Genomic DNA, 72,089 nt, shown 5'->3' on the forward strand with positions numbered 1-72,089 from the left:
GCGGGCCAATTCTCCCCCTCATTTTTTCATTCAGTTTTAAAATGGGAAAGAATTTAAAAGAAAAGAAACTGCTCGGGAAAGAGAAAGAGAAGAAAGAAAGAAAAGAAAGAAGAGAAAGGGAAAGAGAGAGAGGGAGCCGAGAAAGAACGCCGGAGCAAGAGCGACCACCGAGCAGCTCCACCGCGCGCGCGTCCCAGCCGAGCAGAGCGCCACCGCCGCGAGCTCGCCGTGGCCGCCGTGACCCATCCTCCACCGCGCGCTTCAGGCCGAGGAAAAAAGACGTCGCCGGGAGTCGCGAGGACGCCGGAGCCTCATCATCACCACTCGACCTAGCCTCTCTTCTTCTTCCTTTCTTCTTGTCGCGCGCTGTCCCGCCCGAGTCTCCATTGCCGCGCGCTCCAGCTGAAGAAGAACAACGCCGCCGCGAGCCACGGTGACGCCGGAGCAAGAGAAACCACCGGGAAAGAAGTGAGAACCCTCCAAAGAAGCTTGAATTCGTGGATTGAGGTAAGAATTCCTCTCCTTGGATTGAAATTCGAAGCTAGGGTTCTTGGTTCCATATTTGGGGGTTTTAGGTTCCGGGTTGAAATCAGTAAAATTGGTTGGTTTTGTGTGTTGATCGGGATCAATTATTGATGTTGATGATTTGAAATTGAGGATTGAACTCGGAATTTCTTGGTTGTGGTTTGAATTTGGCCGAATTTTTGAAAAAGAAAAACTGTTTGAACAGCCTTTGTAAATCGACGTGGACAGACCTGTATGACCTGAGTTCTTATTTTTGGATATTTTTCATGGATAGTAGACTGTATGAGCTTTCTAAAATGACCAAGAACATGTAAATCCATTGAGTATTGAATGAGTTATGAATTTCCAAAGTTTGTGTTTCGCAGCAGTAAAACGGGATTTCCAGAATTGTAACAGCGAATTACGGGCTGTTTTTGAGATAGATATTCTTGTCGTATATATGCCTGTAATATCTCGTTAGAAAGCTACATGAGTCTACTTTCATTTGCCGCTAGAATCAATCGATTTCAAGTTTTTTAGCTCGAGTTATGATGGCTTAAGCGCTAGTGGGTCAGGCTGTCGGGAATTCTTTTGACTTGGCTGAAATGAGTTTGTGATTTTGCTGTGATTCATTGGCCGTGACACTTGTTTTGGCTATGTGATTCATTTTGACTGTTTGTGATGTTGAAATTATAGGAGTGGCCTTGTTCGATTTGAATCGGTTTTGGGACGTGAATATGAGAATCGCTTGTCTAATTTCTAGAAATTTATTTGGATGAAGTGGGTTATGAGAAATTAACGTGTGTGTGTGAGTGTCTCTTGGTGTGCATGTTGTTTTGTTGAGGCCGAGGTGCCGAGGCTGCGATGGGATGGCTGAATGGCTGTCCACGCCGCAAGGGTTGGTAAGCTTTGGTTCGTCGAGAAGGAGGCGCTAGTATGCGTTGTACGGGGGCTACGAGGACGCTGCTGTTTCGGCAGCGGGACGGCACGAAGGTTTTGGCCTCGATTCGGACCTCGCCGTGCGCTCAGCCCCGGCCCCGCTGCCTCCGAGTCCCAGCCACCGAGCCGCTGTCCCCGAGTCCCCGGCCGGCCGTCCTAGGTTAGTGTATATATTAGTTTTTTTTATATAATCATATATTAGTTAGTTAGCTAGGTTAGTTAGGTTGATAAATATATATTAGTGTATTAATGTGAAATATGTAAGTTAATATATGTTAATAATTGTAAATGTTAATTAGATAGTTAGTAATTTAATTTTGATTAGTTTGTTTAATTTAATTTTGATTAGTTTATGTTAATTGTAATTGTAATTGTAATTAATTTGATAACATGTTAATGTTTTGTAATATGTTTAGGTTAGTGTTTCTATTAAATTATTTATATAATTATTAGTTTAGGTTAAAATTAAGTTTAGGTTAAAATTAGTTTAGGTTAAAATTAGTTTAGGTTAAAATTAGTTTAGGTTAAAATTAAGTTTAGGTTATAATAATGTGATTAGTTTAGGTTAAAATTAAGTTTAGGTTATTTGTATGAATATTAATGTGATTAGTTTAGGTTAAAATTAAGTTTAGGTTATTTGTATGATTAGTTTAAGTTTAAATTTCCCTGAAAAATGAATGAATATTTCTTTTTTCTTTTTTTTTAAGTAATTTATTGGATAATTTAATAGTTAAAATCTTTAAATCTAATAAATATGAACATTTGTATTATTCATATTTATGTTAATAGACTTGGATATAACTTTTAAATTTTAGTTTTTAAATCATAGAATAACTCCCTATATGGAACCCGATATGGTTCTTCAAATTTTAGTTTTAATTTGCTTATTATACATTGAGCATCAGGTGCGACTAGTCGCACCTGATAGTCAAGACTTTCAGGTGCGACTAGTCGCACCTGATAGTATAAGACTTTAAGGTGCGACTTGTCGCACCTGATAATCAAGAGGATTATCAGGTGCGGACTTTCGGGTGCGACTTTGTCGCATCTAAAGTCGCACCTGAAAGTACTTTCAGGTGCGACTTTTGCACTTTCAGGTGCGAAAAAAGTCACACCTGATGCTATATTTTGTACTAGTGAAATTTAATTTAACGTTTTAAAGTTGAGTTTAAATTTAATTTAACGTTTTAGAGTTGAGTTTAAATTTAATTTTACTTTACTTTAATTTAACGTTGTAAAGTTAAGCTTAAATTTAATTTAACGTTTTAGAGTTAAGTTTAAATTTTATTTTAACGTTTTAGAGTTAAGTTTAATTTTTGTGACAAGTTTAAATTTTGTGACATATTTTATTACTTTGACTTTCAGCTTTCTATGTGGAAGAGGCTGAACATTTTGTTCGAGGACGCAACGGGCTTGCCTGGGGGTGATATTCCCACGACCCAAGCTGATGGTCGTCCTAAACGACGGACCCCTCCTCCTCCTCCTCCTCCTCCTCCTCCGGGGGCTAGTCAAAAGCCGGCGTCTTCATCGCACGAGCCGTCTTCTTCGCATCGCGAGTCATCGAAGAAGTCGAAGAAGCCGTCTTCTACGCATCGCGAGTCGTCGAAGCGATTGAAGGTCAGCCCGGTGACTTCGCCCAGGTTGTCGACGTCTTCGTCGAGTCCTCGTAGAGAAGACGTAATTCCGGATAAGCAACGCCCGCTCACAACTCCGCTTATAAGAAAAAGCCACACGGCACAGCTTACTCCGGCACGTCCAGATCGACAAGTGCGACAGAAGTCGTCGCGTTGAGCCGAATTCACTGATCCGACGAGGCCCAAGTATTTGGAAAAGCCGATCCCCAAGTTCAAGCCGTTGAAGGACGCGAAGCAAAAAGAGTTTGATAATTTCGTTAAGTGGGTGCGGACAAAAAAGTGGGACGGCAAGTTCATGGAGTCTGCTCGACTGAAGACGTGCGATGGAGACACGAATTTCTTCGACACGATATTGACAGAAACCAGATGGCTACATGATTCGGTACGTTATTATATAATTTCACTTTCCCTATCAATTTAAAATAACGCTATATGTTTGTAATGTCTCAGCATATTGATGCTATGATTCACATGATTCGGGCTCGCCAACGAGCTCTCTACGGATATCGGCAAGACGTCCGAATCATGGATTGTCGGTGGGTCCAGCATGTGTACGGCCGATTCACAACGGAAGAAGCGAACATCAAGAAGGCCATCGAGCTGGGAGCAGAGCCCGAACCCGTGGACTAGGACATGAGGGCAACTATTAGCCCGATGACTGGGTATAGGGACACCGATATTTTGCCTTGGGATGGTGCTCGCGAGATCCTGTTCGTCGTGAACTTCCAGAACCTTCATTGGTTCACATTTCGGATCGACATCGAGGCCTGGACCATTACCGTCCTCGACTGCCAAAAGGATCTCATGCAGTCGTCGAACAATCAAAAGGACTTCACTGAGCTGATGGACGTACGTAAAATGTTATGTTATTCACAATTATTACCTTAGAGCAACAATTAATTAAATTATAAGGGTTACTTAACATTGTTAAAATGTTTATTATTCAGACTTGGAGTCGAGTATTTGCTAGGATTGTGGCCATAGGTGGTTTCTTCAAGAACCATCCCTACTCTTACCGGGAGAATGGGCAAGGTGAAATTAAGTTCGCTAACCTGACATGGCTCGTCGAGGACAACGTCCCACAATGTGCATACAGGTAAAAGTTATTTTAAAAAAGTTTTTTTACTAGTTAATTGAACTTTTTTTTGACAAGTTTTACACAATTATGTTTTTATTGACAAGTTATTTTAGAAGTTTTTTTTTTTTTTTACAAGTTTTTTGACAAGTTTATTGAACTTTTTTTTGACAATTATGTTTTTATTGACAAGTTTTAAACAATTATGTTTTTATTGACAATTTATGTTTTTAAACAATTAGTTAATTGAACTTTTTTTTTTCAAGTTATGTTTCAACTTTTTTTGACAATTTCTTTTACTTATTCTTGTGTTGTGGCGGTGATTGCGGGATGTTCGCACTGAAGTATGTCGAGCACCTAGTACTGAACGAATCATTTGACACTCTTCAAAGTGTCAATATGAGAACGTTCAGGAAGAAATGGTGCGTGGACTTATTCTACAACCACCTTATCCCGTGATTTTGTATTTTCGGATGTTTATTTTTTATCTTTTTGGTTTTCTATGTAATAGTACCTTATAAACATATTATCGAGATGGTTTGTTGACTATTGATTGAATATGTTTTTTATTGTACCTTATAAACATGTAATTCAATGAAAGAGATTCACCAAAAAAAAAACATAAAAAATTCACACATTCACAAAGGGTTTAGAACTCGAGACATTTGTGGACGAAAACGAGTCTTGGGACAAAAGCGAGATGAGATCTCGTCGTTCTCACAGACAAAAGCGAGATGACACTTCATTAAACAAAATAAAAAGGTCACTCAAATAAACGTTAAAGTTTTAAACTTAAAAATAAAAATAACACAAAGTCTAAAGTTTTAATCCCTCCAAGTGGATGTTTTTCTGTTATGTCCCCTACCACCACATTTCCCGCATTTTCGCTGGACGACAATCTTTTCGCCTTGAGATGGGTATCGATTAATTCTTCTTCTTCCTTGTTTACTTTTCTTCGGTCGACCGGTTTGCTTCTTTTCAACGGGTTCCGAAACTTTCATGTTTTTTTTATCTCATCCGGGACATCCCATTGATCTTCATTGCCAACCGGATATATGGCTTCCTTGTACATCTCAATCCACGTCTCCTTCAAATAAAAGTCACTGCATAACGAGTACACGTCCACGCTTCGATGTTGGGCTGCTGCGATAGAATGCTCGCACGGGATATTCAATTGTTGTGGTAGTCCGCAAGTGCATGTCTTCGCCATAAGGTCTACATCGAAATCACCTCTTACGTCTTTGAGGTGACATTCATATAGACCAAGCCCGTACGCATTGACGAACTGTGCCTTATTATTTAGCTGTGCGAGATCATTTTGCCACGTTGGTGTCAATTTTGTGTTCAACTTGTTCGCTATCTCTTCTCGTTCAAAAAACCAAGTTTGGAGTGTGAATCGAATAAACTCGAGCAACGTCGTAATGGGAAACGTCATCGCATTCCTTGTTTTGTTGTTGAAGCTTTCTGCGTTGTTGCTCGTCATTAGGTCGTACTATATAAAACATACTTGATTTATATAATCAACGACATAAAAAATTCAGTACAAAAGAAGTTCTAGACTCTTACCGTTTTCCAGGAAAGAAAGCTCTGGCCCACCGATCGACACCAACTTCTTCGAGATACTTTGCCATCTCGACATCCTTACGTCTCAACTGTCTAAAATTAGCTTCGAATGCTGTTTTACTGAAGGCGTAAGCCGCATCGTAAAGTTCAAAGCGATAATGGTCTGTCTTGAACTTGTGTTGGACATTCAGTTGTAAATGATGGTAACATGCTCCGTGAGGGATACCAGGAAACACAACCTCGACACCATGTATGATGCTAACGTGGCGATCGGATATGAACGCCAAATTAGGTACGTCTTCACCGATAGCTTCTCGCAATCTTCTCAAAAACCAAATCCAAGAAGCATGACACTCGCTATCTACAACTCCGAATGCAAGTGGATATAATTGTGAATTCGCATCCATTGCAATTGCGCAAAGCAACTGTCCCCCGTATTTTGTCTTCAGAAATGCACCGTCCAATGCTATGACCGGCCGACATGCGTTGAAGCCTCTACGACACGCCCCAATGGAAAAGAAAGCATACTTGAATTTGTCACCATCTTGCACAAAGTCTGTTAACGTCCCAGGATTCTTTTGCTTCAACATGTACAGCCAAGACGGTAACTTCTGGTACGATTGTTTCGGCGTACCCCGCACGTACCCAATAGCTTTCTCCCTGGATCTCCAAGCTTTCAAATACGATATGTTCGCACCCCATCTTGTCTTCACTTCTTCCCTGACGTTATGCACCGAATACTCCGCCATAGAGTTAATTGAGTACTTGTCTTTAAATACGTGACCGATGACCCATGGTGCCGCTCCTCGATGGCCCTCTGTTCGAACAACACGCCCACATGAGTGTTTACCCTCGTACGACGTAATCTCTCACATCTCAGATCACTGCACGACACCCCTCAACCTCCACGTGCATCCATCGTCTTTGCATAGAACATATCATCTCTTTTTCGAAGAAGATTTCACTCTAAATTCGAAATTATGTTTCAACGCGTACAGGTGGATATGTTTCTTTAGTTCATGCTTGTTTTCAAATTGCTTCCCAATATATATTTCTTCTGAGCTACCTGTTAGTTTCAAAGGTTAGTTAAACAATAGGTGGTTTCATATTATACTTGAATCTCATTTGAATCCACTTAAATTACCTGTAGAAGAATGACTTGGATAATGACTCGGGTTTTCCTTCACAACATCATCGGCGCTGAACTCAGGTGCTTTCCATGAATAAGGAATGATAGGTGATCCGATCATCGGAGGCTCACGCTGACATTGACCCGATGGTTCACAATGACCTGTTGGTACCGTAAACGTTTCCACAAATTCTTCATATTCTTCGGGATTGGCGAATTCTTCAAATTCTTCACCTCTACCATTGTTATCTCCGTCATATCCATCACTATTCTCTTCATCACCATCGCTACCTTCGTTTTCATCACCTTCGCCACCTTCGTTTTCATCACGTTCGCCATCTTCGTATTCATCACCATTGTGTCCATCATATTCGTCACTATTGTGATTACAATCTCTATCACGCCTGTATACTTCGTCACCGTTTCCGGCACCCTTGTACTCGTTAAACAAGTCATCGTCACAGCCACCGTCTTTGTTTTCAATTATAGGATCATTTTGTCGATCCTCAATAACAAGAGTATTCTGTCTCTTCTTCGGTTCATTGCGAGACACTATTCCAACTTCCACATCTTTCCCTTTACATACTCCTCGATACGCAATAGGTGCAATGACCTCGATTTGTTTCGGTACCAAACTTACGCAGAGTGGAAATCTATTACGATATTTGTGTTTCATAAAATGCGAAACATCACCATTGTCCTTCAATACGGCAGGACCTACCGGAATTGTACCGACTGCGTATGGGACTTCGAGTTTTAAGTCGAACGCGAATCTGTCTAACTCGAACTTCTTGTATAACAAATCTACTAACTCCGTGTACGTTACCTCTTTCGGAACTACGAATGCACGAAATTCTGCATTGGTGAAAACCCATTGGTGTCCTTCCTTCTCCTAAGTGCCGTTAATCATGACAAAAACTGCAAAAAACAGTCAAACTATGCAAAATAAGCTTCTAAATCGTACAACATCGTACATCATCGTATACCATCGTACAACATCGTACATCATCTTACAGAGAGGCATCGTACGGCATCGTACAGCATCGTACAGCATCGTACAACATCGTACAGCATCGTACAGCATCGTACAACATTGTACAGAACGCAATTTTTTTTTTCTAAATTACATCGTACAAAAATTTAAATTTCATACATCATCGTATACCATCGTACAAACAAGTTAAACCCAGATTTTGGACTTTGTTTTCAGATCTGATCGATTTTTTCTGCTACATTCTATCATATACAATCACAAACTGTGTAAAAATGATTAAGTTAGTAATCTTACCCATGATTCTTTTGAAACCCGCTGAAGTAGAGAGGATTTGAGTGGATTTGAGTGTGATTGAAATGTTAAAAATGAAAGTGTGAGAGATGTATAGGGTTCAGAGGGGTAGTTTTGTCCGTTTTGGGTCCAAAAGTCCATTTTTAGATATTTTAAAAAGTTAGGGTCTAATCTTGATATTTAATCCATTTTTAAGTCTAATTAATGAAATTTCTCTATATATATAATGTGTTTAGTCAAAATGATGTGATAATTCACACAATTATTTTAGAAATATCACATGTATAATTTAAGATTACTATTTATAGCATATATATACCCTAAAAAAAATTCTTTGAATCAAATATAATTTTTTTCATAATTTTTAATTGACTTTATCATTAAAAAATATTTGAAATGCCCATAATACCCTTAATCGAATCTTCTATTTATATTTCATTTTATATATATATATATATATATATATATCCATTTATTTTTCTTTAAAAAAAAACCTGATGAGCTTGGAGATTGCTCAGACGGCCCCAAATAGCGATGACAATGAGATTGGAATTTTGTGGATTTTGTTGAAGAAGAAGAAATAAATGTTTGAAATGGGTTTGTGTTGATACGACTTCCTTCAATGTTCACCTTGGTTTTTTTTTTTATATCTCTTGAGAATAATTAAGTGGTAAGAATTCATTTATATTTTTTATTTTCTTAATAAATGAAAAATATTTAGGTGATCTCATTTAGGATATTATGGATCATTTACATTTTAAATAAGTTAAAAGTCATAGTTTAAGGGATATATTTACTATGTAAATTCATTTTAGGGTATAACTTATTTAATATAAATAGTAATATGAAGAGATACATGTATGTTTTTAAAAATTATGAAAATAATCCCATGATTAAACTGAAGGAATATATTTATATATATATGATATTTTTCTAAAAGTAAATATGCAGATTATATCCTTGAGAAAACGTATTTAAGGAAAGAATGAAGATTATAAAAGATAGCATTATTTATAATGGATTGAATGAAAAATTCGTAAACTTAAAATTGATTCTCTTATTCATCAATTAGTTAAAGAGAGGTACACACTAGGGGTGAAACTGGATCGGTTCGGTTCGGTTTTTGACATTTTTAGTATCCGAATCCGAATTTTCGGTTTTTAAAAACTCGGTCCAGTATCCGGTCCAATTTAGTCTAAAACCGAAATTCGGTTATCCGGTTTCTTAAATCCAGTATCCAGTCCAGTATCCAATTTTTAAAATTCGGTTCTCCAGTTTGTAAAATTTCATATCCAGTTTTAAAAATAGAATATCCAGTTTCTAAAATACAAATCCGGTTTGTAAAAATTCAAAAAACGAGTACAAACGACTCTTATAAAGCTCCAAAATGACAATACATAATCTAAAACTGAGTAAAAAAAATTAAAATTCAAAAGGACACTCGTCTCCAACTACATGCACATGTAAATATCGTAACATAAAATTAAAATTACAACTCTAATGATCGTAATAAACCATACAACAATTGAATTTGTATGTTACTTTTATAGATCACATAATCAAGTTGTAGTAGCAGTAGGAGTTGATATATGAGAAGTTTGTTCTTCTATGACAACTTGACCATCATCTGTTAATAATAATGACATAAATTTAAAATAAATTTGTTTTAATAAGCAAACAACAAATGAATATGTCAAATAAAAATATCAAATTAATTATCTTACCCGAAACAACTTGTTTAGAATCATTTAGTGCTTCCACTTCATCCATGTATTCTCGCAATACAACATGATCTTTGTACGAGCTTAACCAACTTTCACTGTAAATCAATGCTTCCACCATTCTCGGAGACAAAGAACTTCGAAAAGGATCTAAAATGTGACCATTCTCTTAATATATATATATATATATATATATATATATATATATATATTTATTTATTTATTTATAATTAAAAAAATCGGTTAAATAACCGATATCCAGATTTTCCCAAAATCAAATCCGATATCCGGTCCAGTTTTGTAAACCGGATCGGTTATCCGAATCCGAATTTCGGTTAGCTGACGTGGCTCCAAATTTCGGTTTCGGTTCGGTTTGGATATCGGTTTTATCCGATTTTCGGTTCGGTTTTGTACAGCCCTAGTACACACTCTTGGAAACCCAATAACACGCTAGATCGAAAAAAAAAAATGAAAATTGAAAATTGAAACAAAAAAATATACAATAAATCGAAACTAAAATGGATTCAAATGTGGAAATTGTTTTTGATAGCTATTCTTTTGTAATTTATTGCAATAATAGCATGTGTAAAGCTTTAATTACAAAAATAGCTTTTTTAAAATTATAAACCATCCCTTTTCTAGATATTTCTTTATATTTACCATTTTAAAAAAAAAAACTTGTTTATTGTTTTGGAATCTAGTACAATTTAGTTTAGAAAGAAAATAATTATTCATCTTAAAAAAAAAACAACTAATTTTAAAAAGATTTTAAATAACAACTATTTTTTGAAATATTGTACTACGAAATTGTTATTTAGGTAATTCTCCTTAATTTAATTGGACTTAATCCCTGCTTTTTGCGCAATCTGACCAATCAACAACAATTCAACCTCAAAAACTAAACAAATAAAAATAAATCACTATTACATTAATGAAACAAACCATAAGATAAAGATGAATGATGTAAGTTTCTCAAACAATTAGGCCCGTTTTTTATTCGAGAGAGATCAATGGGGTATTCGAGAGGGAATTAGACCAGGCATGACCAAATTAAAGCTGTGATTAAAATCCGTAGAACCGACCAAATCAAAGATCCCAACAAAGTCGCACCACTTCATCTCCATTACCATAGATCAATCCAAGTTTATCGTTTTTTGCATTTTAATTTAGTCTTAACTCAAAAATAAAAAAATATCATCTTTTACATTTTCATTATTCAAAGAGATTGTAGATAGTTTACAATAAAAAAAAATAGCTCTAGTTCCACATTGAATCGATATCCATGCTCCAAGAACATCTATTGCTTGACGACACATACGTTTGGGTCGTAAAAGTGTTTTTTAAAACAAAAATTCACCCTCATTTATAAACAGACAAACATAACTTTTTGTTAAACAAAATACTAGTTGGGCATTCTTCAGATGTTGAGACCACGACTCGCAGAGATCTAGTTTTACAAGTAATTGCTGGAGATGCAGACTAGTTAATCTCTCTATTCGGTAGATGTCGAGGGTGAGGGCATGGTTGAGCGATATAATGTTGACGCGGAGATTGACCTAGTAACGTCAACTGCGAGCACTACTACAAAAAAGACTTTTAAAAACGATGACTGAAATTAGAAGCGACAAGTCGCTTCTAATTAGAATCGACTTTTCAATAAGAAGCGACTTGTCGCTTCCAGTCTAGTCAACAGAAATCTAAACATTCTGTCTTGAAAAGTCAAAATTTAAGATTAAAAGCGACAAGTCGCTTCGTAAAGTTTCTCACTCTTTAAAAGCGACATGTCACATCCACGTTACTGAAATATTTGGCGCTTCGTTTTGGATTGGTTCGGTTATAAATTTTATCCGATTTTTGGTTGAATTTTGTACGACCCTAGCTGTTCGTGTGGAGCCTAGCCATTGTCGATGGCATGGAAAGGCCAGATCCTATGCTCCGACATACGGTGGTGCGGCTTGTGTTTGTCATAGACAAAGCCCGTGGGTCATCGGAGCTCTGTCTCTCTCACTCATCGGTCAACAAAAAAATACCGATGATGCTATCCGTTTTATTTTATGTCTATATTTTTATGTTCTTACGTTGATTTTATTTGTTAGTACTTTTTATTTTGTTACTATACTCGTATTATTTTGGATTAGGGACGGATTAGCCGCCTCCCATGGCCACCATCCCGTTCTGGATTTTATGTTAGATGTCTATGTAGACTGAAGAGTCATATTCTTCATGATTATCGAACCACAGTTGTTTGGATTTCTCCATCAACCATTGAGAGTATTTTGAAAGAACTAAAGTGCTCGTATACTCATATTCTCTATATCTTTCCTTATGTCGGAAGTATGCATAAAACGAGCGATCATCTGCACTTAATGTTAGATCTTTTTCAACCTAGGTCTATATTATGTTTAAGATGTTATTCACTTGTATCAGTGAGTATTTTACCCTTGTTTTAATGGGAAGCTCTGTGCATTTTTTTTTTAAATGTAAAAATAAAAACTTAAACTGCATTTTAATGACTATTAGCTAAGATTTAATCTAAAAAGTAATAAATGGCCAATCCATTTAATTTTTCTAAATATTTTAAAGTGTAAAAAGAAAAAGTAAGTGTAACAAATGATTGCATCCGTGTCATTCTAGAAGGGTAATGTTTCCCCCAAATTTAAATCAATAATTAACCTAATTTGTTTTTAAAAAAAAAAAAGTCGAATTTGTTTGTAGATATTTTCAAACCCAGCCACACGCCCCAACTGCCCAAGTCCTACTTGACTACATCCATATAAATAGTCACCATTCAAAACAAAACACAATGACATCCAGAGAGATTGAGAGAGAAAAACAGATTAACCTAAAGGGCCGAAAAATATGGCGATGTCTGATATGTGCTTATCAAGGATAGTCCCACATCGACTGAGTATTACGATCCTGGGCTCTGATACCATATTAAAGGTGTGGGGTTCCATCTAAAACCAAACTTGGTAATTAGAGGAGTAACCCACAAACCTTATAAAGAGCCCATGATCGTAATACTCAGTCAATGTGGGACTGTCCTTGATACACCCCCTCACGCGCACAGGCACATGCACACATTGGCACAGGCACTGGAAGCGTGAAGTATAGGCCCGATCAGGTAGCCCACAACCGAGAATGGGCCCCGCTCTGATACCATATTAAAGGTGTGGGGTTCCATCTAAAACCAAGCTTGGTAATTAGAGGAGTAACCCACAAACTTTATAAAGAGCCCAGGATCGTAATACCCAGTCGATGTGGGACTATCCTTGATAGTGCTCAGAGATTGTGGAGGAGATACTGATTCGCGTCGCCGATAGCAAGGTGGCAATGGCGTGTAGCTTGGTTTGCAAGACATGGTCGAGTCTGATCGCCAACGCCGATTTCAGAGAGAGATTCAATCGCCGGATAGAAAGTTCAAGAGACTGCGCGGAATTCACGCTCGTGTTAAGGGGCGTAGATGTGTGGCCATACCACGCGCTGAGTTTGAGAGATGGAGTGAGTCAGATCAGCGATTGTTTCGAGTTCTTGCCGTGGGGGAAGCATCAGACCTCCTTCGTGGCTTCCTGCGATGGTTTGATGTTAGACTTTGGTCAACGACTCGGATCTGTGCGTGTGCGATTCACTGACTCGGCAATGGTCTCCGCTCCCGCGCCTCTCCGACTACGACAAGAACAAGAACAAGAACATCAACAACACGCTCTTGAAGGCGTTTGGATTGATCACCGCCTCCGACAACAGCGGGCGCTTCAAGGCCGTAAGGGCGTTGCTGGTCAGCAGAAACGTCCTTTCGACCCGTGTGTTCTGCTCCGAGTCCAGAGAGTGGAAGGACTCGGTCTTGGCTCTTCCCCGAGACTCGCCTTCTGTGGAGGGCGTGTTGGGTAGATCCGTGGCCGTCCCCGGAGACTCCGCGCTCTACTTTCTGGTTGGGAACAGGGTTGGGTACGAAGGCGTGGTGGCGGTGGACCCTTTCAGAGACAGGGCGGACTTCATTCCTCTCCCCAACGGGTGCACGAAAAACTCGAGGGAAGTGAAGCATTGGGCGGCGAGGGGGCGGCTGCGCGTCTCGCAGCTGACGAAGGTGGTGAGGACGTACGCACTGCGCGTGTGGGAGTGGGACAGCGAGGGGTGGGTGTGGCGCGTCGTGCTCAGATCGGTGGTGACCACACTGCCGCCGCACCCGCCGCCCTTCCTGGTGGGGCTCCACCCGCGCCAAGACCACAAGTTGTTTGTGTGCTGCAGGCCGATAAGCGACGTGTGCCTCTACGACGTGTCGCGTGGGACCTTACGAACTCTGGCTCGCTTCCCTGCTCCTCTCGGCTGTGATGTTTTTGACGGTCTCGTGCACTCTTTCACTCTCACGCCCTCCCTCTCCCTCTTTCCCCACCCATTCACTAACAGAGAGACCAAGAAGAGAAAGAAGGACATTCCTAAAATTGTATAATCATACAAAATGAAAGTTTTGCCTAACCTGTATATTCTCCAAAATTAGCTTTCTATGAACCAGATTCTGCCAATTCAACAGTTATGTAATAAAAAGGGCAGCATTTTGTTTTCCAAGTTATTATTATGAACTCTAACAGTCAATTAAAAAGGCTTTGTGAAGATAAGACTTATAACAGAGCTGTTATTATCATATGATCATAAAAAGTGTTATCATTATTGACTAAGAAAAGCTTATTAAGCGTTTTCACATAGAGATAGATTGAATTTATTCAAACACAACAAAGTAGTAGTCATTCACGAGAAACGAGCACCACTTGTTTGCCAACGTTGCGGCCTGAAAAGAGGCCAACAAGAGCTTTAGGGGCATTTTCGAGTCCTTCGACGAGATCCTCCACATAAACAATCTTGCCTTGTTTAATGCGAGGAATGACAAATTCATGGAACTTGGGAAAGAGGTGGTTGTAGTCGGAGACCAAGAAACCGTCCATTCGGACTCGTTTCCAGATGAGTGTTATCAAATTGTGAACCCCTTCGGACTTCTCAAGGTTGTACTGAGAGATCATTCCACAAACTGAGATGCGAGCATGAACTCTCAGGTTTAATAATACCGAATCCAACATTTTTCCTCCGACATTCTCGAAGTAAATGTCTATTCCTTTTGGGAAGTACCTGAAAAATTAAAGTTCACTTTCATTTCTTTGAATTTACACTTGTTTTCTAACCACTGATTTAAATGTTTGTTACAAATATAGTTTGCTCGGTGTTATTTTATGGAAATACTAATTGAAATTTTGGATAAATGTGAAGGAAGAAAATAATAATAATTTGGTGACAAAAATGCCGCCGATTGCTCGCAGAATATGCTATCGGAACATTTATAAAATAATTTTACGGAATAAAGGATGAAAAATTAATTAAGGTGATAACTAAATTACATAAAATTACTAAATCATAGATTAAGTAAATGTTTTATTTAAAAAAAATTATACCAATATTTTAGACAATCAATATGCACAGAAAAGAAGAAAAAAAATTAAACGCCAACGGAATTTCAATAAATTTTATGGACATTTCAAATACTGATTCTACAAGTTATTGTGTAACGTACACAAACTTATATAAAATGTTTTTTTCTTTCAGTAGTTTGAAAATAAGACAAAACGGGGGCTTTAAAATAATTCAACAGCATAACAAAAATATAGCACAATGATTTACACACAGACCTTTTCAAGGCTAAATCCAAGTCTGGCTCTTCTTTGTAGTTAAAAGCCTCGTCGAATCCAAACTTGTTCTTCAATAAATCAACCTGGTATTGACATTACACAATGACTAATTTCAAATGCAGTAGTTATTTTGGCTTAACCATTGAACTCATAAAGTTAAAATTTCAGTTAAACGATAAAATTAAACAAATCATTTAAAGAAAAAAAAATGGTTGAAATGATAAGTGAAATGGTTGTATCTATGAGTAAATTTGGACAAATATTCATTTTCTCTATAAAAAAAAAGGGTACATCTATGAGTGTTGTGTGGCAATTCACTAAACATTCAGTTGTGACAATATTTTATCATAAAACATTTAATTTTTGTCACAAAATAATCATAGTTGTGCGGTTTTATTTTATATAAAAATAAATAAAATTTACTCAAATTTATTCATGTCCATCTCCCAAAGGGTAAACATGACATAATAAACAAAAAATTAGCCAAATAAGCCACCGAAAGTTTAAGAATTGCTAGATAACTAATCTTTTGTAAAAATTTTGTAAATAGCCACCTCAACTTATTTACGACACTAAAAAAAAAAAATAGCCAAAAACATTCTCGCCTATTATGAGTTTTTTTTTTTTTTTTTTTTTGTCTTTTTGAGTGCCGTAAATAAGTTGAGGTGGTTATTTACAAAAAAATTACTATTATACAAAATGCTATAAGTCAATTGTTGACATATATATGTCAACAAATCAACAAACAAACTCAATTTCTTTTATAAAAAAATAAAAGATTTCTTGACACAAACGTGACTCAAAGAAAAAAAGTTAGAAAAAAAAGTAAAGAAAAAATGGTAAAAATGGAAAAAAAAATATTATATGTCCTCATTTTACTATTATTTTTGTTCAAATGATAGTTTTGGTGAAAAATGGAAAAAAAAAATTATAAGATGGTAGTATTTGTGACAATTTTTGTAAAAGTTAAATCATTAATATTTATGGACCTAGGGTCTCAAACTTGATCGGCCCTAATTTATATTTGTACAAAAGGAATTAGATAGAAATGCTATTTTATGGCAATAAACAAAAATGAGTAAATTTTTCAATATAATATTTTTTTTTCTTTTTAGGGAATTCGCTTAAAATCTTCTGCAAACAAAAACATGTTCGCATAAACTTTTTGTGGATGCATCATAAGAATGACTCCTAGAGCATCTACTTGAAAGACTTGCACATTTTTGTATTTAATAAAAACGGGTCGAATAAAAAAGGGCTGGCCCCAAAATCCAATCCATATATAAAAAAAGAACACCTTTTCTTTGCTTCCGGCGCTCCCAACGACGTAGCAACCGGAGAGCTTTGCGAATTGGCCGACAAGCTGACCGACTGCTCCCGAGGCCGCCGAGACGAACACATATTCTCCTTCCTTCGGAGAGCATATCTCATAAAGCCCCACATAGGCCGTCAAACCAGGCATACCTACCCAAAACAAACTGCTATTCATTTTTGTTACTTTATGTATTTGAGATGGACTAAAGTCTAATTAATTACCAAGAATGCCGATGTGATAAGAGAGAGGGACATCAGTGTCATGGATTTTTCGGAGAGAGTCAGTTCTAGTAATAACGCTGTACTCTTCCCATCCAGTAACTCCACACACTAAGTCACCTTCCTTCAAATTTGGGTCTCCAGATTCCAACACTTTACACACTCCATAACTATCTATAACCTGTGTAATCCAATATTTCTTAGTAAGAATTTATTATTTTAAATCTAAATCAATGACGTCTTTTTGATTTTTCAACACAATATCATACTATTACTGTTGACATTACATAACACATTAAGTGGGTAATGTTAATACCATTCTTATTCATTTCTTCAATATTTGATCATAATCGATTATTTTTGCTATCTTATTGAACAAAAAAGGTGCTTAACATTTTTTTTTTGTAGAATTGCGTGAAAATATTAAATAATTTATTAAAAACAACGACGCATAGAGTAATTAATATGACTACCTGAAAAGACAATAATAGAAACAACGGTGGTGATTAATAGCAGAATAACTATAATACAATTTTAAAGCCAAAAGCGAATAGAGAAGATCGACCAGCAGATTAAAAGTCAATAATTCAACCTAGTTTTTATTTTGTTTTTTAATTTTATGGTACCAGAACATTACAATCCAAACACTCAAACCAGCCAGCAAAAGTAATATTTTAGCTCAAATAAATTATTTAAAAAAAAAAAAAAAAAACTCACGGAGCCGGGTCTGAAGGAATCGCTGTAAGATATGGGACTGGTTTTGTTCATACGAGCACGCATGTACGGATCACATGACAAGTAAAGATTCTTGACAAGAACATCCTTTGAGCCTTGAGGAAGCTTAATCGTTATAGTCGATGATGTTATGATTTCCATGTCTGTTTCCTTTGGAAACCCACACACGTAGTCCTTCAGAACGATCTGTTTATTTGTCACTTCTCCCATTTCTCTCTGCTTTTATTTTTTGGTTTTGAGTTCAGTATTTATCAGTGAAACTGACCTCATGAATTGTTTAATCCCTTTGTGGGAATTTGTGGCCAAGTGTGTGCTCTTACAAACACGAAAGCAAACTACAAAGTAACAAAAAATAGTTGTATAAATTAATTACACGCCATGTGCGTCGAAATATCCTAGAAAATTTAATTTATATTGACCATGATCCTTCATATTTACCTTTTAGATACACTAATTAAAAAAATTGGAAAATTGTACAGTTTTTTTAAGCAAAAATATCAATCTAAGTACACATGATACTCTTGAATAGAAAAAAACGATCGTGAACGTGCTATAAAGTATAGGCACTGTTATTTGTTTTAATTTTTCAGCCGTGTTCTATTTTTAGATTGTTGCACATTGGCCTTTATACTCTGTTTTGACTTTTGAGTTTGACAACAACTACACCCAAAATTTGGTGGTCTTTCTGTCAAACTTGCTTCCATCCATTTAAATCTGCACGTGAATTGTGTTTTTTTAAGTGAGAGTGATGTGTATTTATTTTTGGCCTGAATATAAAATAAAATAAAATGAGTATGAAACACGAATTAGTGTCCCCTACGTACTATATACGGATTTTTTTTTTCTTTTTTAAGAATACGGTATGATGTTTTGCAAGTGGTCCTTTTTTTGTTTATGTAAATTATATTCTATGTGTTGGCAAATTCAAAAGGAAAATGTGGCCAGTTTTGTGTACACAATATGCGCGTCAAATGCTCTTTTTTTCTTTATTTTTTTTTTTATTACAAACACCCTTAAAATTCATTAGGCATTTCCATCAAAGTATCCTCTTTTAACTCAAGAGGGAGATTAGAGTTATAACATACATCAAAGTCAAGACTACGAGCTTTTTTTTAGCAAATTTGTGGACTAACATATTGCAAGTTCTAGACATAAACACCACCTCACAAAAACAAAAGAAGGCAAAAACAACAAATACACCCAAAGTAAAGAGACTTACGTCGGTTTTAAGAATCGCCTTGGCGTTGATAAACTTGATCACCACCTTGTAATCCGATTTAATCACTACCTTCTCGACAGCCTCAACACGAGCTTTGTTCAAATCTTCCAAAATAGCCATAACTTCTGCAACCATTTGGCAAAAAAGTAGGGCGAGAGGAGTACTATAGGCCAAAACAACAAACCCCATTGAGTTCCGAAATGCATTGATATTAAGAGCATTCACACGATTCTATGACAACCTAGCTATCTCTAGCTTAGGAATGCATCATAGTAATTCAAACCAAAACATTAACAACCTAATCTTTCTCAAGCATCAAGTTGAAGCATAAAATCATGAACAAGGTAGCTAATCTCGATCAAGCATTAAAATGGATTTGAATTAAGCAAAGTAGTAGAGAATGAAAATTGAACTTCAATATATTAAATCATATCCATCACCGAATCCTAAACCCGCTACGCCATAGTCCTTAAGTTCATGCGTAGCGAGAAAACAAAAAGATAACAGAAGAATAGGAAGAAGAAGAAATCATAATTAAAAATACAATTATAAATCGTTCGGCTTTTTGTGAGTGAGTTCTAATTGATACATATTCTCAGGTTGGCTTTTTGGCTCTACGGGTTATTTGCTTATATCATTCTTACTAGATCAATGTGCGCTCAATTTCGTTTCGACTAAGGATCTGAAGAGGTTCTTAGTGTGTTCGGTGGTCACTTTTCAGAACTTGCTTAGACTATTACTCAAGGTCGTCTAAGCATCGAGACAAACATTATTCGGGCTTAAAGTGATAACACAAAACTCAAACAAGATTCTTTTTCACTCAGTAATTCACAGATTTTTTCACATGTCTACGGCTTAAGACTATCCATATCATCGGCAAACATTTATTGAGGACTATCCCTCATCAACGACGCTAAAAACTTGTTGCGATTTTTACGCGCGCAAGTGCACGTGTCGCTAAAGTAATATAGTGAACTAAGTATGAGTGTCGATCTCACGAGGAAAAAGCTTAATTAACAAACAATTCAACTAGCACGAATTGAACTTAAAGGAAAGATGGAAAGATATCATAAATTATTGACAAATTCTAACTTAAATAAATAGCAAAACGCTTAAATAACAGTTGTAAGCAGAAAGAGATGCTAAAGAACAAGGCTTCACGGATTATTCAAGTGTTCGGATACACGAATTTCACGCACAATCAATAAAATCAAGTTGAAGTATAAAATCAAGTTGAAGTATAAAATCATGAACAAGCTAGCTAATCTCGATCAAGCATTAAAACGTATTTGAATTAAGCAAAGTAGTAGAGAATGAAAATTGAACTTCAATATATTAAATCATATCCATCACCGAATCATAAACCCGCTACACCATATCCTTAATGGAATTAGTTCATGGCGTAGTGAGAAAACAAAAAGATAATAGAAAAATAGGAAGAAGAAGAAACCATAATTAAACACTCAATTGTAAATTAAAATACGGGAGTTCAAGAGTAAAGGAGAAGAAGAAAACTGTAATTGACGCGAATTGATGAAGAACGGCTCTTCTCTTTTTCTCTATCTCTCCCAAGCACTAAATAAAAACAATAAAAAAGAACTAAGATTCTTAAACCAGAGGTTGAGAGGCGTATTTATAGGCCTAGGTTGAAATCCTTGGGTTTCTCTTAATTTTCGGAGCAGACTGGGTAATTAAAAGTGATCCAACGGCTCGGATTGACTCCAAATTCGTTTTTCCTCTTTTTGTCTCGGCGAACCTCGCGGCCCGTGGTATAAGGGTCGCGGCGCGAGGTTGACATCTTCGGGATTTCGCGTTCGCGCCTCACGCTTGGGGATTTTTCGGCATCCAAATTTCTTTACCTCGCGGCGCGCAATGTGAAGGTTGCAGCGCGAGGTAGACATCTCCACAACTACGCAGAACGCGCATGACGATCGGAGCTCAGTTGGTGATGGATCTCTAGACTTCGCGGCGCGTGGTGAAGACTTCGCGGCGCAAACATTTTATTGAATCCTCCTTTGTTTGACTCGTTTTTTATCCCGAATGCCTCGCTTTTTACATATTTGCCCAGAGTATCATAAAAAATCTCATCTTAACTCGAAAGCCTTCAAAACACACGAAAAACCTCAAAACTACTCAAGAACAAGCTCGGATTTAGTCGGGATGATATGAGTTTTCTACGTACGACACGCACCTACCAAATACCCCCAAACTTAAACCGTGGCTTGTCCTCAAGCGACAAAACCATAAACACAAAATAAAACACACCAATGAAGTTATCTACACTAAAATGGTAAATCTCAATGCTTTACGTAAAATAACTGACTCATATTTGCCAAACTTTCAAACCTTTAGACTTACATCGACACGGAAATCCATGGTTTTCAACTACCAAATGTAAAAGAATCCATACAAGTTCGTGTTAGCTCAAGCCGTTTGCAATGTTCTTTTGTCTCAATTAGCTTTCGATTCCCAAGTCTCATAGCTTTTCCAATCCTAATATGCGACCACAAGAATTGATTCATTCGATTGATAATTTATTCGATTCGACACACCATAAGCCTTCTCTTCACCCTTGATCTCCACTAATGCGCACTCGTCATTTCTACTCGTCAATAGGTCTTAAAGGCTTGTAATGTTTTAGGCTCGGGTCGAAGGTATGGAATGGAATTTTTGAATGGCTCAAACACTAACCTTAGCGACTCTATTTCTCACCTAAATTACAACCCTCATACAAAGGTCATTCATTCACCCCTTTCACACTTAGTCTTACTGTTCCCATGTTTTCCCCCCAAACTTCACTTAAGCACAGACAAGTCTCTAATCTTAACTTCATCGAGCACCACGCCAAAACAAAGCACAAAAAGAATTAAGAAAATAAACGAAACAAAAGCCTTACTTTTTTTTATCCTTTTTTATATTTTTTTTCTTCTTTTTTTCTTTCTTTTTTTTTTCTTTTGACAATCAAGATCACCGGCGTGGTGTCTAATGATCTAATAAACACGTAGAGACTATTCAACGAATCATATCACAAAAATCGTAAAAAAAATCACTCATGTTGACACTCAAGAGTCGCTAATGTTAGTGAGGTTCTTTGTGGAATTTCAAAATTATCGGCTCGGCTTTTTCTGACTATTCGAGAAAGGTAAATCGTTTGGCTTTTTGTGAGTGGGTTCTTATTGATACGTATTCTCGGGTTGGTTTTTTGGCTCGACGGGATATTCCTAATGCCTATATCATTCTTACTAGATCAATGTGCGCTCAATTTCGTTTCGACTAGGGATCCCAAGAGGTTCTTAGTGTGTTCGGTGGTCACTTTTTAGAACTTAGTTAGACTACTACTTAAGGTCGTCTAAGCATCGACATAAAAATTATTCGGACTTTAAGTGATAACTAAAAACTCAAAAACATTCTTTTTCACTCGGTAAGTCACATATTTTTTCACATGTCTACGGCTTAAGACTATCCATATCATCGGCAAACATTTATTGAGGACTATCCCCTGGCAACGGCGCCAAAAATTTGTTACGATTTTTACTCGTGCAAGTGCATGTGTCGCACAAGCAATATAGTGAATTAAGTACGAGCGTCGATCCCAGGAGTAAATAGCTTAATTACCAAACAAATAAATAGCACAAATTGAACTTAAAGTAAAGATGGAAATATGTCACGAATTATTGAGAAGTTCTAACGCGACAGATAGCAAACACTCAAATAACAGTTGTAAGCAGAAAGAGAGGCTAAAGATCAAGGCTTCACGGGTTTATTCAAAGGTTTGGATACACGAATTTCACGCACAATCAATAATCAACTCACTACTCTTTGCTAATCATACTCACAAAATAATATTGCTAAATCTCTCTCGAGCATCTAACAACCTATGTCAAAATTAGAAAAATATTCTCTCGATCTTAATCCCTAACAAAAACATGCATTGATATTAAGAGTATTCACACGATTCTATGACAACCTAGCTATCTCTAGCCTAGGAATGCATCATAGTAATTCAAACCAAAACACTAACAACCTAATCTTTCTCAAGCATCAAGTTGAAGCATAAAATCATGAACAAGGTAGCTAATCTCGATCAAGCAATAAAACGGATTTGAATTAAGCAAAGTAGTAGAGAATGAAAATTAAACTTCAATATATTAACTCATATCCATCACCGAATCCTAAACCCGCTACGACATAGTCCTTAATGGAATTAGATAATGGCATAGTGAGAAAAAAAAAAGATAATAAAAGAATAGGAAGAAGAAGAAACCATAATTAAAAACTCAATTGTAAATTAAAATACGGGAGTTCAAGAGTAAAGAAGAAGAAGCAAACAGTAATTAACGCGAACTGATGAAGAACGGCTCTTCTCTTTTTCTCTATCTCTCCCAAGCACTAAATAAAAACAATAAAAAAGAACTAAGATCCTTAAACTAGAGGGTTTCGAGGTGTATTTATAGGCCTAGGTCAAAATCCTTGGGTTTCTCTTAATTTTCGGAGCAGACTGGGTAATTAGAAGTGATCCAACGACTCGGATTGACTCTGAAATTCTGATTAATCACAAAGACAAGATGTCGTACGCAGAATGTTGACAATGTGTCCGACAACTTGCTTGAACACACATAATGGATAAACAACAAATAGTGCGATAAGAAAGTGACACACAATATGGTTACCCAGTTCAGTGCAATACAACTACGTCTGGGGGCACTCTGTCAGTGGAAAGGATTTCACTATATATTAGTCAATAGTACAAGTAAGGTCTTATATGATTACAACCCAATATCAAAGCCCTAGTAACTATTACCACAAGTGAATACATAGACCAGGGACTCCCCCTGAATTTGAGATCCTCCTCAATTCCACTCTTCGAGCAACTGCCTATGCTCGGATGACTTCAGTCTTCAAATGCACGTGAGTCTTCAATCACGTACACACAGAACCCAAATGACTCAAATATTCAATCTTTCTGGAGTAGTGCTGGAGAGAATACACCGCTCTTAACAAAACACAAAGCCTCCCAATCCGCCGGTTTTGTATGTCTAGGAGCTCTAAGTATTTTTTTCAAAAGCGTCGAGGCTGCTAAGGGGGAAGCACAAGGCTTTTATAGCAGCTGTATAGACCTGGAAGTGTATCTAGGGTTTTCTTACCCATCCTCGCACGAATATCACGCAATAAAGTCACCAGCGACGCAATCTGCCTAAACTGGATACTTGCTAGAAATACTGTCTGCGCACAGGAAGAAAGATGTCTTACTAGAAGCTAGAGCATGAAGACCGATATCTTTCCAAACAAATTGCACTAAAAAATAAAGCCAACAAATAACGTAACAACAATCTCCCCATTTAGCTATTTTTTAGGCAAGCACTTCAAGAGCAGTTCTCAAACAAGCGTCATGACCGGAGAAGAGCGTCAAAATAAATGATCCTCATGTTGCCTCTCCCCCTGATTGCCTCAAAAACATACCAAAGGCAAGGAACGACCAAGACAGAGGGAGGAAAAACAGCAAACAGTCTGAGCAAATACAAGAGAACTGTAGCAAACAAAAGATATACCAACAACATGAGTCTGAACATAGTCTTGAACAAACAGAGAAGCAACTTGAGAAAACCACACACATGCAGAAAAAGAGTTCTATCCAAAGCACACAACATCAACAAGCAGAACAACAACAAAAAAAGTTCAAGGGTTACAGACCATAGACAAACGTTGCTAATGAGCAGAAGGTTGGGTGGAGGCTTCATCACTTTCATCACTGAGGCCATCTGAGTCACTGTTGTTGTTCCCTTCTCTGTCTTCATTGCCTTTTGAAACAGCAGCATCGCTGTTTTGACCGGAGCAAGTGGTGGCCACATCATCATTTCCAGGTGAAGCAGATAAGTCGCGAACAAGACCTTCACAAATGGACCTCCTGCGAGAGAGGGTCTAAATGGTCTTCTTGAGGAAGTCAATCTCTTCATGGAGATCTTTCAATACGTTCCTATGAACTTCTTCAGGAACAGGACCCGACTTCACAGAGCTACCAGAGGCGACAGATGTCGCGAAAGAAGGTTTAACAAGATCACGAGCATGCTTCCCTTCGAAAAGCTTGTGACTGATGGTAAGAACACCTGGCCTTTTCCCTGCCACATCCGTGCTACGCAAAATATTCTTGTTTTGCTTAAGAAGAATGCCAGTGATGATGGAAGGGAAGCCAATGGGGAGCTTCACAGCAAAGGATTTGGCATGTTTTGCCAGATGGTCAAAAATAAATTCTCCAAAATCAAAAGAGGAACGAGTACCTATCTGGTAGACAGACATGCCAGCTCTGCCTTGATGCTAGATCCATGCGAAGAGGGAGCCCAGTTAGCAATGCCAATGCGATAGAGAACCGAGTATTTGGTCGTGAGATCAGAGGAAGGCAAAGTTCCCTTGGAAGGCCAAACTTTGGTCTCATCACCAATGATCTCTCTTGCAATGACGTCCAGAGAAGGAACACGATCAGCAGTGATTATTTTCCCTCGACCAAGAAAATCATTGATAACATCTGGGGAGATCTCAAAACAATGTCCTCTAACATAGACCTTTTGGAACTCAACATCATCAGGAACATTAAAGGAAGAGGAGAGGTTGACAATAAATTCCTTCACCAGAGTGGGGTAGTAGACACCAATGTTTGTGATTGTCTTGAGCATCTCAGCATCTGCAGGAGTTCTGTGATAAGATCAATCTTTAGAGCTTCAGCAGACAATTCCTTCTCAAGAAAGATGGCTCGGTGATACACAAACCTCCATTTTCTGACACCATCTTCCTTATGGAATGAGACATTATCCAGAGGAGCAGAGGGAACACCTTTAGGATGTTTCTGACCCCCAAAAGATTTCCTTAAAGCAAGGGTCAAATTCTCAAGACGATCTCAGTTTCTTCCTCTTCATCCTCCTTATCTCTCAGAATGTCAGGGACATCCTGCTCAACAGGTTTTGCCTTCAACTTCTTCTTGTTTAAGCCTACCTTCACCAGTTTCTTCTTCTTCTTTTCCGGGACGGGAACAACTGACACACTCTCCTCTAACATCTTTCTCTTCTTCTTTCTCTTCTCAGACAGAAGAATGGCAATACATACATCATCGTCGTGCTGGACTTTCTCCTTCAAAGAGGCAAGAACGGCCTCTCCAGCATCTTGTCTCTTATCATTCTTGTCCTCATGCACTTGAGCAGAGGATGTCAGAACATCCTTCACAACATCTTTTCCTAACCCTAAAATTCCTCCAATTACATCTTCATGAGGGGGTTCATGATCCATAAGGAGAGATTCAAGGTTTTCACTATCCTTTAGGTTTTCCTCTACATGATCAAGGCGAGTGAGAGGAGCAGGATTACCTTGAATCAAAGCATGTAGGCTTTCAAGAGGAGACACATCTGCTAGAACTTCTTCAGAGACAATAGTACGATCATTGGTTCCTTCTCCCGAGGAACTGCTCGAGCTAACATCTCCAGTGATGTCAGTGATGGTGAGAGCCGATTTCTTGATCATAGCTTTCCTGACGGCGGTGAAGGAATGGTTTTCTGGCGGAATTGAAGACCCAGTAAAGGCACCTCCATCCTTACCATCGGCACGATTACCGAGTCGTATTCCACGAACCCGGACCCCATGTTTGTGTTGTCAATGGTGCCCACAAGAAGAGTTGTAGTCTTTATTTTGTAGATTTGATGTAATAAAGTCTCATGAAGACTCTTGCTTGTAATTGCTTATTCATTAATAAAAAGTTGAAACGTTCATTTATTCTTCCTTTCTGTTTGAAGCTTTATGATAAAACATTAGTCTTTAGTCCATAAACAAACTTAACAACTTACGAAGAGACAAATGTAGATTTGCATGAACAAACTCTTCGTAGTTTGCTTAAAACGATACATTCGCAATCTAAGGGTCAAATGACTATTGACCTCAGTACGATTGTTAGGAGAATCTATGATGTCTGGTTATGGGGCATTGAGAGTTGGAGACTCTATAGTTCTTCTAGTTATCTTCCGAAGGTACTGAATTGACCAGTGCACTTCTAGAGACAAAACAAGAACAAACCATCTAATCTCTTATGTCTCGAAGTCACTACGTATGAATTGCATCGTGCTTACCTTAATCCTGAAATGAGACATGCCATTTCACAGCTTACGTATTCTTGTTTTAGAAAGTCAGAGTTCGGACTCACTATGTGATTCTGAACAAGGCCTATTGGTGAAATACTAAGTTGTGAGAATGTCATGAGTAACTCTGTGAAGTTCTCATAGATATGGAATTCATGTACAAGATTGCTGAAATGCAATGTATATCACCTCATGCTTTGTTCCTTGGAATGTGAATAAATGAACTGGCCAGTGTCCAAATTGAGTCTTGACTCTTTTGGATGAAACAATGTGACTTGTTAGCTCCTCGTCAATACATTGTTTCTAACTTATTCACAAGCGACAAATGAGTTGAGGAAATAACAGCTAGAAGGGTAAAATGGTAATTTTGTAAATCCCGACTAGCTGATGATATTCATGAAAGGTAAACATTGATAATATTCTGTGGATCCACTCATTACAATTAGGTTGAATTCTTGAGTAGAAAATAAATTCATTTGAACCGAGAGATTTTCAGTGTCAACTCTTTAGTGGAGTCAATTGACATTAAGCTAAACTTTGAAAAGGTTTGTGAACTTTTGAGTCCTAGTATTTAGCTCAAGCTTTGTTCATTTGGATCCATGAGGTCACTGTCACAAATCACATCGAGTAGGAATAGTTAAACTAGAAGCTAAGTCAAAACAAGAACGAGACGAGTTTTACGAAAATTGTCAAAAGGGTATTTTCATTTCATGGAATTTTATTTTAAAATTCTTATTGGGCTTTTTTTATGTTGTCATGAACAAGTGAAGAAAATCTAGAAACGTCTTCTAGAAGCCCCATGTGGCCGCCCAACCCAAGGAGAAAAAGAGAGAGTTTTTGTGCATTAATGTATGAAGATACTTGCCAAAAGAAAATTAGGAAACAAATTTGCATGTAGATGCATTAGGGAATTCGGCCAACCAAGAGAAGGAACAAAAGAGTAAACAAATCCAAGGCTTCTAGAAGCCTTATTTGGCAGCCCAAATCAAAGAGGAAAGAGGGAATATTTAGCACATGAATATGTGATATTCTATAGAAGATGAAACTACCTTATTGAAGGTGAGACCTCTCCTATAAATAGAGCCCTCATTCTTCACATTTGATTCATCCAAAGTTTGAAAGATTGAGAGACTCTCTCTCTCTCTAAAACATTGGCCGAACTCCTCTCTCTCTCTCTAGTTATTTTTCATTTTTTTTGGCACCTAGGTCCTCATTTGACCTAGTGGTTTTAGCTCTTCGACTCTTGGACTTGTTCTAGAGTCGTCGTGTTTAAAAGTGCCCACTCACTAATTCCTTTTCTCTCGAGTGATTTAGTGATAGAAAATTTCGTGATTGCTCGAGTTGCCGAGGAAAGAAGAGAGACTTGCTGCGAGGAGAGACGAACGTTGCAACCTTCCAAAAGCTTCTGAACGTTCAAGCTTCTAAAAAGGTTAGTAAATTGTTTATGCTCATAATAGTTTTTATTTACGTGTACTTGCTCTTTGTCTAGGTAGTAAAATCGTTTTACTTGTTTTAAAAAAAATTTAAATTCCGCCGCTTACCCGACGCATTAAACTTTTTCTTAAACCCTAGATCAATTCCAACAAATGGTATCAGAGCTATGGTCAAAGATACGCATGTACATGTAATTAAAATATGAGCTTGAAAATCGTTATCGAAAGTTTACTAATTTTGTAACAAGTTAGAATTGTTTTCTTAGATTTTTTTTTTAATTTATTACTTTTGCTTTTAAATTACAAATCATGTTGATTTTCTATGAGTTTGGGATGTTAAAAAACGTGTTTTCAAGTTTGAGAAAATTTCGAGTAAATTTTGTGACTAGTGTTCTTGTCTTACTAGTTTCTTTTATTTACTTGAATCGTTTTATGCTTGTTGTTATTTCTTTTACACCATGTTATTACCATGTTAATAAAACACAAATAAAAGCTTTAACAACTTCTTAAAACGTTCTGTTACACTCGATTCTTTTTACGCACCAAAAAAGACCGAACTTTAATTATTTTTGTTTTCTTCGAGCAGGAGTAAAACCCGCAGTAAAAGTGACATAACTCTCTGCTCAGAATTCGAAATTTAATGATTCTTGAATCAAATTAAAGCTCTGTCTGTCCTCTTTCCAATTCCACCGGTTTTAGTCAAAAGGACATCGGAGCCGTCAGTTATGACGATTTTACTCCGAGGTGCACGGCTGTCCCGAAAGTCCAGTTTTTTAGAAATCCGGATTTTCAGCCCCACTACCATGAGTTATAGAACTCTAATGATAAAATTTTCTAGAGAAAAAATATTTTTCATAAGGTTATAAACATGATGTGAAATATTAAAATGTTTTGATTTTTGAAAGTTTAATTGAAATTGAATTTTTACAAAATTAGTTTGAATTTCGAAAAACCGTTTTCGTTTTCAAACTTGAAAATATTTTGTCATCCAAATCAAATAAGTTTTTAAAATGTTTTCAAAACTATATCTATATCACATATGTTCAAAATCTATATGCTCTTGAAAATTTGAGTGGGAGGTCTCCTTGTAGACAAGCCGAAAAATAAAAAGATGTGTAATCTCAAACTTTCAAGTGTTCGAGTGAGTTGAAGTTCACACTTCCCTCATGCACTTTCCCGAAATAGAAAATAGGAAAAGATCCGAGTATGTACCTTGCGCCTTTATGCACTAACATTGCTCTGAACATGAAGATCTAGGATTATTTTCTAGTTGTCCACTCTGTCGCTCTGTAGCAAGGAAATCCGTTTCCGAACTTATAAAAGTCGATGTACCAACTCCAAAAACTAAGTGGGAGGGTTATACTTGTTGTTTGTAACCCACGATCCCCAACACTAATGAAAGAAGCAATTAACGTGAGACTAAGAGCCGCAACAAGAAAACAAGTAACGTTAAAAAATGATGGAGGGAATATCGGATAAACAAAAGATACTCACCAAATTGAGGACGAATCTGAGTTGAGCTCACCCAAAGACCGCCTTGAAGGATCGGGACGGTCTGAAGGAAGCCCAGTCACACCGACCAGTTTGGAGCTCGACAATCTTTTCGTCAAAGGCCGCGTAAAGTGCCAGCACTAGGGCTGTACAAAACTGAACCGAAAATCGGATAAAACCGATATCCAAACCGAAATTTGGATACGGATAACCGATCCAGTTTACAAAACTGGACCGGATATCGGATTTGATTTTGAGAAAATCTGGATATCGGTTATTTAACCGATTTTTTTAATTAAAAATAAATATATATTAAAAAAGACTTGAATCTGGAAAACTACTTTGATCTTTTGGGATGGTGGAAGATCAATTCCATCAAGTATCCAAATCTGTCGTGTATGTCTAGAGATGTTCTTGCAGCTCCGATGTCAACAGTTGCTTCCGAATCGGCTTTCTCCATAAGTGGTCGCATTCTAGATCCTTTTCGATGTTCTTTGTCTCCGAGAATGGTGGAAGCATTGATTCTAGATCGGTTGTATTGCGAGAATACATGGGTGAAGTGGAAGCATTAAATGATTATAAGCAAGTTGTTTCGGGTAAGATAATTAATTTGATATTTTATTTGACATATTCATTTGTTTTTTGTTTATTAAAACAAATTTATTTTAAATTTATGTCATTATTATTAACAGATGATGGTCAAGTTGTCATAGAAAAACAAACTTCTCATATATCAACTCCTACTGCTACTACAACTTGATTATGTGATCTATAAATATAAAGATAACATACAAATTCAATTGCTGTATGGTTTATTATGATTATTAGGGTTGTAATTTTAATTTTATATTATGATATTTACATGTGCATGTAGTTGGAGACGAGTGTCCTTTTGAATTTTATTTTTTTACTCAGTTTTAGATTATGTATTGTCATTTTGGAGCTTTATAAGAGTCGTTTGTACTCGTTTTTTGAATTTTTACAAACCGGATTTGGATTTTAGAAACTAGATATCCATTTTATAAAACTGGGTATTAAACTGGATCTAAAATTTTACAAACTGGATAAGGGAATTTTAAAAATTGGATACTAGACTGGATACTAGATTTAAGAAACCAGATAACCGAATTTCGATTTTAGACTAAATTGGACCGGATACTGGACCGAGTTTTAAAAACCGAAAATTTGGATTCGGATACTAAAAATGTCAAAAACCGAACCGAACCGATCCAATTTCACCCATAGCTAGCACTCCGAGTTTAGTTGCAAAAAGGAAAAAAAAAAGACAACTAATAAATAATGACACTCATAGTTACTATTTTATGAAAAAAAATAAACAAAAAATATGAGCGATGGGAAATCGGAGTCCACATTCCATGAAAAATATCTCGTAGACACAACAAAAACCTTTGTGGATGGTCGCTGCCATCGAGCTCGGGCTCGGCAGAGCAATGCGCACCCCCAAAGGCATGTCGAATTCATCAAATAAATTCTCAAGATCTGTTTATGTACGTAAGGGTCGAAGGAGATCTTGGAGCTCAAGCAACCTCATCTAAATTTTCAGAGGACGAACTAGGTTTGTGTGGGCTGGCCATGGCTGAATGTGCTATATGCTGCGAGATTTGAAAAATTGACCTAGAAATAACCTGGGTCGAAATCATAAATTTAAAGCTAAGCCTTGGGTCGATCTAAAGAATTATAAGAAAAACCAATACCGAGCTTAGAAATTTAAGAATAAAACTGGGTAGAACTGATAGAAAGTCAAAGTTTCTGGATTGTGAACTCCAAAAAACCCTATTTTTTATGAGGAACACGAGAACACTTTGATTCTCACATGGTTTATCAATTCCATGAATGTCAATACATACATGTTCTTTCCTAATGATGCGACCTCTAAAAGGCAATTAATAAAATCAAGTTATAAATTTTTAAAATAATAATTTATACTTATTTTATCTATTCGAAATCATCGAATTCTTAAGTTTTTAAATAATTTTTTAGTCACGTTCTCATAAATATTACAATAATGTCTAAAAAAGGTGATTAAAAAAATAAATTTATCCTGATTGAAAAAATTGAGGCATGTGGTTCTAATTTGTTTTTATATAAGAAATATGAAGAAATTGTTGTAACTAGCTAAATGATTAATTTCTATTAAAATTATAGTCTAATTATTCAAATATTAAAGAAATGATCTAATTCATGCTCATGTCTCCATAATATGATGCATGCGTAAAATATTTGACTAACTCTCTCTAAAAATAATTGGGTTATAGTTTAACGTAATGGGTTTAAATTGGTTATATGACTAACTCTCCCTAAAAATATTTGACTTTAGTAACCGTCTTTTTGAAGATGAAAAACACATTATAACAATTATCGAAAAGACATGTCTAAACGTTGTTTTAAACATTTCTTTGTAATAGAAATCCATTTTTCAATTTACTTAAAATGTTTTTTTTTTAATTATTTGATTACTTCAGTTTTATAATTTTTTTCGTAAAATATCTCATTTTTATTTTTGTTAAGAGAATATTTACCTTTCATATTATTTATTTATCTCGCCTAAAAAAATCATCTTTAGAAGCGGAGATAATATCTACGAAAATAAAATAAAGTTTTAATTTTGAAGCTAGACAAATGCGAGCCATATAGTGAAGTAGAAATAGTTGAAAGCAACTGTTTTTCGTATTTTTTAAATATTAACCGCTGAACCTTCTAATTTTCATAAATAACCGTTTTCAATCAAAGTTAACCAGATTTCAATAATAGTTAACCAGATTTCAATAGTTGTTGATCAGATTTCAATAACAGTTAACCAGATTTCAATAGTTTTTTACCAGATTTCAATAACTGTTAATCAAATTTCAATAGTTGTTGAACAGATTTCAATAATTATTGATCAGATTTCAATAAATATTAACCTAATTTTAATAGTTGTTGACTATATTTCAATAATTGTTGACTAAATTTATGAAACATGAGAGTATTTTTGTAAAAAAAAAAGAACGGCTATTAGTGAAATATTTTGAAAATATGAGTGAAATATGAAAAGTAACGCATGTTATTACGAATTTTCCCTTTACCAAATCTTGTAGAGAGATTTGCACCAAAGTCACTTCTTATGAACAAAATTGCATTTATGTCACCACCAAAAAACGTGTTGCAAATAAGTCACTCTTATTAATTATTGGACCAAAACCTTAAAGTAGAACCATAGTTAAATATTTACAAAACAAAAATAGACTAAAAGAAGAAAGTAGAACCACGGTTAAATATTTACAAAACAAAAGTAGACTAGAAGACTGATCGAATCGGTGATTCCGGCGAGAGCTCCGACGAGGGTTACGGTAGCGGTGGCCTCGTCGGAGCGGCGATCGGCGCGGTAGTCGGAGCTTAAGCTAGAGACATTAGGGTTTAAGAGGGAATTTGATGAGAGATCAGAGTTTGTGTGTGGATATGAATTCTTGTTGGATATAAAATAGAAGGGTAATTAAGATATTATATAGGTGATAAATATGTAAAAAAAAAAGAATGTAATTTAGACTCATTTGTATACAAATGAAATAATGTGCAACAGCAAATTACACAATCTTGTGTCAGTTATCCATTATGAGATAGTTTATTATCAAAAGGGCCATGGACAAAAGCCCGTGTAATAGTGGGCTGGCTAGCAAGCCCAAAGAAGAAAAATTAAAGCTCGGCGTATTTTCTACGCGCGTCTTTGGTCTTATATTTTCTTGCTTTGCATTACTTGGCTCCTCATTTCCTATTTCCTTCGATAAACCTTGAAAACCCAGAACCCAAAGCAACAAATGGGTTCTGTTATGCTCTACGCTCGCATTCTCGCTCTTCTGTCGCTCCTTCCATGGTGTTTCTCCACAGAAATTGTCGGCGAACGGTCGCTGGGTATGTGTTTCCCTTCATTGTTACTCTAATCTTTCTTGCGCTTCTTTCATCCTTTTTGAACTTTTGACACCCAGGGTTATAATTTATTTTCTCAAATCTTTTGGCATTATTCCCTCTCTGGTTTGGTATGAATGCGTATGTTAATGAAGAGTAACGAAAAGAGTTATAAGCTTTTTGCCGTTAATTTACTAGTAACTTTAATTTTTGTGTAAGGAATTTTTAAGTTTAGGTTTTTCTTTTGGCACGGAAACTAATTGAGAGTTCAGATTTTATTTATGTTCGTTGCTTCTTGAACATGATAATATGAAAACCAACCAAACGTTTTTTTTTTTTTGGATATATACATCAAAAACCTACTGCATATTACTGTTGGACCAAAGAAGATGATAAAACGTAGCAATTTTGTTATTACATTGATATGTTTAAATTAGCTTTACTTTGCGAATCGAACAGAGGTCACAAACTACGACCAATTCGTGCCGGATATGATTGTTTATGGGCCAGCAACATAGAGCAATTTATTCGTGGGAATGGTAGGCTAGTTTAAGGAAACATCTATTGCATTATTATTATTAAGTGCATGTGAATCTTCCTGTGACCCTGCTGGTTTTACATTTTCCTTTTGCAGATATTTCTACATCCGTTGTGATGCAATTATCTCATGGCATACAAGTACAAGATTCCCCCGGAAAGCCTGGTAAATCCATGGTTTGTGAGAGAGTTCATATCCACGGATTGTCAAGGATTAAACATTTGAGCAAGTTTGCCCACTCTGGAACGGTGAATGTGTCGCCAAGGAATTCAAGTGCTTATGTGCCCAGCGCCGAAGTTTGTTTCCATAGGTGAGTTTCTTGAATTCACTATATTAATTTGATGGCACGTTAAGCTTCGTGCTCTACTCAATGGAAGAAGATATAAAGCTACGATCACTAGTGCGTATCCTTTTCTTTTGAACTGTTAAAACGAAGTCGTATAACCTATATAATGCTAAAGTTCAAATTTAAGACGAGAACATGAATTCTTTGTCGGTTGATCCTTCTCATAATTGAGTACACATGCATCATGAGTTTTCCTTTAATTTTGCAGGAATGCCTCGTTGGCAATTGGAATGTGTTCTGAAGATCAATGGGAGAAAATTTCTAAGGGCTCTTGGGTGAGACATATGTCACCTTTTGATTACAAAATTTTGGATATACGGACCGCTGGTTCGTCCCTTGAACGTTATGAGGTGTCCACTGAAGAAGGTAACTTTTTTTTTTCCTGCTTACTAATTGAATGATGTTCCACGTTACTTCAACTTATGTCCTAATGTTTGTACAATGACTGTTTTATTTTTGTTTTGCAGATTTTTATATGCACCGCGTTATACTTTTAGTATTGGGCATCATTTTGTTTAGTGCGGCTTCTTTCCTGAGCAAGTCATTGGTGTTTTACTATGGAAGTGCAATGGCAGTTGGTATCATATTGGTCATATTGGTGGTTCTTTTTCAGGTAATCCTGATACTTTGGTATTTAAAACTTGATGTGTTATATGATATGTCAAGCAAAATATATCTTTATTAACTTTATAAAACTCACAGGGCTTTTTAAATCACAGGTGTCTGATTAGGCATCAAGTCAATCACTCCTCTTTCTATTTTGTCTTAGACCTTTACCATTGCATCTATTTACATCTCTCCCGCCATTTTGGGTTCCCAATAATCCTTTAACAAAATTGGTTCTAGTTGAAAATGCATTCTTTGTCTGGAAGTATCTATTTCTGTTTATTTCCCTGAGCAATTTTTATTTGTTTATATATCTATCTATAAAAGAGAGACAAAGATGTAATAAAGAAAATAAGAATCTCATGCCAGTGCTGTGGTTAAACAGCATTTCCACAAGGAGTAATGTGGAGGATGATGTCTGTATTACAGCAGCAAAAAATGACTTGAATTTTAATGTTCACCAAGATAAACCTTAGCACAATTTGCTTTTATGTTTTTATATGTCTATAATGCGGTAGCCCTGAGCCAAATCCAGGCATGCTTGGATTTCAACTCTCAATGAAAAATTGATTTTTCTGCCAAACTAACTCCTGTAAATTCCAATGGGCTCACCCATATTTGTTTTTAATAATTTTTGTTATTATTCGATCATAACTCACGTTTTCTGGTTGTTGGCAGGGGATGAAACTTGTTCCGTTTGGCGGAAGGAAACTTGCCTTTTTTATACCTTCTTCTATTGTGAGTAGCACTTTTTTTTCAATCTCCGCTTACCATACTTTTTTTTTTCCTTAAGAAAGAAGACTTACGAAAATGTTGCGATTTATGGTTTTTTGCAGGCTGGTTTTGCTTTCCTACTCAAGCAAATTGCACCTGGGTTTTTGCGTTCGATACTTGTATTCGTTGGACTAGATGAAGAAATGTATGATCCTGTAAGTAAGTTATCTTTACCATGATATTTGTTTGTTTTCATTATAAACCCGACTTGGTATATATGTATATGCTTATATATGACCATTAACCACTACAGGTGGTTAAGTTTCTGCTGGCTTTTATAATCCTGGCTGGAGCTTGGATGGGCTTCTGGGTTGTTCGAAAACTTTTTTTAACAGAAGATGGATCGATTGACACAAGCACATCTCACTTCGTCTTATGGTCCATCAGGATCTTGGCTCTTCTAATGATTTCTCAGGTATACATGAATGGTTTTTTTTTTTTGTTTTTTTTATCATACGAGATTTTTCTTCATATTTTATTTTTAAATTAATACAAACTGAATCGAAGTGTTTCGTGGTCTCCAGAGCTCTGTGGATCCTGTGCTGGCAACAGAAGCTGTAGTAATTGGGATCATAGTCTCATCATTACTAAGAAGAATATTTAGGCTCAGATTTCTTCGTCGAGTTTTCAGGTAATTTTCGCTTTAACCAAGTTGGAAATGCATCTTATTTTTGTCTAGTCTTTTGATAGTATTTGACTCGGGTTAATCGCTTCTTCAGAAAATCAATGAAATTATTCAAAGGGAACAGCAGAAGGGCATCACCTCCTGATCACGATTTCGATTCTTCGGACGAGGAAGAGACATTCGATGAGTATGCATATGGATTGCAAAGCAACGAAGATTTTAACACCATGAGACGTCAGAGGAGAAATCTCACACCAGCTTCGATCAGTCCCTACCATGGTTCGTTGGTCTTTCACATTTTCAGTTTTTTAAAACTAAAAAAACGAGCTTTTGATAAAATCTAATAATTGGGATCGACTTTTTGCAGGTCTAGGCCAAAGAACCCCCAAAACGCCGGTGGTGGCCGAGGACACAGGTTTATACCTCTCTAGCTTCCACTCGACGCCCCAAAGGAGGAGATTCTCGAAGCAGGGATGGGAAAAGTTTACCATCGATTCCACACAGAGGGGTTTGGATGAACTTGCATCATCGCCGGGTTTCGGCAAATGGCTCCATCAAAATGCAAACAGGATCAGTGTTACCTCGAATAGAGCTGAGCGGCCACAAGGAAATTGGTTATTCAACAACTGATTGTCATCTCGGAAATGAAGCTTTGTTGTAATTAAGTCACTGTTTTTTGCATTTGACTTGCAAGTCATAGAAACCCTATTCTCTCTCATTAGGTTGAGAAAAGCTGATTTCTTCTTAGGTCTAGCTTTTATTTGTTCAGAGTAGGTTGGTGAATCTCTTAAAGGCTCCCAATTCAACTAATTTTTCTTCTCCCCCACATCATTCACAGGTTTGTACGAGCGTGTCTTTGTTTATTTATTCATTGTCAGTTAGGATTGTATTAAGCTTTTCAGCACGAGGTCTTTTTTTTGTCCATTGACGCTTCTGTTAGTCCTATTTTCTGAAACTATTGAAGAATGGGTTCCACTACTTTTTCAACAAAAGTGGAAATGTATGGCGTGTGTCTCCACAACCTACTTCTTTTTGTGCGTGTATCACACAACACGCTTTTGGAAGTGTTTTATGTTACTCAAGCATTTCGCTATGCATGTGGTGTTTAATTTTAATTGCATTATGTCGTTCTTTTTCTCCTTAATCTTGTTTGTGATATATGTTTTTTTAGTAATAAGATTATATGTGTTGTGTTGTTATATATGATTAATTTAATTAAATTTCTAAATTTTATAATTATTAATCTCTGAGTAAGATTATTTTGTGAATATTTTGTTGACTATTTTTGTTGTTGTTGATATATAAATTAATATATTGTTAGTATAATATAATCAAACTATTTTTCAAAAACAATAATAATAATAATTATAATTACTTGTTCTTCATTTGGCCTAATAAATTTAATTCTACAACTTTTAATAAATGGATAAATTACACTCATGCCCCCTGAACTCGGAGGTCGTTAACAACTCACCCCCTCAACTCAAAAAAACCACAAAATGTTACATGAACTATGTTTTTCTGCGAGTTTCACCCCTTCCGTCAACTTTTATCAGTTACCATCCATCAAAGAGGCACGTTTTAAGCACGTGAGACTTCAAATGAGGAAAATTATCATTATGCCATTTCTCTCATCTTTGTTTTCATAGATTTTTTTCTTTTTAAATTTAATTTTTTGTTTTTTATTTCTTCATCTCTCTCTCTCTCTCTCTCTCTCTCTCTCTCTCTCACACACACACACACACACACACACACACGCACTGAGTTCAGTGTCTCTTCTTATCCTATCAAAAAAAGAAAACCCAACACACAAGACTCAACCGAGCTCGACTTCCCTTCATCGTCTCTCTCTCTCTCTCTCTCTCTCTCTCTCTCTCTGCTAGGTTTCATTTCCACAGTTCCACAGTTCGATTTTGCATTTCTTCTCACCGAGCTTTCGTCTTATTTGGTTCGCAGAATCCATGGCGAGTGTTCTTCCCGACGCTTCTCTTCTCAAACGCGATTTCTTCGGAACCCAGGTCATTCCTGTTTCATCGTCGCTCTTGTTGTGCTCAATGAATTATTATAAAAAAGAAAATGCGTTTTTTGGGGCTGAAATTGAAAAAGCTCAGCTTTGGAGAAAACATTTTTTTGGGGCAGTCGAACCCTAGATCGTGGACCAACCCTAGATCGTGGACCATCTCGCGCCCGCCCGACCCTCCGGCGAAGAAATTCGTCTGCACCACGCTCCGATCGCGCTCGAGGAACTCGAAATCGACCTCGTCCTGACTCGAATCGCCTTCCAGAGAGGACAGGTACAGATTGAAATTCAGCCCCGAGGTGTCGGCGGTAGGGCACCGATCGGAAAACGTCGTGGAGAAACCTGGTCTTGGATCGCCACCGAGCTCCGCCGCGGTGGTCGTAGGTGAGCTCGATCTTGTTCGTCTCCGGGCAGTGAGAGCACGCTTCGGGAGTGTCCAAAGTGTGGCCGCAGATACCCGACGTGGCCACAGAAGCTCTGGCAATTTGATGTGGGCAAAGTGTGGTTGCAGATACCCGACGTGGCCACAGAAGCTCCCGATGTGGTTCTCAGGCGTAAAGAAGATTTAAAATGAACGAAGCAATTTAAAGTCAAACTGGAATTAATATTTTAATTATTTTAAATGAATATAAATGATATAAACATATTAAATAAATGGGAATAAATTTGATATGGTAAAAATACCATTAGAACCTCAACTGAAGTCTCACGTGCTTAAAACGTGCCTCTTTGATGGATGGTAACTGATAAAAGTTGACGGAAGGGGTGAAACTCGCAGAAAAACAAAGTTCATGTAACATTTTGTGGTTTTTTGGAGTTGAGGGGGTGCGTTGTTAACGACCTCCGAGTTCAGGGGGCATGAGTGTAATTTATCCTTAATAAATTTGTCATAGTTGATAACAAGGAAGAATTAAATAAAAAGTAAAAGAAAATATGATTGACATGTGGTATATACTCAAGTAAGAAGAGGAATATGGGTTTACTATTTGGGAGGATTGTTGCTTAAATGGATTGTAACTTGAGAAACTTATGTGGCAAATAAAGCTAATGTGGTATTGGCTTACTATTAAAATTGCTCTAGTGCTAAATGGGATCAGTGCGTATGCAGGTTCAAATCACAAGCTACACTTACGGCTTTTTCATTTTTCATTTCTCTTTTCTCTTTAAAACTTCGTATAACTTTTAATAATAAACTATTGTTTCCTAATCAATCTATTCTTCTATCAATAGCCATTTTTTTTTTTCTATTTACTTATGTTAGACATTAATTTTTAATTAAAGACCCCCCTAAATTGATTTCAATTAAGAAATTAGTAACTAACTAGACGATTTTAAACTTAATATTTTCGTTATAGTCAACGTTTGAAAAGTTGTAAACAAATAGCCATAACAATGATGTGCTATTTGGTCAAGAGTATAGAATTTCCCAATATGACCCTTCCTAATATCGGCAGTTTTTTTTTTCTTATAAAGTCTGGTATTACTTAATCTAATGGCACGTTTATTTCCTTTTTATTTTTTTTTTATAGGAATTAGTTATTGTTGATCAAAACCTATTATTTGATTTGAATGATGTCAACTTTTCAACGCTCATTCTTTTTAAATTTTAATGAACGAAATTTGCTCTTGCTATCATTTATTACTTTTGAACGTACGTGTTTGTCTATCATCCAAACACTTGGCTTTAAGTACCAAGTTTATTTCATTTCAGTTTGTAATCAGGCTAGCACTTATCTTTCTTCTCTCTCTCTCTCTCTCTCTCTTTCTTTTTTTATTTTTTTTATTTTTTTTTTATTTTTTTATATGCTACACGAACACGATTTAAGACCATATTTCAATTCAGGAGTGTCAATAAACATCACTTGTTCTCATTTAAACCATTCACAGTGTAGATAATTCTTTTGACATCTTAGTAATATTGACATAATAAAGTTTTTTTTTTAAACAAGAATCTTATATTGACATAATAAAGTTATTAATCATAATTTCCAGTTATTTCCATGGTTGGTCTTCTTTCACATCTAATTAACAGTTATTTCTAATCATATATTTAATAAATTTGAAAAAACAATTTAAAGTAAAATGAGTAAACAAAAGCATTTATATAGATTTTATGAAAAATCATTACCTAATGACTTAGAAATCAAAATCCATTCATTCCTTTGGACCATTCATTGAAGGTGTTAAGGATTTTGCATAAAAAAAAAAAAAAAACTAAACTAAACTAAAACTAAAAGTTACAAAACATTTCGAACTAATGATCATATTTAATCACTCAAAAAAAAAAAATCATATTTAAACATCATCAATGAAAAGAGAAGCTCAGTTGGCTCATTGGTTGACCATCATTGTCTTTCATGACCCTTTTCTCAATTGTATAAGGCGTTTTTATAGCAGCTGTCTTCTTGATATTTAACTGGCCGTGCCGCAGCAGATATTTTAGGCATCCTTTGACGATTTTTCCGCACCAAAGGTTGTTCAGCAACTTCTGTTGCTTCCCCTTCTTGAATTTCCTATGTAAGTTCAATATTTAGTTCATCAGCAGCTTGGTCTCTATCGTTTCGCAAGAACTCTTCGGCAGTGGTTTTGCATACCTCGCTCTAGGCGAGATTGATGGAATCGTCGACATCTTCACTTCATCGAATTCTAGGGTTTTTGAATGGAAAAATTGTACAAAATAGCCATTTGAAACTTATTGATTAGCAAAATAACCAAAGTTTCAACTTTTCAGCAAAGTAGTCAAATTTACGTTTTCAAAATTTTTTTGACAGTAAAGATTCATTTTTTTATGATTATTATAAGCAACTTATCACATTAAAAAAAATTAATCTTGGAGTCAAAATTTTTTTTTGAAACCAGATTACTCCACATTTTAGCTATTTCATTAAATTAAGACAACTATTTTTTTTTCTATTGATTTATGTTTGACATTTATTTTTAATTAAAGACTTTCCCTAAATTGATTTTTAAATAAAATCATTATGTCTTAGAACGTATAAATTCTATTGTATTATCTTATTTTTATCAAATGTTTTCACTCAAGTTATTTATAATCCTATTTTATATTTTAGTTATTTTATATCTTTGTGTACTCTAATTTGATGCTAAAAAAATTAATTTTATTTACTTAGTATCAGTCAAATAATTTATCTTTAACAATAAATTAATTTTTTTGGGCCTCTTAACTAAATTTCTAGATCCGTCATATATATATATATATATATATATATATATATATATATATATATATATATATATATATATATTATGGTGTATTATAATTATGTGTTTGACTGAAATTTTTTTTTTAAAAAAGAAAAAATGGCACTTGATTGTATAATACAAAAGCTTAAAGAGGTTGACCCGCCCCGATACTCGTAAATGTTAAACCGAGTATGTGTCCGACACTTTTCTAATCCTTCATTTGGCGAATAAACCCGGAGAGTTTTCCAAAACTAGGAGAAAAAAAAATGCAAATGACTTTTTTAGACTTTTTTTTTCAAAAGGTCACAAATAGAACCTCTGACACTTTTTCATTTATGTAATTACCATTATATCCTTATTTATTTACTTTTTCTAAATATCAATGTTTCATGGACCCCACTCTCACCTACCCCCCTCTCTCTCTACTATTTGTCCTTATATGTTATAATAAAGTACAAATAAATAATTAATAAAATAGACACATTTTTTTATCACGAAATTCTGAGAATTCATGACGTATCTATCACGAAAAATGGGAATTCGTGACCTTTATGTCACGAAAAAATTAGAATTTTGTGACACTTTGATGGAATTTAATGATAAAACTCTTGTTTATTTCATTAAATACGGCGTAGAGGACCAATGGTTATTATAAATATAAAAATAAAAATTTGAAAATAATAAAGTACACACATAAATAATTAATAAAATAGACACATTTTTTATTTTTATGAAATTAGTTTGATTTAATTTCCATGAAAATAATAAAGTGCACGAATAAATGATTAATAAAACAGTCAAATTTTTTTATTTTTATGAAATTAGTTCGATTTAATTTCCATGAAAATAATAAAGTGCACAAATAAATAATTAATAAAACAGACAAATTATTTATTTATTTATATGAAATAATAACACGAAACAATAAGATTTCGTGACTTTCATGTAACGAAACACATGGCTTCGTGACTTTTCTGTCACGAAAAATGGGGATTTCGTGACTTTTCTATCACGAAAAATTGGGATTTCGTGACTTTCCTCTCATGAAACATTGAGATTTCGTGACATAGATGTTACGAAAAAAATTATTCAAGTCACAAAACAGTACGTTTTCGTGACATTTCAGTCACGAAATGTGATACTTTGATGGAATTTAATGAGAAATCTCTCTTTTATATCATTAAATACGTCTTAGGTGACCAATATTTATTATAAAATAAAAATTTGAAAAATACATAGTTAGTCAAGCTCTACTTACCTAGAAGATATTGAGGAACTAATGTGTCTTGTATTGTGAAGTGTCGTTGACATACATTTATTTGTCCCATTTAATCATTTCAAATTAATTGGACAAAGTGTCAAGTAGTCTAAAACAAATGAACATAGGTAAATAAGATTTACTGTAATGTCGTCTGACATGTCGTTTTCCCCTCCAACTTCTCCTTAATGTGAGGATTTATTGATAACACATGTATTAGCGTTGTTAGTCCTCCAAATCAACTCATTTAACAGCCTAGAAGCAAGTTTATGAGGACAAAACGAGATCAAAAGAGCAAACGAGAGCATGTTTCACGTAATCGAGTGGGAATTCGTGACATCTTTGTCACGAAAAAAGGAAATTCGTGACTTCTATGTCACGATAAATAGGAATTCCGTGACTTCTACGTCACAAAATATTGGGATTTTTTGACTTATTTGTCACGAAAAATAAGGATTTCGTGACTTATCTGTCACGAAACAAAGCTCTTTAAGTCACGAAACAGTACGTTTTCGTGACATACCAGTCACGAAATGGGATACTTTGATGGAATTTAATGATAAATCTCTTTTTTATTTTATTAAATACGTCTTAGGTGACCAATATTTGTTATGAATATAAAAATAAAAAATTTGAAAAAATACATAGTTAGTCAAGCTCTACTTACCTAGAAGATATTGAGGAACTAATGTGTCTTGTATTGTGAAGTGTCGTTGACATACATTTATTTGTCCCATTTCATCATTTCAAATTAATGGGACAAAGTGTCACATAATCTAAAACAAATGAACATAGGTAAATGAGATTTACTGTCATGTCGTCTGGCATGTCGTTTTCCCCTTCAACTTCTCCAATACATGGTAAGTCAAGCCCTACTTACCTAGAAAATCTTGAGGAAAGAATGTGTCTTGTAATGTGAAGTGTTGTTGACATACATTAATTTGTACAATTTCATCATTTCAAATGGGAAAAGAATGTCAAGTAGTCTAAACAAATGAACATAGGTTAATGAGGTTTAACGTCATGCCGTTTTCCCAACTAACTTATCCTTAATGTGGGAATTTAACGTCATGTTGTCCGTTATGTCGATTTTCCGTCTAGCTTCTCTTTAATGTGTGGATTTTATTGATAACGCATGTATTAGGATTGTTAGTCCTCCCAAATCCATTCATTTAACAGTTTAGAAGCAAGTTTATGAGGACCAAATGAGATCAAAGGATCAAAAGAGAGCATGTTTCACGTAATTGGCTCGGATTTCGTGACTTCTCTTCCACGAAATTCTGAGAATTCGTGACGTATTTATCACGAAAAATGGGAATTCGTTACCTTTATGGGGATTGCGTGACTTTCCTGTCACGAAAAATGGGGATTGCGTGACTTTCCTGTCACGAAAAATGGGGATTTCGTGACTTTCCTGTCACGAAAAATGGGGATTTCGTGACTATCCTGTCACGGAAAATTGAGATTTCGTGACGTATCTATCACGAAATAAGCTCTTCAAGTCACGAAACAGTACGTTTTCATGACATTTCAATCATGAAATTGGATACTTTGATTAAATTTAATGAGAAATCTCTCTTTTATTTCATTAAATACGTCTTAAGGGATCAATGGTTGTTATAAATATAAAAATAAAAGAATTGAAAAAATACATGGTAAGTCAAACTCTATTTACTTAGAAGATCATGATGAAAGAATTGAAAAAAGACATGGTAAGTCAAATTACATGTAGGCTAGTGATATTTCTTTTTGTCAAAACGTATGGTAATCAAACAGCTATACAGAACTATCTGAGTTTAGCTAGTTCTTTCGGAAAAAAAAACCCCGCAAGAGAGAACAATCAATGGCACATGAATGGCCTAATACTTTGGATTCCCTTGATTTTCCAAGTGGTCCTCGTTCACACACAATCTTTGCTGCAACGCCACAAATACGCAAGATTAATGATTTACTTTAACATATGCAACGTTCCAAACCAGCAACTTTAAGATTTGGTACTTTGGAATTGCACGAGCTATCCATGACGACTTCATTTAGTCTAAGAAGAGTAGAGACACCAAATTAGAGTTAAAGACTGGGCAAGCACAAGCTTTAATACGAAGCGAAACAGGCTCGGATTTAAACATGATAGTACCACTAAAAATAAAAATCAAAGTCAGACTAACATAACTAATAATAAAAAAAAAACTTCATCTTCCTTACCTAGATCTTAAGCTTGTTCTCTCCATACAAGGTTTAAAAAAAATGTTTCAAAAACAGGTTGACTGATATTTTAAATACTACCACCACCTCCATCAGAAAGCAATCAAGCACAAACTTTCAAAAAACCAAAAAAATAACAAAATCAATCCAGACGAAGGAAACAACAACGACGCACGGGGATCCGGATCTACACCCTGAGAAGAAACTCGCCGGAGGCGACCGATCCAACACTGCCGTCTCAGTCCTTGCCGCTGGTGCGTCTTTCGCTGAAAGCGTTGGAGAAGCAAAAGAGGAGGGTGGTGGCGAAGGGCGTCTAGAAGACCCTCTCGAAGCCACGACGATTGTCATAGCCACGCGCGGAGGCACAGTTCCACCGCCATTTATGGCAACACTGATTTTTTTCTTTTTTGTTGTTCTGAATTTATGTGACTGGTTTTAATTGTTTCAAGAAAAAAAATTTATTAATGTCTAAAGCTTTGAAGGATAATTTTGGAAAATAAGTGATTCCACAGTGGAATGGTCCATTCTTCACTTATATGGTGGAATGAAAATGAAGCAATGATCATTCTGTAGAATGATCATTACAGCTTCAAAAAATGAACCAAACAAAATTATTCAATTATTTTGGAATGGATTCCATTCCATTCCTCTGTTTTTAAGTGAACCAAACATGCCCTAAAAATACCCAAATTGTAGGGAATTTGAAACAGCAATACCTTTGATATAAAGCTTGGACGTTATGCAGCGAACACTCATAAGCATAGACGACATTGACGATTGCACATTTCTAGCTAAGCTCCGACTCTGCCTCAACACACCGCCAACTTTTACGGATGCTTCGCCAGAAAAAGATCGAAGAAGAAGAAGAGGAGAAAAATGGTGGAGAGAGAGAGAGGAAGTGAGATTGTCAGAGTAAAAGGAAAAAAAAATATATTAAATGAAGTATAAGGAATTGTAATTAAAAAGTAAAAGTAAGGGTAAAATTATAATTACATAATTCATTTTAAATTCATAAGTCCTATTTGTGACCTTTTGAAAAAAAAGTCCAGAAAAGTCAAAACACTTTTTTTTACTCCTATTTAGGACAATTTCCCATAAACCCGTTTACCCGGCCTGTTTTACAAGTGGGTAACAAATCCATTTTTTTACCCGACCTGCTTAACTGGTCCGAATAACAAATCCATTTTTAACCGGGTTGATAATAGAACAAGTGGACCCGGACCCATTGCCAATATGTCTAGTTCTCCCGTTTAACAATTACACACGTGTTCTCTGGGATAATGGCTTTGTCCTAATTAAAACACAGAGAAGCGAAATTTTTTTTTGTAAATTGACAGTACACAAAAGGGAAAAAATCTACCACGTAGTACGAATTTTATTTAGGGTCGGACAGAATAACACGTTGATGAGCTCAAACCACAAACGTTCCGCCATGGGACAGCGAAGTGCTCTTATTAATTAGCATGCAAACAAGTACCACTACCATTTAGATGAATTGAAATTCATGGGATAACAATAATAAATTCATGTGTAAAAAGCAGAGAACCTGGACAGTAAGTCATATAGAATGAAGCTAATCCAGTCTCAGAAACATATTTCTTGGGATGAATACCAAGTCTCTACGATGTCACTTCTTTTTTTTTTTTTTTTTTTTTTTTTTTACAGTTTCTTTCCCGTTTTTCACATCTACAATAGATACCTACGCTTTACTATTACAGAAAAGAACATGGTATAGAAAAAAGAAAAAGAAAAAAAGAGTAAATTATGAACTGTAATGCCTGGTTTTAAGAAACCAGTGGTTGGATTAAGCGGAAGAGCTCAGTGAAGCTTTTGTGACAAACAAAGAACTCAATCAGACATTTCATCTTCAGCGCCGCTATAGTCATCGACGTCTTCATGGTGTCCCATCTTATGAGACCTTTCCATGTCGTCTTCCACATCGGATCCTCCTCTTTTGCCGCCACTCGAAAGGTTTCCTCTCGGGTTCGAATAATTCCGAAACTGCCATCACCAAAGTCAAAACAATCATAAGGATACACATCTCACTTACTCAAAACAATAGATCATCAATCGACGAATTCACTTACCCCTGGATCTTCTTCCAGCTCAATCACAGATACAGTTGGTCTATTCCTCACAGTCACTCTTGAAGGTACTGGAAAATGTTCTATTTCCTCGTTGGATCTTCCTTCTTTAGCTCTCTTTTTCCTCAAGACAAGCTTCGTAGGAAGAGGCTATACACAAAATGAGAAAAAATATATTCAGCTACACCGACCCAACCATATATATATATATATATATATATATATATATTCTGGCTATAATTTGAATACCAAGTAGCGTGCTTCTGATTCGTCAAAGGAAACGAGATATGTTGTGGGGTCTTCAGCATCGTCTCCCCGAACCTGTTGAGGTGTCAGACATTTAAAAAGATGAAAACAATCAGCAGACAATCCTAGCCAGTGTAACAGTATACAACAGGAATTGAAAGTACAGTATACAACAGGAATAAAACTAATCTTTGAAACAAAAAAGATCATCAAGCCTGGTACGTACATCCCAATGATATTCACGAACCCAAGAATACGAAACATCGTCCTGTTCGTCGTAGATATCCTTTGACAACTGCGCAAGAAAGAAGAAAGCAAAAAAAGAAAGAAAAATAAAGTAAAATCCTATTTTTGAGGTAATGTCATAAAGATGGGGTTTTGGTAACCTTAACCTTAAATTTTTGGCTAAGGCTGACCATAACCAAAATCCCTTTATAAATGCTTAACCTCGGTTAACTTTTTTTTTTCCTTCAATTTTTTTATTTTTTTTATTTATTATAAAACCTGAAATCCTATTTCCTTTTTTAAATGAAAAATTAAAAAAATAAGGTCAAAAACCTGTCACCCTCTTTAAAAATAATAAGAGGTAAAAAAGCCATCTTTAGATTGTTAACAAAAATATTCTCACCTCGTCTGGAGAAGGAACCATATACGCCAAAAATTTCTCAGGGTTTCCAGGATCTGAGCCAGTCACCTTGTAACTTTTTAAGATTGCCTGGAATAACAAATGATGATCAATGACGAGCAAAAGAGATCTCGTGTAACTTACACGAGAAAAACAATGGATGTGCCAAAGAGAAAAGTCTGTTTCCTCCATAATCAAAATCCGGATATGCCATCATATGATTTTTTTTGGCTAATTAATCACCTGTGATTCGTGAGCATCACGAGTAGATTGGTCAAACTTGCCATATGTTTCTGAATCAGCGGTCGGGGCATTATCAAATGCAGCAAGGACAAACTGATCATGGTACCTACAGGAGTATTAAAGCATGATTAAGGGTTTAGCTAAAATGATGAACATGACAGCTATGAACATCTTTTTAGTTCCTTATTAGAAGCGCCTCATTTATATAAGAACACGTTGGTCAGCTATGCCACGGAGGTTCCTCCTTTACCCGTAGTTTTATTTGTACATAATAAGGCTGGTTATAAAGCCTAAAAAAGTCACCGTACCGATCAAAATCAGGCAACAAAGGCAAAACCTCAACAGGGAACAAGTTCTTATTGGTGGCATGAATTGGGCGTGACTTGCATGCTTCAAAAGATGCCTGAATATCCTTGATTTGTCTATCCCTGAAAGAATTCGATAAATACTATAACCCCAGTCGTGGATCACCAAATTAGGCATCGAAATCAAGAATACCTATCATTAAGATTCTCCAAAAGGCCCCGATTCCCTCCTTTTGACTCTCGCAGTTCTTTCGCCTGTTTTTCAGTTAAAGACTGCACGCACAAATCAATTCATCGTCAGTTAGCCACAACACTGCTTATTGTTGCAAATGTTTTGGAGCTTTCCTTTTCGCCGACCTCATACGAGATTGGGCATGTGTAATTCAATGATGCTATTCTGGTTTTGGGTCATTTTGTACTCTCAACAAAAGGGTTGATGAATAAGAAAGATCAGCGATCCATATTTTGACCTGTTTGGCAGACTCTGTGCTCAGAGGAGATATATACTGAGTCTTGACCAGCCAGGCGACTCCTTTATCAGTGGGCCTTTCTTTTCTCTTGATGCCATCTTTCTTGACAGGTGTCGCTGCCTCGTCGTCGCGTAGTAGTTCCTCGTCTTCCGGATCAAGCGGCGGTCTAACACTGGGAGGACTGGGTTAAGCCCACCAAAAAAAGGAAAAAAAAAGGTTAATATTTCCGAGCACCCATCACACCTTAGAAACTCACAAGCTGGTAGAATTTTTACTTGTATACAGTGAGGTCGAGGAGGTCTAGAGGGATTCCGAGATCGGAGTCCACAAAGAGTTTGGGCTTGTATGCCTTTTCCAACGACGTGATTGTATACTTTGAATACCTGGGAGAGTAAGAATCTCAAGTTAAGCGACGAAGCGATGCAGACAAGTAAGAAGAGGAGGACATACTGATCTTTGTCTCTCTTCATGGACATGAGCTTGGGCTGCGCGCTCGGGTCTGGGAGCTCGTTGCGGAACCTTGAAACACAATGCCAATGCCAATGTGAATGTGAATTTGAATGTGGATTGGAAGAATTAACATATTATCAAGAGAAAGAGTGAAGAGTGACTTGAGCTTGCAGAGGAAGGTGGTGGGCTTCTTGAGGCGATTCTCGACCCTGTCGGCGGCGAGAAAGGGGGTGGAGCGGCGGTCGGCCATTCGGGAGCCGGCGATGGACCCCTGCCCGGCTTTGGAAGGCAGAGACTTGGGTGGCGGAGCAGCGGAGGAGCGGTGGAGCTCCCTCTTCTTGCGGGCCCTGCGCTCCTCCTCCGTCTCCGCCGCCCTCGGCTTCTTCGCCGGCGGAGGGGCGGGCTGCTTCGGAGGAGGCGGGGGCGGGGGCGACGCCGGCGGAGGAGGGGGCGAGCTCGGCGGCGGCGGCGGCGGGAGATTCCCGTAGTAATATGGAGGCGGCGGCGGCGGCGGAGGGTACGACGACTCCGGCGGGGGAGGCGGCGGCGGGTAGGAGTACTGCGGAGGAGGCGGTCGGGGATGGCCGTAAGCGGCGGGGGCGGGGTAGCCCCAATTCTGGTTGCCCCTCGGCGGAGCGGACTGGTTCGGCGGCGGAGGGAACGACGAGTGCGGAGGGAAGGGCCTGAACGAGGCCATCCTTAATACCAAACCCTAGGAGAGCGAGAGAGAGACAGCTGAGGTACAGATTCGCAAGCTCGATCTGTATATGTGTGTTTGTTTCTGCGTAAAGATTCAGACAAAGAGAGAGATCTGCTAGCCACTTCTTCTTCTTCTTCTTCTTCTTCTCCTTCTTCTTCTTCTTCGTGTTTACTCAAAATCCTACGTCCACACTAAATCGGAAAACAGCCCTGTTTTTTGGTCGCAGGTGCTGCTATTATTATTTAAAAAAAAAAAATATCTATGTAAAATCCTTTATTGTTTTTTTTTTTAATATATTTATTCTTATTGTAAAACTTTTTACATTTATTTACGAAAGGATTAATCAATAACACATCAAATTTGGTTTCATTAGAAATTTGAAAAATATTACTCAGTGGACTATATAATCATAAGTTTCTTATAAAAGTGGTCCTCAAAGGTCAAAACTATTGTCTAACCGGTTATCTAATTTTTACCATTTTTATGATTGAAATCAAATTTATGTATCATTATTCATATTTTGGTCACATGTGGAAGTAAATCACAGTTTCTAGTCATAGTGGGAGGTTTGTTTCGATGGCTGACTAGAAATGAATTGGATGGTAAACTAAGTAATTATAAAATTGTGATTATTTCTATACTATTATATGAACATAAAACTCTAATTAAAATAATAAACTCAAGGTGTTGACCTAGGAGACATGTGTTCATCATTATAACTTGGACTAGATCATATGAATATTTTTAGAGGTATGATTCAGTTACGTGGTACACTAAAATGGTTAAGAATATATTATTGACTAGCTGCTGATTGCTAATAAAAATCATTGACTACGTAGCTATCTTAAATACTAGTAATTTGGTTTTAGTCAACATTTCGTTAATTTTTCGTAAATAGTCATCTTGCTTATTTGACATCTTATTAATTGAATTAGTTTTACACATTTGCCCTTATTTATTACGCCCGTTAATAACTAGGCAGTTTTTTTTTTTTAATTTTTTTTTAATCTAACCAATTTGGAAAGATTGTAAACGTGTATTTGGAAATTTTCAGCGTTGAATTTAGCTAATTAGTTTCTATTTTCGTGGTAATTCATTATGGATAAAATCTGTTAATATATTATTCATTTATTGATATTATTTGTTTTCATAATTTTAGAACGTCCAAAATATTTCCAGAATTTTTTTCAGTTTATTTACACGAATCTACTGTAAATCATCTTTGTATTTACAATGTATTATGATGAAACAATTGGTATTAACTGTAAATCAACGTCGTATTTACAATACTTGATCAGAATTCATCAGAACCAAAATCTCAGCAAATTCACAATCACTGAAACAAATCTCATACACTCAAAACCACCAGCAATTCCGATGAAAAAGAAGAAGAAGAAGAAGAAGAAGAAGAAAAAGAAGAGAAAAAAATGAAGGATCATCATAATACAAGAAATCATGTAATCCCTCCACCAATCCAATCCGATAGGCACAACCCGTTTTCCATCACCATCGACGAGCGTCGGCCGATGTTGCAGAAGGTGGGCGAGTGTCGGAGCCGATGTTGCAGAGGGTGGAGCGTCGGCCGATGTTGCAGAGCGTTGATTTTGTTTTTATCGGTTGTGTAGAGATAAAGAGAGAGTATAGATATATGTATTAATGGAGTTTTAAATGCTCCCTCAATTTGTGCGAGTAGTTATGGCCGAATATTTTGTTTTCTACTTGAATTGATGGGCTGAAAATAATGAGCGGAAATTTGGCTAGAGTTATTTGAGGTCATTCACGTCTTTTAACATGCTGTAAATAGATTGCTGCGGCTACTAACAGGAGATTAACAAAAGGTTGGTTAAAACTAAAACCCTTATAACAGTGTGACTATATACCTATATAACCCAATAAAAATTATGGTTGTTGTAGCTAAATAGTTAATTTAAAGTTATGAATTTGTAAAATAGTCAAAGTTTGTCTTAATTTAGTGAAAATGGTTAAAATGTACAGTAATCTGGTTTTAAAAAAATTTGGTTCAAAGAGTAATTCTTTGAAAGTGCTAAATTGCTTATAATAATCGTCAAAAATTTTAATCTTGGCTGTAAAAAAAAAATTGAAAACGTAAATTTAGCTAATTTGCTGAAAAGTTGAAACTTTGACTATTTTGCTAATCAATAAGTTTCAAATGACTATTTTGTACAATTTTTTCATGTTTTATTGGGTACAATCAAAGATTAACTTACCGCTTCCTAATATTATACCGTGACTTCAATTTAACTCATTTATCGCTTATTTTTTATGGTATACCGTAGCAAGTGTCGAAGGTTTACTGCGATTTATTATATAAATTAATTAATTAATATAAATAAAATATGCGGTATCTGCAAAATATACAAAAAAAAAAAAAAAATTATGGTGTCCGCGGAATTTGATAAAATATTTATGATAATTGTGGTATTTTATAATAAGGGTGGGCTAGGTATCTTAGCCCAAACAGCCCCCCTATTTAAAAATTATAGCTAAATTATTAATATATTTAGGAAAGTAGCCAATTTGTTATAATAATATTCCAATAATACCCTTAAGAGTTGTTATTATTAACTGTCAGAGTAAATAATATTAACGATAACAAGAAAAATAGTAAATCTCATTACCCGTAATAAGAACAACAGTAAATCTTATTAATTGTAACAAGAACAACAATAAATCTTATTAACTTTCATCTCCGTCATCTCTAGCGCCAAAATCCGAGTTTTCATCAAAGTTTCAAACGACGAAATCTTAACCATACCTTCAAACGGTCGGATCTGTGCAGCAGCAGGACTTGCAGATGTTCGAGATCGTTTCCGGATGAGGATTGTCACAGTTAATCGAATCCTTCACAGTAAATCTGATTAACTATCACAGTTAATATGCAGAACTGAACTTGCGACTTTCGAATGGCCGGATCGGCGCAACCATGAGACTCGACGATGTTCGAAATTGTTTTCGGAAGAAGTTCGTCACTGTTAATCAGATTAACTGTGATAGTTAATCAGATTAGCTGTGAAAGATAGTTAATCAGATTAACTGTCGAACAAAAAACCCTAGAATATGAAATCGCACCTCCACCGTCACGTGTGCCACCCCGCCTCCGCCGCCTTCAAGTTCGACACGCGATTTAACTCCGAATTCGGTGACCCGAGCGACAATCACGTCGGAATCAACATCGGAACCATCGGTGAGGAGAACCGGTGCGAGCTTCTTCGGAAGGGACACGAGACGGTGGTAATCGAGTCTGAAGCTCATTCTTCGGCGCCGGCGACGGCGAGTCTCTGGCGAAGATCCGGTGGATCGCAGAGGAAGATTGTGGTGTGGTGTTTGGGTGTTTGATTGTGGTGTTTGGGTGTGGGAGAGAAGAGTATTTTTGGAACTTTAATCAATGTTGACTATCTTTTAAAATAAATTGATAATTTGGCTACTATTTTAATAGCCTATCTTAATAGAGACTAAATATTAATAAATAAAGAAATAGCGGTATTTACAATTGTTTTTTTTTTTCAAAATTTGCGAAAAATGAAAATATTTACGAAATATGTCCGAACCTATTCCGTAAGCATGCGGAAGCCGTTATTCATGCGGACCTCGCAGGGGGAAATGAAAATTTTGTATGGCTTGCTACAATTGAGATTGTTCTCATAACAATATTTATCTCCATAAGTCATGTCAAAATCTATTTGTATTGATCTTCGCCATGTTCCACATCATTGTTGTAAGATTTAAGAATTGGACATCTTAGATGATGTTTTTTTTTTAAAACACCATCTCAAATAGCGTTTTTATATTGATTCTCAAGAGAATTTTAGTAAGTGATCTGACGGAATAGTTAATAAGCTTCACGTGATAACTTAAAGTTGATCACTTCTATTTATTATAGTTTGATGGCAACATCATGGCCTATAATGTTGAGTTAGGTATCGATGTATGTTTTATCTTAAGAAGTTAGTCCAAGATTATGTGGTTGTTGATCTAATGTTAATAAAATAAAAAAAGTAGGATCAGGTTGTTAATTTGTTAACAATATGATGTGTTTCAGTATCCTATAGATTTTAGAAGTATACAACATACTGTTACACTTATTGAAATTAGGGATTATACCAATTATAATATTCCCAATAATTTTAGACAAAAATCCAATAAATTTATTTTAATCCAAAAGTATAATTACTCATTTTGTTCATGTATCTTTTTAACCTTTTCCACTCTCACTCTCTCTCTCATGCATCGCTGTTTTTTTTTTATATGAATTTTCACAGCGTTCACTTTCGTTCTCATAGAACCATTTGAAGATTTTTTTGTTTTGTTTTTTTTTTTTTCATTCGAAAAATCTAAGAATTCATTTGAAGATTTATTGATATGGATGTCAATAAATCTTCAAAAATTCTGGAATTTTCTTTGAAGATTTATTGACATCTTTGTTAATAAATTTTTTGAATGTCAATAAATCTTCAACAGACCCATAATATTCAGATGAATTCTCAGAATCTTTGAAGATTTATTGACATCCATATCAATAAATTGACAAAATATCAATAAATATTCAAACGAATTCTCAGATTTGTCAAATGAAAAAAAATCTTCAAACGGTTCTATGAGAACGAAAGTGAGGATTCATCAACTCAAAAACAAAACAAAAATAGCCACGCATGAGAGAGAGAGAGAGAGAGAGAGAGAGAGAGAGAGAGAACAAAATTGTTAAAACGTTATTACACAAAATGGGTAGTCACGGTTTTGGATTAAAATAGATTTATTGGATTTTGGTAAAAAAAAAATTTATTGTGAAGGTCATACATATGATATAATCCCTTAAGATTAATATTTGGAAGGTAGTTTTGAATAAGTTGTTGTATAAATAAAAATACTTTTGTTCACATTTTTGGAAGCACTATGTTTTCTATGACACATCAATAGATATGAAAGGTAGGATTTTTCTACGAACGAGTGTTATGAAAGTTTACTTTATGTTGTGCATCAAATAGAACATTAGTGGTGTAGTGGGAGCTCTAAGTATGTACCAATCAAGAGAGAAATTTTATCGCAAGTCATTTTGATTCTCCAATTTCTTTGAAATATGAAATCTTGAATCACTAGTATCTCAAAGTTCAAAGACTTTGTTGGTTTGGATCCAGTAGGTGACTATAAATATTAATCCAATTTTTTCAATTTTAACTCTTTGTATGCTTCTCTCCATAACCGAAATATTACGATAATCTTGTGTTATTTTATAAATTCGGTACATCATATATATAATCTTGTGCTACTTTAATAAAGCCGGTATATCATATAGAAGTTATTTTACCGTGATATAATAATTTGCGGAAAAAACAAACAGTAAATCATTGTATAACGTTTGTATTTGAAATACTACTTTGAGTATAACAAATTTAAACACAACAAAATTTTGATCATTTAAGAATTAAACAAATTACATAGTAATACTCATATGCTATATAATTAAAATAATATTTTTATTAGGGAATAGCCGGGACAATAATATCATTATTATGTTATTGAACTTTACTACATAATTATATATAAAATATTAACTTTGTCCCTCCATATTTATGAAGATATGGTAGATTTTTGGGGGCATAGAGTGATCCAATTATGGATGTTAAAAGTTGCAATCATGGCTTCAACCCAAACTTATAAAGTATGTTTTTAGTATGTAGCTTAACATGAGCCATATTTCATGCATAGTACAATTCTTTTTCCACACAATATTTTTTTGATGGGGTGTGATATTGTCTGCAATACTCGTGCATAATATCTTAAGCACTACAAAAGTCATCAAATGTTAAGATTTTCAACTCTAGACAATGATCACTGCAAATTTGGATAAATATACAAGGTTTCTTTTTTCACGTTGAAGTCGTAAAATGAGATTGAAAAATCAATAAGGTATCGTGTGTTTACAGAATAAAATCAATCCATGCGTAGTGAGAGAAATCAACTAGAAACATATGTATACTTTTTACCAGTGATACTCTTAATTGCATAAGACCTATAAGATCAATGGAAAAGTTCAAAAACTATATATAATATGTAACATTGTGTGAGCCATTTTGGCTTGTTTATCAATTTGGAGCCACCACAAATATTTCATTCTTCATATTTTCACATAACGAATTCCCCATATAGAACCTTAAAAAATGACACGCTGCATGCTTTTGACGTTTATGTGACCCTTCTTCTTGTGCCAAAAATAAGCTTCATCTATTTAAGATTACAAAGATCATATAAGATGATGGTGAAAATGTTATCAATGGTGCCCACAAGAAGAGTTGTAATCTTTATATTCTACATTTGATGTAATATAGTCTCATGAAGACTCTTGCTTGTAATTGCTTATTCATTTAATAATAAAGTTGAAACGTTCATTCATTCTTTCTTTGTTTGAAGCTTTATGATAAAACCTTAGTCTTTTAGTCCATAAACAAACTTAACAACTTACGAAGAGACAAATGTAGATTTGCATGAACAAACTCTTCGTAGTTTGCTTAAAACGATATATTCGCAATCTTAGGGTCAAAGGACTATTGACCTCAGTACGATTGTTAGAAGAATCTATGATGTCTGGTTATGAGGCATTGAGAGTTGGAGACTCTATAGTTCTTCTAGGTATCTTCCGAAGGTACTGAATTGACCAGTGCACTTCTAGAGACAAGATAAGAACAAACCATTTAACCTCTTATGTCTCGAAGTCACTATGTATGAATTGCATCATGCTTACCTTAATCCTGAAATGAGACATGCCATTTCACATCTTAGTATTCTCATTTGAGAAAGTCAGAGTTCGGACTCACTATGTGATTCCGAACAGGGCCTATTGGTGAAGTACTAAGTTGTGAGAATGTCATGAGTAACTTTGTGAAGTTCTCATAGATATGGAATTCATGTACAAGATTGCTGAAATGCAATGTATGTCACCTCATGCTTTGTTCCTTGGAGTGTGAATAAATGAACTGGCCAGTGTCCAAATCGAGTCCTGACTCTTTTGGATGAAACAATGTGACTTGTTAGCTCCTCGTCAATACATTGTTTCTAACTTATTCACAAGCGACAAAGGAGTTGAGGAAATAACAGCTAGAAGGGTAAAATGGTAATTTAGTAAATCCCGACTAGCTGATGACATTCATGAAGGGTAAACATAGATAATATTCAGTGGATCCGCTCATCATAATTAGGTTGAATTCTTGAGTAGAAAATAAATTCATTTGAACCGAGAGATTTTCAGTGTCATCTCTTTAGTGGAGTCAGTTGGCATTAAGCTAAACTTGGAAAAGGTTTGTGAACTTTTGAGTCCAAGTGTTTAGCTCAAGCTTTGTTCATTTGGGTCCATGAGGTCACTGTCACGAATCACATCGAGTATGTATAGTTAAACTGGAAGCTAAGTCAAAACAAGAACGAAAATTGTCAAAAGGGTATTTTTGTCTTTTGAGACATAGGATGAAATGAATGTCAATAAATTTTTTGACAAGTTCATTTGATGACTTAATGTCACTCGGCCATAATAAGATTAATTGGGCCTTGTGGATTAATTTCATTTCATAAGAATTTTATTGAAAATTCTTAATGGGCCTTTCTCATGTTGTTATGAACAAATGAAGAAGTTTCTAGAAGCTCCTTCTAGATGTGAAATGGGCGCCCAAATACCCAAGAGAAAGAGAGATTATTTTGTGCATAAATGTATCAAGATACTTGCCAAAAGAAAAAGAGGAAACAAATTTCCTCTATGAGGAAACAAGGAGAATCGGCCAAGGCAACCAAGAAGGGAAACAAAAGAGGAAACTAATCCCTTGTGGATTGAATGAGGTGGGCGCCTATGTTGATAGGAATGGGTGATAAAAGATTGCTCATAAAGGCTTGGAAAATAAGAGGAAACTACTTCTTTCCAAGGCCAACCCCGCTCCTATAAATAGGACCCTCATTCCCTTCATTTTATTCATTCCACATAAGTTAGAGATTGAGAGCCTCTCTCTCTAGAACTTGTGGCCGACTCCTCTCTCTCTCTCTCTAGTTTATTTTCGATTTTTTGTTTTGGCACCTAGGTCCTCATTTGACCTAGTGTTTAGCTCTGCGACTTCAAGACTCGTTCTTAAGTCGTAGTGTTTAAAAGTGCCCACTCACTAATTCCTTTTCTCTCGAGTGATTTAGTGATAGAAACTTTCGTGGTTGCTCGAGGTGCCGAGGAAAGAAAGAGGGACGTGCTGCGAGGGGAGACGAGCGTTGCAACTTTCTAAGAGCTTCTCAAAGATCAAGCTTCAAGAAAGGTTAGTAAAATTCTTAGCTCATAATAGTTTTTAATTACGTGTACTTGCTCTTTTGTCTAGGTTAGTAAAAACTGGTTTTACTTGTAAAAGAAAATTTTTAAAATTCCGCCGCTTACCGAAACGTTAATTATTTTCTTAAACCCTAGATCGATTCCAACAAATGGTATCAGAGCTATGGTCAGAGATATGCATGTACATGTTTTTAAAATTATGAGCTTGAAAATCGTTTTCGAAAGTTTACTAATTTTGTGACAAGTTAGAATTGTTATCTTAGATTTTTTTTTAATTTATTGCTCTTGCCTTTAAATTAAAAATCATGTTGATTTTCTATGAGTTTGAGATGTTATTAAAACACATTAGAATCAGTTCTAAAAGTTTTTAATTTTTTATATTGAAAAACGTGTTTTAAAGGTTTGAGAATTTTCGAGTAAAATTTTGTGACTAGTTTTGTTATCTTGCTAGTTTCTTATTTTTACTTGAATCGTTTTATGCTTGTTGTTATTTCTTTTATGCCTTGTTATTACCTTGCTAATAAAACACAAATAAAAGCTTTAACAACCTTCATAAAACGTTCCGTTACACTCGATTCTTTTTCGCACCTAAAAAGGACCAAGCTTTAATTATTTCTTTTTCTTCGAGCTAGAGTAAACCCGCATTAAAAGTGGCATAACTCTCTGCTCAGAAATCGAACTTTAATGATTCTTAAATCAAATTAAAGCTCTGTCCGTGCTCTGTCCAATGCCACCGATTTCGGCTCAAAAGGACATCGGAGCCGCCAGATATGGCGATTTTACTCCGAGGTGCGCGGCTGTTCCGAAACTCCAGTTTTTTAGAATTCCGGATTTTCAGCCCCACTACCATGAGTTATAGAACTCTAATGAGAAAATTTTCTTGAGCAAAATTGTTTTTTATAAGATTATAAACATGATGTGTAAGATTAAAAAGTTTTGATTTTTGAAAGATTAATTGAAATTGAGTTTTTACAAAACTAGTTTGAATTTTGAAAAACCGTTTTCACTTTCAAACTTGAAAATATTTTGTCATCCAAATCAAGTAAGTTTTCAAAATGTTTTCAAAACTATATCTATATCACATATGTTCAAAATCTATATGCTCTTGAAAATTTGAGTGGGAGGTCTCTTTGTAGACAAGCCAAAAAATAAAAAGATGTGTAATCTCAAACTTTCAAGTGTTCGAGTGAGTTGAAGTTCACACTTCCCTCACGCACTTTCCCGAAATAGAAAATAGGAAAAGATCGAGTATGTACCTTGTGCCTTTATGCACTAATACTGCTCTGAACATGTCGATCTAGGATTCCCTTCTAGTTGTCCGCTCTGTCGCTCTTTAACTAGGAAATCTGTTTCCGAACTTATAAGAGTCGATGAACCAACTCCAAAAACTAAGTGGGAGGGTTATACTTGTTGTTTGTAACCCACGATCCCCAACACTAATGAAAGAAGCAATTAACGTGGGACTAAGAGCCGCTCTTGCGACCCTCACTTAAATGGGAGTACTCCAAGGCGTTATTTCTTCGATCATTGCTCAATGAGCTACGTCCGAGAGTGAGACGATGATGACAAGGCCTCCCCTTGGGGGATTGTTTTTCAAAGTTGATCTTTTGGACTAAGTGGTTGGTTGCACACTTAGGCTCAATCCCTAGTAATCCTCCTTCGAGGCCCTGCGAAAGGATGTGAGTGATCAAACCAATTTACAAGGTGGCTAGTCAAAAATGATGTATTGACATCTTGGCTAAGCATTAATGATGTGTCATTTACTTATAAATGGAGATTTTTTGCGGCCTTCTCTTGAGGGAGTAAATTATCGTTTGGTTTATAACACCTTTGGATTTTATAAAAGTCTTAATAAAACTTAAATCCTAAACCAAAGACTAATCATAAACTTGTTTCAACTTATATAAGCAACATGTCTCGCAAACATCTCTCGTTCATCCTTTCCTCGAACAAACTCGAAAACGAAAACTACGAAACATAACCTCGACATAATCCTTACCAAGCACAAATGGGTACTCACCACCCCGTGTCCTCCTCTGACGAATAGTGATTCAACTCAAGAGGACAAAGACGCCTTGACGGCCTGGCTCTGCTCCGATGAGATTGTGAGGTGCTATATCTTAGCATCAATGAACAATGTGTTGCAACAACAACATCGTGACATCGAGACTGCCGTCGACATGCTCACCAATCTCCATGACATGTTTGGAGGGCAAATGCGTCAAGCAAGGCAAAAAGAGTCCGACAATTTATGAACTGTCGCATGAAGGCTAGAACTCCTGTTGGAGACTTTATGATATTGATCATTAGTCATCTGAGTAAAATGGAAATCCTAGGATCTGAGATTGATGGGAAGAATGTCATAGATATTATCTTAGAAACTCTCCCCGCATCTCTTGATACCTCCAAGATGAACTACTCCATACACAAGCTAGAGTACACTGTTACCAAGCTTATGATGGAACTTCACACTGCTGTAGGTCTCACTAAGAGAAAGAGGAATCAAGGAGAGGCACATGCTATTGAGCACAAAGCCTCCGCCTCTAGAACTGAGAAGATGTTGGAATTGATCTAGGGTTTAAGAAAAAGTTTAACGCTTCGTTAAGCGGCGGAATTTTAAAAATTTTCTTTTCAAGTAAAAACAGTTTTTTACTAACCTAGACAAAGAGCAAGTACACGTAATTAAAAACTATTATGAGCTAAGAAGTTTACTAACCTTTCTTGAAGCTTGATCTTTGAGAAGCTCTTAGAAAGTTGCAACGCTCGTCTCCCCTCGCAGCACGTCCCTCTTTCTTTCCTCGGCACCTCGAGCAACCACAAAAGTTTCTATCACTAAATCACTCGAGATAAAAGGAATTAGTGAGTGGGCACTTTTAAACACTACGACTTAAGAACGAGTCTTGAAGTCGCAGAGCTAAACTCTAGGTCAAATGAGGACCTAGGTGCCAAAACAAAAAATCGAAATTGAATAGAGAGAGAGAGGAGAGGGGCGGCCAAGCTAGAGAGAGAAGCTCTCTATCTCTAAAACTTGGAATGAATGAAATGTGAAGAATAAGGCTCCTATTTATAGGAGAGGTCTCACCTTCAATAAGGTAGTTTCCTCTTTTATAGAATATCACATATTCATGAGCCAATTTCCTTTTCTTCTCCTTATTTCACACGGCCAAAGAGGATCCAAGATATCCTTATATTTGTTTCCTCTTTTGACTCTACTTGGGCGCCCACCTTGATTCCTCTTAGAGGAAATTTGTTTCCTCTTTTTCTTTTGGCAAGTATCTAAATACATTAATGCACAAAATAATCTCTCTTTCACACTAAGGGCTGCACGAAATTTGGTCTCCCATTCACTTGGGTTGGACGGCCAAAAGCCTTCTAAAAGGCTTTCTAGGTTTTTCTTTAATTGTTCATGACAACATAAGAAAAGCCCATTAAGAATTTTCAAGTAAGATTCTATGAAATGAAATTAATTCACAAGGCCCAATAAACATGTTATGGCCGTGTGATATAATATGTCATCATATGACATTGTCAAAAAATTTATTGACATTCATTTCATGCCATGTCCAAAAAGACAAAATTACCTTTTCGACAATTTTCGTTCTTGTTTTGACTTAGCTTCCAGTTTAACTATTCCTACTCGATGTGATTCGTGACAGTGACCTCATGGACCCAAATGAACAAAGCTTGAGCTAAACACTTGGACTCAAAAGTTCACAAACCTTTTCCAAGTTTAGCTTAATGCCAACTGACTCCACTAAAGAGTTGACACTGAAAATCTCTCGGCTCAAATGAATTTATTTTCTACTCAAGAATTCAACCTAATTATGATGAGCGGATCCACTGAATATTATCTATGTTTACCCTTCATGAATGTCATCAGCTAGTCGGGATTTACTAAATTACCATTTTACCCTTCTAGCTGTTATTTCCTCAACTCCTTTGTCGCTTGTGAATAAGTTAGAAACAATGTATTGACGAGGAGCTAACAAGTCACATTGTTTCATCCAAAAGAGTCAGGACTCGATTTGGACACTGGCCAGTTCATTTATTCACACTCCAAGGAACAAAGCATGAGGTGACATACATTGCATTTCAGCAATCTTGTACATGAATTCCATATCTATGAGAACTTCACAAAGTTACTCATGACATTCTCACAACTTAGTACTTCACCAATAGGCCCTGTTCGGAATCACATAGTGAGTCCGAACTTTGACTTTCTCAAATGAGAATACTAAGCTGTGAAATGGCATGTCTCATTTCAGGATTAAGGTAAGCATGATGCAATTCATACATAGTGACTTCGAGACATAAGAGGTTAAATGGTTTGTTCTTATCTTGTCTCTAGAAGTGCACTGGTCAATTCAGTACCTTCGGAAGATACCTAGAAGAACTATAGAGTCTCCAACTCTCAATGCCTCATAACCAGACATCATAGATTCTTCTAACAATCGTACTGAGGTCAATAGTCCTTTGACCCTAAGATTGCGAATATATCGTTTTAAGCAAACTACGAAGAGTTTGTTCATGCAAATCTACATTTGTCTCTTCGTAAGTTGTTAAGTTTGTTTATGGACTAAAAGACTAAGGTTTTATCATAAAGCTTCAAACAAAGAAAGAATGAATGAACGTTTCAACTTTATATTAATGAATAAGCAATTACAAGCAAGAGTCTTCGTAAGACTATATGACATCAAATGTACATAAATAGACACTACTACTCTTCTTGTGGGCACCATTGACAACAAACTTCCACTTGACTCAAAGAAGATGTGAGTAGTCCTACATGCCTAATCCCTCTCGAAGTTGGTCGAAGACCTTGTTCGCTAGGGCCTTGGTGAATGGATCTGCCAGAGATCTACTTCACCTCCACGTCTCCGCGCTGCGCGATCTCTCGAATCAAATGGTATTTCCTCTCAATATGCCTAGAGTGCTTATGGCTTCGAGGTTCCTTTGAGTTAGCAACAGCCCCACTATTATCACAATAAAGGGTCATGGGCTCGTCGACGTATGGAACAACTTCCAAATACTTAAGGAATTTTCTAAGCCATACAGCCTCTTTGGATGCTGCACAAGCAGCCACATATTCTGCTTCCATTGTGGAGTCAGCAATGCAAGATTGATTAATACCTCTCCACACAAAAGTTCCACCATTAAGGATGAACACAGATCCCGAAGTGGATTTCCTGGAATCCTTATCCGCTTGAAAATCGGAGTCGGTATATCCCGTCATAGTCAGGTCAGTACCTGAGTATGTAAGCATCAAGTTCCTAGTTCTTCGAAGATACTTAAGAATATGCTTAACAGCAATCCAGTGCTCGGGTCCAGGGTTGGATTGGAAACGGCTAACTACGCCAACGGCGAAACAGATGTCAGGTCTAGTGCAAAGCATAGCATACATAAGGCTTCCTACGGCAGAGGCATAAGGAATTTTCCTCATGTCTTCAATCTCTTGTGCAGTCTTGGGAGACTGGTCCTTAGAGAGTGAAACTCCATGCCTAAAGGGTGTTTGACCCTTCTTGGAGTCTTGCATCGAGAAGCGATCCATCACCTTATCAATATAAGATGCTTGAGAGAGCGACAGGGTCTGGTTTCTCCTATCTCGAAAGATTTGGATTCCCAAAATGTACGCGGCTTCTCCTAGATCCTTCATATCGAATTGTTTTGCTAGCCAGACCTTAACCTCAGATAACTTACCCACGTCATTACCAATGAGTAGTATATCATCGACATATAGTACCAGAAACACAACTTTGCCTTCGTGTATTAACTTGTAAACACAAGGCTCATCTATTGACTGTTCAAAGCCGAAGCTTTTCACAGTTTCATCGAATCTAATATTCCATGACCTAGATGCTTGCTTTAGTCCATAAATGGACTTAAGTAACTCACAAACCTTGGTCTCTTGACCTCCTTCCACGAAACCGTCTGGTTGAGCCATGTAAATGCGCTCGTCAAGATTGCCATTCAGAAAAGCTGTCTTGACATCCATTTGCCAGATCTCATAGTCGAGAGCTGCAGCTATGGATAGGATTATGCGGATGGATTTAAGCATCGCGACTGGCGAGAAGGTTTCTTCATAGTCAATCCCTTCTTGTTGGGTATAACCCTTCGCCACAAGTCGTGCTTTGAACGTCTCGACGTTCCCATCAGGACCCATTTTCTTCTTGTATATCCACTTACACCCTACGGGTTTAATCCCTTCAAGAAGGTCTACAAGTTTCCAGACTTTGTTGACATACATCGAGTGCATTTCAACTTTCATGGCGTCAAGCCAAAGGTGTGATTCAGAACAAGCCATCGCTTGACTATAGGAAACAGGATTATCCATGTCAGAGACGGCTACAAGAGAGTCTCCATAAGACATGTACCTGTCAGGCTTTTGAGTAGCCCTCCCACTACGTCTAAGTACTACTTGACGAGATTCTGATGAGTTAGGTCGTGTTTCAGTTGGGGTAAGAACAGTTCTTACAGATGAGGTAGAAGCTTCCTCACCCAACTTTTCTTCAAGCACAATTTTGCTTCTAGGTTTCGCATCCTTCATAAAGTCCTACTCGAGGAAACGAGGATTCGTGCTAACGAAAGTCTTATCGTCCTCGGGACTATAGAAGATGAAACCCTTGGTTTCCTTTGGATATCCCACAAACAAGCATAATTCTGATCTACTAGCCAACTTGCTAGTCTTTTGCCTTAGCACGTGTGCAGGGCAATCCCAAATTCTGATGCGGCCAAGATTCACTTTACGGTCAGTCCATCGTTCATAAGGAGTACCAGGAACCGTTTTAGACGGAACTTGGTTCAGAATGTAAGCGGCTGTTTCGAGGGCATATCCCCAAAAGGAAAGAGGGAGTGATGAGTAACTCATCATTGATCTAACCATCTCCATAAGAGTTCGGTTCCTTCTCTCTGACATTCCGTTTTGTTGAGGTGTGCCTGGTGCGGTAAGCTGAGAAGCGATACCTTCTTCTTTAAGAAAGTCATCGAACTCTCCAAACATATACTCACCACCTCGATCACATCGAAGGGTTTTGATCACTTTGCCAGTTTGCTTTTCTACTAAAGCCCTAAAGACCTTAAATACGTTAAAGGTCTCGGATTTGTGTTTGAGCAAATAGACAAACCCATATCGTGAGTAATCATCGGTGAAGGTAACGAAGTATTCGTATCCTCCACGTACCTGTTGGTTGAGCGGACCACATACATCAGAATGTACTAGTTCCAGCAACTCAGTGGCTCTTCGACCCTTATTGGAGAAAGGTCGCTTAGTCATTTTTCCTTCTATGCAGGATTCACAAGTAGGTAGTGAACCTATTGCAGAGTCTTGGAGTGGACCGTCCCTCACAAGTCTCTTAATCCTATCTGGACTGATATGACCAAGTCTCAAGTGCCAGAGGTATGTTGATTTTGTTAGATCGGAGGATTCAGAAAGTTTGATCCTCTTTGGCTCCCTAATTAGATCATTATCTATTTCGGTGTCTAAAAGAGAAGGTTGAGTGGGATAGATGTAGAAAAGAGCATTCTTCATACATGCATTAGTGACAAAAGAATTATCAGGAAATGAAATACGAATTCCATTCTTAATGAACTTTAAACAATAATCTTGCTCAAGAAGACGAGCAACGGATATTAAGTTCTTCCCAAAGGTAGGAACCAAATAAACATTATTCAAGTTTAAAGTGCGGTCTTCAAAAGATAGCGTCACAGATCCCACAGCCTTCGCGGACACCAGGCTCCCATCACTCCATTTGAAACAGAACTCGCCTTCTTCTAAGCTTTTGGTTTTGAAAACCATTCAAGGAACAACAAATATGGTTAGTAGCAGCGGAGTCAAGAATCCACGTTGATACATTATCAGCTACTAAGCATGCTTCGGTAACTAGTACAATACTATGTTCCTTTGCTTTGAGATAGGCAGGACAGTTCCTTTTATCGGCCTTGTGAGGTCTCTTCTTAGTTCCAGAGGCGGAGGCTTTTTGCTCAGTAGCATGTGCCTCACCTTGATTCCTCTTTCTCTTAGTGAGACCTACAGCAGTATGAAGCTCCTTTATAAGCTTGGTAATAGTGTACTCTAGCTTGTTTATGGAGTAGTTCATCTTGGAGGTATCAAGAGATGCGGGGAGACTTTCTAAGATCATATCTATGACATTCTTCCCATTAATCTCAGATCCTAGGATTTCCATTTTATTCAGATAACTAATTATCAGTATCATAAAGTTTCCAATAGGAGTCCTAGCTTTCATGTGACAGTTCATAAACCGTCGGACTGCTTGTTGCCTTGTTTGATGCCTTTGCCCTCCAAACATCTCAAGGTGATTGTAGAGCATGTCAGCGGCATTCTCAATATCACGATGTTGTTTTTGCAACACATTGTTCATTGATGCTAAGATATAGCACCTCACAATCTCATCGGAGCAGAGCCAGGCCGCCAAGGCATCTTTGTCCTCTTGAGTTGAATCATTATTCGTCAGAGGAGGACACGGGGTGGGGAGTACCCATTTGTGCTTGGTAAGGATTATGTCGAGGTTATGTTTCGAATCTACGTAGTTTTTGTTTTCGAGTTTGTTCGAGGAAAGGATGATTGAGGGATGTTTGCGAGACATGTTGCTTATAAAAGTTGAAACAAGTTTATGATTAGTCTTTGGTTTAGGATTTAAGTTTTATTTAAGACTTTGATAAAATCCAAATTTGTTATAAACCAAACGATAATTTACTCCTTCGAGGGAAGGCCGAAAAAAATCTCCATTTATAAGTAAATGACACATCATTAATGCTTAGCCAAGATGTCAATACACCAAATTTTGACTAGCCACCTTGTAAATTGGTTTGATCACTCACATCCTTTCGCAGGGCCTCGAGGGAGGATTACTAGAGATTGAGTCTAAGTGTGTAACCAACCACTTAGTCCAAGAGATCGACTTTGAAAAACAATCCGCCGAGGGGAGGTCTTGTCTCATTGTCTCACTCTCGGACTTAGCTCATTGAACAATGATCAGAGCAAAGCGCCCTTGAGTACTCTCATTTAAGAGAGGGCCACGAGGGTGACTCTTAGTCTGGCGACACTTGCACTTTTCATTAGTGTTGGAGATCGTGGGTTACAAACAACAAGTATAACCCTCCCACTTAGTTTTTGGAGTTGGTTCATCGACTCTTATAAGTTCGGAAACAGATTTCCTAGTTAAAGAGCGACAGAGGGGACAACTAGAAGAGAATCCTAGATCGACATGTTCAGAGCAGTATTAGTGCATAAAGGCACAAGGTACATACTCGATCTTTTCCTATTTTCTATTTTGGGAAAGTGCATGAGGGAAGTGTGAACTTCAACTCATTCGAACACTTGAAAGTTTGATATTAAACATCTTTTTATTTTTCGGCTTGTCTACAAAGAGACCTCCCACTCAAATATTCAAGAGCATATAGATTTTGAACATATGTGATATAGATATAGTTTTGAAAACATTTTGAAAACTTATTTGATTTGGATGACAAAATATTTTCAAGTTTGAAAGTGAAAACGGTTTTTTAAAATTCAAACTAGTTTTGTAAAAACTCAATTTCAATTAAACTTTTCAAAAATCAAAACATTTTAATCTTACACATCATGTTTATAATCATATGAAAAACATTTTTGCTCAAGAAAATTTTCTCATTAGAGTTCTATAACACTCATGGTAGTGGGGTTTGAAAATCCGGATTTCTAAAAAAACTGGAGTTTCAGCACAGCCGCGCACCTCAGAGTAAAATCGCCATATCTGGCGACTCCGATGTCCTTTTGAGCCGAAACCGGTGGCATTGGACAGAGGACAGACAGAGCTTTAATTTGATTTAAGAATCATTAAATTTCAATATCTGACCAGAGAGTTATGCCACTTTTAATGCGGGTCTACTCCAGCTCGAAGAAAAAGATATAATTAAGGCTTGGTCCTTTTTAGGTGCGAAAAAGAATAGAGTGTAACGGAACGTTTTATGAAGGTTGTTAAAGCTTTTATTTGTGTTTTATTAGCAACGTAATAACAAGGCATAAAAGAAATAACAACAAGCATAAAACGATTCAAGTAAAAAAACGAAACTAGTAAGACAAGAAAACTAGTCACAAAATTTTACTCGAAATTTCTCAAACCTTTAAAACACGTTTTTCAATATAAAAAATTAAAAACTTTTAGAACTGATTCTAATGTGTTTTAAAAACATCCCAAAATCATAGAAAAACAACATTATTTTTAATTTAAAGGCAAGAGCAATAAATTAAAAAAAATCTAAGATAACAATTCTAACTTGTCACAAAATTAGTAAACTTTCGAAAACGATTTTCAAGCTCATAATTTTAAAAAATGTACATGCTAATCTTTGACCATAGCTCTGATACCATTTGTTGGAATTGATCTAGGGTTTAAGAAAAAAGTTTAACGCTTCGTTAAGCGGCGGAATTTTAAAAATTTTCTTTTCAAGTAAAAACAGTTTTTTACTAACCTAGACAAAGAGCAAGTACACGTAATTAAAAACTATTATGAGCTAAGAAGTTTACTAACCTTTCTTGAAGCTTGATCTTTGAGAAGCTCTTAGAAAGTTGCAACGCTCGTCTCCCCTCGCAGCACGTCCCTCTTTCTTTCCTCGGCACCTCGAGCAACCACAAAAGTTTCTATCACTAAATCACTCGAGATAAAAGGAATTAGTGAGTGGGCACTTTTAAACACTACGACTTAAGAACGAGTCTTGAAGTCGCAGAGCTAAACTCTAGGTCAAATGAGGACCTAGGTGCCAAAACAAAAAATCGAAATTGAATAGAGAGAGAGAGGAGAGGGGCGGCCAAGCTAGAGAGAGAAGCTCTCTATCTCTAAAACTTGGAATGAATGAAATGTGAAGAATAAAGCTCCTATTTATAGGAGAGGTCTCACCTTCAATAAGGTAGTTTCCTCTTCTATAGAATATCACATATTCATGAGCCAATTTCCTTTTCTTCTCCTTATTTCACACGGCCAAAGAGGATCCAAGATATCCTTATATTTGTTTCCTCTTTTGACTCTACTTGGGCGCCCACCTTGATTCCTCTTAGAGGAAATTTGTTTCCTCTTTTTCTTTTGGCAAGTATCTAAATACATTAATGCACAAAATAATCTCTCTTTCACACTAAGGGCTGCACGAAATTTGGTCTCCCATTCACTTGGGTTGGACGGCCAAAAGCCTTCTAAAAGGCTTTCTAGGTTTTTCTTTAATTGTTCATGACAACATAAGAAAAGCCCATTAAGAATTTTCAAGTAAGATTCTATGAAATGAAATTAATTCACAAGGCCCAATAAACATGTTATGGCCGTGTGATATAATATGTCATCATATGACATTGTCAAAAAATTTATTGACATTCATTTCATGCCATGTCCAAAAAGACAAAATTACTTTTTCGACAATTTTCGTTCTTGTTTTGACTTAGCTTCCAGTTTAACTATTCCTACTCGATGTGATTCGTGACAGTGACCTCATGGACCCAAATGAACAAAGCTTGAGCTAAACACTTGGACTCAAAAGTTCACAAACCTTTTCCAAGTTTAGCTTAATGCCAACTGACTCCACTAAAGAGTTGACACTGAAAATCTCTCGGTTCAAATGAATTTATTTTCTACTCAAGAATTCAACCTAATTATGATGAGCGGATCCACTGAATATTATCTATGTTTACCCTTCATGAATGTCATCAGCTAGTCGGGATTTACTAAATTACCATTTTACCCTTCTAGCTGTTATTTCCTCAACTCCTTTGTCGCTTGTGAATAAGTTAGAAACAATGTATTGACGAGGAGCTAACAAGTCACATTGTTTCATCCAAAAGAGTCAGGACTCAATTTGGACACTGGCCAGTTCATTTATTCACACTCCAAGGAACAAAGCATGAGGTGACATATATTGCATTTCAGCAATCTTGTACATGAATTCCATATCTATGAGAACTTCACAAAGTTACTCATGACATTCTCACAACTTAGTACTTCACCAATAGGCCCTGTTCGGAATCACATAGTGAGTCCGAACTCTGACTTTCTCAAATGAGAATACTAAGCTGTGAAATGGCATGTCTCATTTCAGGATTAAGGTAAGCATGATGCAATTCATACATAGTGACTTCGAGACATAAGAGGTTAAATGGTTTGTTCTTATCTTGTCTCTAGAAGTGCACTGGTCAATTCAGTACCTTCGGAAGATACCTAGAAGAACTATAGAGTCTCCAACTCTCAATGCCTCATAACCAGACATCATAGATTCTTCTAACAATCGTACTTAGGTCAATAGTCCTTTGACCCTAAGATTGCGAATATATCGTTTTAAGCAAACTACGAAGAGTTTGTTCATGCAAATCTACATTTGTCTCTTCGTAAGTTGTTAAGTTTGTTTATGGACTAAAAGACTAAGGTTTTATCATAAAGCTTCAAATAAAGAAAGAATGAATGAACGTTTCAACTTTATATTAATGAATAAGCAATTACAAGCAAGAGTCTTCGTAAGACTATATGACATCAAATGTACATAAATAGACACTACTACTCTTCTTGTGGGCACCATTGACAACAGAAGAGACCTCACAAGGCCAATAAAAGGAACTGTCCTGCCTATCTCAAAGCAAAGGAACATAGTATTGTACTAGTTAACGAAGCATGCTTAGTAGCTGATAATGTATCAACGTGGATTCTTGACTCCGCTGCTACTAACCATATTTGCTGTTCCTTGGATGTTTTCAAGAAAACCAAAAGCTTAGAGGAAGGCGAGTTCTGTTTTAAATGGGGTGATGGGAGCCTGGTGTTTGCGAAGGTTGTGGGATCCATGACGCTGTCTTTTGAAGACCGCACTTTAAACTTGAATAATGTTTATTTGGTTCCTACCTTTGGGAAGAACTTAATATCCGTTGCTCGTCTTCTTGAGCAAGATTATTGTTTAAAGTTCATTAAGAATGGAATTCGTATTTCGTTTCCTGATAATTCTTTTGTCACTAATGCATGTATGAAGAATGCTCTTTTCTACATCTATCCCACTCAACCTTCTCTTTTAGATACCGAAATAGATAATGATCTAATTAGGGAGCCAAAGAGGATCAAACTTTCTGAATCCTCCGATCTAACAAAATCAACATACCTCTGGCACTTGAGACTTG

At 36.4% G+C, this 72,089-nt stretch overlaps 3 protein-coding genes across 4 annotated transcripts; 1 reads left to right on the forward strand and 2 right to left on the reverse strand.

Moving 5' to 3' along the window:
* Nucleotides 1-14,456: 14,456 nt before the first annotated feature.
* On the reverse strand, nt 14,457-18,080 carry LOC149384745 (2-alkenal reductase (NADP(+)-dependent)-like). The gene is made up of 5 exons (XM_089625181.1): nt 17,773-18,080; nt 17,059-17,236; nt 16,820-16,986; nt 15,523-15,605; nt 14,457-14,968 (listed from the first exon to the last, which is right to left on the reverse strand). The coding sequence occupies exons 1-5, from the start codon at nt 17,998-18,000 to the stop codon at nt 14,590-14,592; spliced, it is 1,035 nt and encodes a 344-aa protein (XP_089481307.1). The 5' UTR covers nt 18,001-18,080; the 3' UTR covers nt 14,457-14,589.
* Nucleotides 18,081-33,806: 15,726 nt separating this feature from the next.
* Nucleotides 33,807-37,954, forward strand: LOC149384746 (uncharacterized). Of its 2 annotated transcripts, XM_089627509.1 has the most exons (11): nt 33,829-33,956; nt 34,410-34,489; nt 34,585-34,798; nt 35,043-35,200; nt 35,302-35,447; nt 36,119-36,178; nt 36,277-36,369; nt 36,468-36,629; nt 36,739-36,845; nt 36,934-37,118; nt 37,207-37,954. In XM_089627509.1, exons 1-11 carry the CDS (start codon nt 33,916-33,918, stop codon nt 37,467-37,469), a joined length of 1,509 nt encoding a protein of 502 aa, XP_089483635.1. In that variant the 5' UTR covers nt 33,829-33,915; the 3' UTR covers nt 37,470-37,954. The 2 variants fall into 2 exon arrangements, with proteins under 2 accessions (XP_089483636.1, XP_089483635.1); XM_089627510.1 differs by lacking the exon at nt 34,410-34,489 and having other exon boundaries at nt 33,807-33,956.
* Nucleotides 37,955-47,008: 9,054 nt separating this feature from the next.
* On the reverse strand, nt 47,009-50,927 carry ELF7 (hydroxyproline-rich glycoprotein family protein). Its single transcript, XM_089626711.1, has 12 exons — nt 50,108-50,927; nt 49,947-50,015; nt 49,772-49,879; nt 49,497-49,677; nt 49,220-49,299; nt 49,030-49,149; nt 48,722-48,827; nt 48,482-48,568; nt 48,080-48,148; nt 47,857-47,928; nt 47,611-47,757; nt 47,009-47,524 (listed from the first exon to the last, which is right to left on the reverse strand). Exons 1-12 carry the CDS (start codon nt 50,641-50,643, stop codon nt 47,372-47,374), a joined length of 1,728 nt encoding a protein of 575 aa, XP_089482837.1. The 5' UTR covers nt 50,644-50,927; the 3' UTR covers nt 47,009-47,371.
* Between the last annotated feature and the right edge of the window lie 21,162 nt (nt 50,928-72,089).

The sequence above is a fragment of the Urtica dioica genome, chromosome 9, assembly GCF_054948205.1.
Source record: "Urtica dioica subsp. dioica isolate 48M chromosome 9, U.dioica_male_clone48M_v1_H2, whole genome shotgun sequence".
NCBI lineage: Eukaryota > Viridiplantae > Streptophyta > Magnoliopsida > Rosales > Urticaceae > Urtica > Urtica dioica.

Excerpts from the sequence above, each read along its gene's own strand:
- LOC149384745 (XM_089625181.1), bottom strand. The coding sequence starts at position 18,000 with ATGGGAGAAGTGACAAATAAACAGATCGTTCTGAAGGACTACGTGTGT. Across the intron at positions 16,987-17,058 it reads TTATCACATCGGCATTCTTG|GTATGCCTGGTTTGACGGCC; the intron begins GTAATTAATTAG and ends TGTTTTGGGTAG. Across the intron at positions 14,969-15,522 it reads TTGGATTTAGCCTTGAAAAG|GTACTTCCCAAAAGGAATAG; the intron begins GTCTGTGTGTAA and ends TTAATTTTTCAG.
- LOC149384746 (XM_089627509.1), top strand. The coding sequence starts at position 33,916 with ATGGTGTTTCTCCACAGAAATTGTCGGCGAACGGTCGCTGG. Across the intron at positions 34,490-34,584 it reads GCAATTTATTCGTGGGAATG|ATATTTCTACATCCGTTGTG; the intron begins GTAGGCTAGTTT and ends TTCCTTTTGCAG. Across the intron at positions 34,799-35,042 it reads GCCGAAGTTTGTTTCCATAG|GAATGCCTCGTTGGCAATTG; the intron begins GTGAGTTTCTTG and ends TTAATTTTGCAG.
- ELF7 (XM_089626711.1), bottom strand. The coding sequence starts at position 50,643 with ATGGCCTCGTTCAGGCCCTTCCCTCCGCACTCGTCGTTCCCTCCGCCG. Across the intron at positions 50,016-50,107 it reads ACCTTCCTCTGCAAGCTCAA|GTTCCGCAACGAGCTCCCAG; the intron begins GTCACTCTTCAC and ends TTGTGTTTCAAG. Across the intron at positions 49,880-49,946 it reads ATGAAGAGAGACAAAGATCA|GTATTCAAAGTATACAATCA; the intron begins GTATGTCCTCCT and ends TTACTCTCCCAG.